The 72,089-nt window shown below is 44.5% G+C and overlaps 1 protein-coding gene across 1 annotated transcript; it reads left to right on the plus strand.

The window, feature by feature from the left end:
* The first annotated feature begins 7,039 nt into the window (after nucleotides 1-7,039).
* On the plus strand, nucleotides 7,040-54,067 carry TBX5 (T-box transcription factor 5). Its single transcript, XM_032800002.2, has 9 exons — nucleotides 7,040-7,620; nucleotides 9,895-10,070; nucleotides 11,788-11,882; nucleotides 14,616-14,735; nucleotides 15,425-15,572; nucleotides 19,581-19,733; nucleotides 27,809-27,900; nucleotides 42,022-42,248; nucleotides 52,327-54,067. Exons 1-9 carry the CDS (start codon nucleotides 7,530-7,532, stop codon nucleotides 52,905-52,907), a joined length of 1,683 nt encoding a protein of 560 aa, XP_032655893.1. The 5' UTR covers nucleotides 7,040-7,529; the 3' UTR covers nucleotides 52,908-54,067.
* The last annotated feature ends 18,022 nt before the right edge of the window (nucleotides 54,068-72,089 follow it).

Below are 72,089 nucleotides of genomic sequence, written 5' to 3' on the forward strand. Positions count from 1 at the left end.
GATGCCCATATAAGCAGCAAAACCTAACGGACACAGGGGAGACGTTGCCTCTTAAAATGGTTTTGCTCCTCTGAAAGAATATTTTTAAAGGAATTCTAGTCTCAAACATCCTCCCTGGCCAGGAAAACTCAACATGTTGTGGCTAAGGAAAGGGTGCATATTTTTTTCCAAACGAGATTTGTTTCTTTGTTTGTTTTATAATTAGAATCTGGGTTGTTTAAAAATAATTTATTAAAACTTGAAGGGGAAATCGGTCCTTCCACAGGGAAATAAGAGGCAAAAGGAAACACCTATGTGTTGAGGTCTTGAGGCCAACTGAAAATTTGGTGCACGCTTTTAGCAAAAGGAAAAAGATTTTACAAAGATCTTTATAATTGAGAGAGAGAGAGAGAGAGATCAGTTATATGTCTGAGTACATATATTCGCTCAAATATTAACTGTAGAAAGATATTTTGCCTAAATACCATTGAAATATCATCCTTTGAACACATTAATCACATATAATGTAATAGATGCATTCCACACCCAGTTTAAAATATTATGTGTCTATGTATATTGAGTTGCTTATGCTGTTTGAGAAAGAAAGAAAGAAAGAAAGAAAGAAAGAAAGTTGCTTTCCCCAGATGACAAAGTTGTTTGAATGACCTTCACGTGTTTTCTCCCTCCTCTAAGTACTTGTCTTTCAGAAATAGCTGTACCGCAAATGGTATTAAGAGCCGTCCGTGACTCGTGTTATGGAAAAGGGAGAAAGAAAAATTGCAGGTGTCACTAGTGCAGCGTTTTCCAGTGAATGATTCTAACCGGTTTCGTGTGGTTCCCTCCCCCCTCCAAGGTCATTACAGCAGAGATCGCTCTCAGGGACAGGCCCGGGGCACCGACGGCTTCAGCCCTCCTTGCCCCCTTAACTTTCTCCCTGGGGCTGGCGCGATGGCCTTATCTTACTGTATTTTCTTCTTCAGGTCGAGATAACGTCCTGATTGACACTGTGTTTGGCACTGGAAGATTAGCGTTGCTATTCTGGCGTCAATAGCATGCTTTTACCCCGCTGTAACGTTAGTAATTGATTCAGGAGGTGGTGGTGGGGGAAGGAAGGTTGTAATGGAGAGCGATGGATTCTATGCAGATAAACCCAACACAGCATCACCTTAAATGACTCAAATTATGAAGGGTCTGGTTGAAATGCAAAGAAGTTTGCGACATAGCCTAGGCTGACTCTATACCTTGTGCCTAACACGGCAGCCCCTATGGGGCAATACTCTTTCACAGGCAAGACTCCTTGAGTTATGTACAGGAGGGCAAACTTAACTCTGATGTCCCTGGCTTTAAACCAGACCTTTAATACCATGTGAACTCTGGTTTGTGCGCGCGCCTGTATTTCATTTCCGGGGGGATGGTTTCCTTAAGGCCGGGGGATGGGGAATCTACCACTGAGATGTGCCTGATGCGGTGCACTGAAGCCGGATGAGCTCTGAATCAACAAATCCTTGATATTTGTTCCAGTCTGTGTCTCTGACCCTTCCCCCTCGAGTTACTGACAAAAGACCGTAACATTGGTGAGCTCTGCGCCCCGTAATCAACAGATTGTGGCTATGAGACAGCATAATGCCTCCTTCTGGGTTCCAATTGCCCCTTCTGTCCATGTTTTATAGGGAGTCTTCTAGTAGGGTCAGGACAGAGGACAAAGGTTTTTTTACGTAACTATACCGTCAAAACCTACCATTAGGGACAGTTTAGCCGTAGATTGTTGAGGCCAGATTATTCTGGTCTCTGGACCGGTCTGGCATATCCGTCTACATTATTAGGGACTCAATGTGCCAGTTATTGACCCAATAGCCACAACACTGTATGCCCATGGGACGTTAAAAAGATGCTGCCTCGCCCCTGACGCACAGGCAGACTTAGGGACGTTCTGAAAAAGTAGCTACTGTACCTGTACGATATACACTTTCTAAACCTTGGTGTGTTTCCTATTTGCTTATTTTTCGTTTTCCTAACTCTGCTAAAGCTTCAGGTCGCACGGGGAATTAATGGGCTTCAGGAAAATGGGTTTATAAATATATATTTTGTAAGGAACAAGGGGGGCGGGAGAGAGAGAAAAAGCGCACTTGGAACCACAAAACTTTTAAAAATCATGTTGTCCACCTGTAATTTAAAAATGATCAGCGCAGACTATCAGAACCCCAGAAGTTTCACTCTGGAGCAGTCGAGTTATATGCCACAGAAAAACGTGATTTTGTAATGGGAAGACTGACACAGCTCGAACCAGTGTGGGAGTTATTTTGTCAGAGACATAATTCTGACTATCCTCAAATGAATGTATTAAGTCAAAGCCCCAGCAATTTAGGAAAAAGTGAAGTTCTTTAAATACTTAAGAAACTTTTAAAAGACATATTTCCACCAATGTATAAATGGACAGGTGTTGTAGAAAGAAGAAAGAAAGAATTTGCTCTCATGTTTCGGAGACATTGATTGTTTCAGAGAAGTCGAAAGAGAAAATGGAAAAGTAAAAAGAGCGGTAATTATTTCTTGATACACTCCCAGTGAATTCTGGTACACTCCCTTATTTCGTGAATATCACGTTGTTCCTAAAATGTTCAAACGTCACCCTAAAATGTGAAATCCTTTACCAAAAAGGGAGTGGCAGGTAGATTTTTTTTTTGATATCTCGACCCACTGCAAGACACCAGCTTTGCCATCTCTCTTTCCTTCCCCGAGTAAATATTTAGATAAACAAGTAACTGATGCGACTGACACAATATAAAGTTGCCAGACGAGCTTCATGGGTGCTGCCGCTGTTTCCAGCTAAATGGAATAGCATTGGTAATACATGCGGGACATTGTAGGCTCTGCAAGGTCCCCAAAGGCTCCCCAGTTCACAGGTTATGTTTGTAGGCCTGACCCTGTAATCTTTACTCAGGCAACATTCCCATTGAAGTCAATGGGTGTTATTGCTGGAATAGAGAAGACAAGGATCCAGCCCTGTGAATAAAGTGAGAGAGTGTCACAGTATATGGAGATGTATATGCAGCCCCCTCCCCATATAGACAGACACAGAATGTGATTACCTCTATATCTAGATATATGCGCGCGCACACACACACACTCACTCTCTTTCTCACACACACACACACTAAGTATGAGTAAACAAACGAGCAACAGAAGAAACACAATATGTGTGTGTATATAGATGCATGTGCTTAGGTGCGCGCCCGCGCGCGTATACATACGCACACATATCTGTATCTCCTGTTGCTTAGGTGTTGAGCGTATTTGACATATTTTTTTTGCAAACCCTAAAGGAAAAAATAGTCAAAAATCTCCAACCTGCTTCAGTGGAAAGGTTCCTTGTTGGAATGAAAAGGTAGCAGGTAAATTTGTTCCCTGTCAGCATTAAGAGTTCGTCTGGTTGTTTTAGTGTTGGGGAGAAGGCTTCAAAAGCAATTGTGGCTACTGGGTACCTCCTTCTCCTCTAGCTAATAGGAATTGGTAAATTTCAATATACGGGCTGGGGGTACTAGGGAAGATCAGCACCAGGGCAGTGTGTGAAGGGACAGTGTTTTCATTCGAAATAAAACAGCGTCAAGACCCGTGGAAATGAAGAGCACATTTAAGGTTAACACTGAAATTGCAAATACATCCAGGTGAGTGCCAGCCTCATGCAGCCTAGGGCAAAGTTGGACCAATTGAAGAGCAAAACGTTTCTGGTGAGATTGTTGCTAAATTGTCCGATATTGGCTCTCCGTACAAAGGGACTAAATCCACTCTGGGCAAACGAGCTGGTTTGTGTATTCTGACCTCGATCGGCGAGCACCGAGTCGGTTTTCCTGGTGATTAAAAGCGATAATTGCCCTGCGGGGCCGATCTATGGGGGTGCCCCCTCCCCCTGGAGTTGGGGTTCCATTGCTTTTTAACCAGCCTTCACTCCGTTCTGCTCTTGTTCGGAAAGCTGCAATCCGTATCCGCTGGTTCTTTAGCCCAGTGAGTACCGGGAAGCACTAGCCCCAACACGGTTCTCTGAATGAAAATCTCCGGGGCTGGGGGCAAGGGAACAAACTCAACCACCAGAAAAAGCGAGGTCACTTGCATGAAACAGGGGAAACTGTAGGGCAGAGAATCAGTGAAACAATAGCTGGGAAGCTCACTGGGTCTCTGCTGTATTCACTTACCTTGAAGTCCACAGATCCTGCAACAACTTCTTGCTTTGTATCTAGGGTTTTCCTGAGGGCAGTATGGTGTCCAATCTATTTTCTCTCCTCTTGATTTCTCTTCCCATCTCTCTGTCTCTCTCTCTGTTGGAGACACAATGTTTTAGCATCTTTTGGAAAATCTTTGTGCCCCACAGAGGGTGAGGTGAAATGCAACACAAAACTGCACCAGATTAACAGATCTGTTTTACATGCTCTGGCTATTCATTTGCAGCGACTCATTAGAGTTTCAGAGAAGTTTTTCCGGCCAGTTTCTTTGGTCAAGAAACCGCCTCGATTTACCATTTTTATTATCATGAATCATGGCAGATGGTAGTTCCCCGAAGCACACTCGAATCTGTGCCAGTAATCAGGTTATCCTCTACTATATACAGCCCAGTGCCCTGGCTTTCAGAGACGCCTCAACATTCATTTGACAAGTTTGCCTATTAATATTAATTGTACATTTTTCAAAAAGTAAGCTGCACCGTGCCAGTACCATGGGATGAAAGGAGTTGATCTTGGAGAGCCAACGGCTTTAATAGTCATTTTCCTCTTCCATTGCAAGACAGCACTCTGATTTTCCAGTCCTTCCCCTTTAAATTTATTAAGCACGTTTGTTTGGTTATATTTCCCCCCCAAGGCTGGCTGCATTTTGCATTGCTCTGAGTGGTTTCTTTGCAAAGGGGGAAACCTAGCTGATAGGGCTTTAAAGGAAAAGAAGAATACAAATTAACCTTCCATTACTGCTGCAGTCAACCATGATAGAATGGGCCAGTTGCGTATATGATGACGTCTCTGAGTCCTATAGGTGCAAGCGCTGGTGAGATAGCAGCTATCGCCTTGAACTCTCTTTATTTTATTGGAGTATGGCTGGTAATAAACAGTAATATTTAATTTGTCTGAGACCACAAATCGGCTTCTAGCTGGAAGGCTCCTTCTCTATACAGTCCTATAGCGCTTGGGCTTGAGGTCCTTTTCTTAGATTATTGTTGTTGTTTTTTTTTCCAACCTGCAGAAGGAAATAAACGCGATTTATCTGCGTCGTTTTCAACTTTTCTTCAAGGTCCTTGAAAAAGCTAGTTTGGATTTGGAGAGGTGAGTGTTTCCATTGCAATATTAGAGCCTAAAGGCAGAAGCATTGCCCGGTGTTTGATCGTTATGTCCCACGTTGTGGATTGCACCTTAGACTAGATCATCGCACTTTGCATTTCTTTCCATTCATGCTACTTTGTTGTCCACTGGGAAACAACCATTCCATGGATGCAGCTTTCTAACTTTATTTTTTTTTTTAAATCTCAAATGTCACTAGCAGAATTCCATTTCTGATCCTCACTATTTGGAGATCATGTGCAATTCTGCGATTTTATAAACAAGCTGATAGTTACAAAATAGACAAGAGACCTGACATGGTGCCTCCAAGTTGCTTACCTGGAAACTTTCATTCAGAAAGCACTTGGGGGTTGCAGAAAGGCAGAAATGTCATTCTCTTTACTTAACAGCAACAGAGATTTGAGCTAATGAATTTTACAAGATAAACAGCAGGCATGTTCATGCTAAGGCCAAAGAAGCAGCTTGATTTATTCTGACATTTACAATATTTATGGGAAAATACTTTTTTTTGCATTGCTTTGCATATAATTTCCCTTTTAAAAATAATAAGAAAATAATATGTTATAATACCGGTCTCTAATTTGTTGGTTGTAACGGTAGGTTCAGCTATGCACATTTTAAAAATTTACTACTACTTTGCTGGTTCTTTTCAAGTTGCAATTAAACTGGAGGACACGTGAAGAGGTTTAAGCAGATGCCAAACTGCGCGCGCACACACACACACACACACACATTTTGCACAACGTTGTCTTATTCCCACTTCACCTCAAACTTTCATAGGAATCCAGAATTAGCACTCCAGGGGCTTGTTGGTGGAAGTCTGGGTCGATTGTTCAGCTTCTGTGAAACCCTGAAAGAAAGAAAAGAAAGAAAGAAAGAAAGAAAGAAGGTGGGCTGAGATCTAAACCATGCCATTTATTCCAACTCTTATCAAAAATACAACCCACCAATCTGGTTCTCTTCAGGCTGTAGAATGCGACAGGACGGCTGTTTACCCTGCGTTGACCTATTCAACTTTACCCTCAAAATAATACATTAAAAAGAGAGAGCGAGAGAGAAGGAAGATGCAGATAAAAACACATCCCCGCTTCTCAACTGACGGCTTGATTATTTTAATACAGCAGAGCCTCTGAGTCTTTGTATATATTTGCATCTCGCAGTGGAAGGGCTGGAGAATTCCTGCTCGTTTTGCAAAGGTGGGGTAGGGTGGGGTGGGGGGGTCAAGAGAGGAGGGGGGGGGAATCTATTTTGTAAAAGAGCTTTGATCTTTCTGCAGATACAATACAAAATGCTAGACACCCCCTGCATTCTGTGTTAGATCCATTTGGATTTAAGGCGGTTGAGTAACGAGGTGCCTTGGTTCCTTCTTTGCCCTGGGTATCCCTTTTATCCAGTCCGGCTTGGGCCAATGAGTCTCTTTTTCATATGTCAAAGCCCCCCAAGAGAACTAGAAAATATTGTTCGTGAGTTGGTTTAAAATATGAACCTATATATTCAGGGGTGTTTGGGGGACTGCTTGCTGGGGGGATGGGAGAGGGGTCGATGTATGGTTTGTGTTAGGGAAGCCAGCGGTTTCTTTGGGGGATTCACAAGCTTTGAAATTTCTCTCTGGTTGGGGAAGATGGATGGAGGAGGGAGGGAGTGGGGAAGGAGGCAGGGAGGGGGGGTTACTGGTGAGTTTGATGGTTGTCTTTGTGCCTTGTTCTTGTTTGCCTGCCAGAAAAATAGGCTGCGGTGGGGGGGGGGGTGTCGAGAGAGAGACTCGGAGCAGGATCAGAGCTGGTTGGACAGAAGATCTCAGCACTTTGAGAGCAAAGCTGAGCCCGACCCCACGTCACCGCACTTCGCTCGGCAGCTATTTCCTATGTGCAACGCGCTCTGCTCTCCAGAGAGAGGGGACTAGCCAGGATCACAAACCTGCTGGGGGAGGCTACTCCTGCTACACAGCGACCGCCCTCCCTCAACTTTTGGTTGCCGTCTCCCCCTCCTTCTTTCCCTCCCCCAGGTCCTTAGGAGGGGGCTGGGTGGGGGAGAATCCGGACCCGCCTGATGAGGCCGAGAAGGGAGGCTTTATCTCGGTCTCAAGATCCTTTCTGGTGCGTCTGACAACCTGGAAGTGTTTGGCGAGAAAGAGGGCCAGAGACAGTGTTGCACTGGAGAGCTTGTTTTCCCTCCAGCCTGTGCTTTAAAACAAAATAAAATGCGAGTCTGAACATAAATAAATTCAAGGACATGCAAAGCAGAAGCCTGATGCCACTCATTTCCATTGCAAGGGGGGGGAAGTACAGGAAATGCGTTGATTGCATGGAATTCAACAAGCAAGGTAACGGATCTTCCATTGCCCTGTCTGTCCGTCACTGTCTGTGTGTGTGTGTTGCGGGGGGAGACAGCGAGAGGGAAGTGCTGGCAGGGGGTCCTCGTTACACAGACAATCTTTCCCAAGGAATGCCAAGGCCTGTGGGTGGCGGTTTCCTCCCAGGTAACCTCCTGGGAATGGGGGGAAGAGAAACACAAATCAATGATGGAACAAAAGGAAATGGATTTCTTTTGCTGCTAACCCACTTCGGTGCTAGCTAACAGCGCAAGATGCATTTTTCATAGCGCGATCGAGGCCTGGTTCTGTCAAGCCCCATTTCCTGTGTGGCGCTCTTAAAGGGCGCGGGGGAGGTGATCTCAAATTGGGCTGAGTCGCTGTGGTTATTTTTCCAGCACCCCTTCCCATTTCTGCTTAATTATGTTTAAAACTGCGGACGTGTGGAGCTCGGGAAATTCCCCTCCGCAGCTGCCGCGGCTGCAGCCCGGGCTCTGGGCTCTTTGTTTTAATGAACCAACTTCGCCGGTTGCGGGGGAAGAATAGACACAGGCGCGCGAGAGAAGCCGATCGAAAATGGCTCAGGCAGGATGTCTGGAGCTGGTTGGGAAGCGGAGCGAAAACAGCAGCCCAGCGAATGGAGCCTTAAACGGTCCCTGGCTCTGGCGTGGCCAAGACAACACAGTTGCCATTAGCGTTCATGGCTGTTGAGTGGAGCCGTGAGCCATCGAATCCAGCAGTTGAGGCTCAACCCTTCTGCCCGACTCACGCAATTCTCACACACCTTCGCTGCACCCAGACCTCCCCCCCACTTCGTCCTTCAGCCACTTATTACAAACCATCTGCCTTGTGTGTTATGGGAAAGGAGTATTTGAATGAGTGGCGGGAGGGGGGCTGGAAGCGAGATTATTTTATAAAATGATCTTGGGAGAGGAAAGTGGCATGTGTCCCCCTTCGCTTTTTGTTTTAATTCGTCTTTTTCGCCCCCAAGCACCAGTGCAAACACATCACGTCACGTCTCAGTATTTAAAGGAGACTATAAGTGAGGATTCATCTTTAAAGAGGGCACTTGAAATACTGGGGGAGAAGGAAAGAGCTCCCGGAGAAGCAATTAATTTATTACGCTTAAAACACGTCACTTTCTCCACTTGACCTGGCTTTTCCAAACGGATCTGGTGCATTGTTTTAAAGGTATAAAATATTTAAAATGACACCAAAGCTCTGAATCCTTAAAAGAGAGAGAGAAAAAAAACGGGCAATTTAATCGCTTTTATCCCTCATTGCTGCCTAAAGGACAATTTAAATTTTTTTTTAGACATTCACTTTTTGTTAGTATTTGATTGAAGTTTTTCTCTCTGTTTAGTTTCTCGGATTTTGCATTTTCTGCTGTAACATTGTAGGTTAGATCAATGTCGCTGCAAGTGTAACTGACAGATACATTTAATTCATGAAATTATACAATGGCTTGATTTTATGTATTTATTCGTCACTTCTACTACAATGACACTACTTGATATTATCTATTAAAGGCGACTTCACACGTTGCCTGCACCTGAATGGAGAAGTCACTTTCATGGGAGAATGTTGATTGCTTCGCGGGTTTGCATTTGCAAAGGGACTTTATTTTTCTTTGCAAATGAGGTTTTATCATTTGCTTCCCGGCTCCGTGAGGGCAAAGCCCCCTTTGGAGGAGTTCAGTTCTCCCAAGGAATCATGTTAAGCAAGATCAGCTGTAGATGGCTCCATGAATGGGGCGCTAGTGTCAGAACAAAAGTCAAGGGTGGTCAGTTGCTCACCAGTCAGGCTTGTACATTTTCTTTAAAAAGGTGAAATCTGTGATGAGCTTATTAATTCCACTCTAGAGCGTCCCCCCCCCCAAAAAAACCCGGGTTCTTATCTCGTTTGGCCTTTCCAGATGTATTTAGCCTTCAGCTTGCTAGAAGGGCAGCTAACCTATATTGTTAATCTTTTCCTCGTGTGTGTGTGTGTGGGAGGGATGTGTTGATTAATAAAAGATCTGTTTCTGTGTGTGTGAGTGAGAGAGAGAGGTTTGATAAAAAATTTAACCTCCCCTGCGGACTGGAATAATAAGTCGAGTCTTCTCTTTGCCCCCACCGGTGAAAGGGTCCAATATTTTCTCTCCGAGCAGCTGAAGAGGAGCTGCTGCCAGAGGGCGTGCCGGGGGAGAAGTCGGTCTATATCTATAGGGCTCTCTATATATTTTCTTAAATGCCATCTTTGACTTATGTCTCTCTTATCTCCCCTCTCTGCTGTGTGCGCCTGCAGTGGGAGACGCAGCGAAGGAAGCTTGTAACATGGCGGATGCTGAAGAAGGCTTTGGGCTTCCCAACACGCCGGCTGATTCCGAGTCGAAAGAGCTTCAGTCTGAAACCAAACAAGAGAGTCAGCTAGGGGCCAGCAGCAAGTCGCCTTCCTCTCCCCAGGCAGCTTTCACCCAGCAGGTAAGCGGAGGAGAAGAGACATGACGAGAAACAGGCGCTGCTTGCGTTGTCTTTTTCCCTGCTTGGGTTTCTGTCGGATTGTGGCGGAGATTGGTCTGGGTTTCTGGGTCATTCTAGGCACACAGCGTCAAGTGTTGAGACTGAGCACCCGTGTCAGACCATACCAGCTCTGACAACTGTTAGTTATGGTGATCACAAGCAACCACCCATCTATATGCAAATAGACGCACACACAAATATACAAACATACAGACACAAAGATACACATATCTACTGAAACACACTCACTCATTCACAAACACAATGCACGCACATATACACAGCATATTTCAGCGTCTCCCTCCTTTCCCTGACCCTCCACCTCTCCCCCTTAACCTGGAGGCTTTGGGGAGCACTGCAGAAGTAACGTGCGCTCCCCGTGTGGCTGCGACGGGAGCCTCATCATTTCCCGTGAGACTCTCCAGAATGCCCCCGTCGGTGAACGGGTATTACCGTGTCTGCTCCGCCTTTGAACCGACCCATTTCCCATGCAAGTAGGCCAGGACGCCGGCGGCCCACTTAACGGATTGTTTAGCTCTTTTAAACTAGAGCCCACCGCAAGGATTTGGCTCGCGTGGACTAGAACAAACCATTGTTCGTCTAAACCCAGCCCATTGGATGCGGGGCCGTTTTCGTTAAGGCTGAGATTAAGCGACTATCCCCCCCCGCCCCCCTTTAAACGAAAACAGAGCACAACACGCCTGATGGCGTAGCCAGGCCGGGGAAAGTCTTGAATACGCTGTGAGTGTAGCTACGTTGTTTCATCTCAGGTACATTTACAGCTGGGAAATTAGGGTGTGATGAACAATAGAGGGGGGGAGAGATTCTAGCCTAAATCTGTCCTTATTCGGATCTTAACTGTGTGCAGGGGGCGCAAAAATCATATAGGAAGAAGCAGATTTAAAAAAAAATCATGAAATGCCACACGCTGATGATTTCTTTCGGCGTACTATCGCGCACACACACACACTTTAATTGTGTGACGGGGGGAACCGATTTTGAGGCCCGATCCTTCTTTCCTGGTGCAGTTTTCTTTTGGGGGGGGTGTTAAGACCCGCAGTTCTGTTGTCAATAGTGTATTGTTCTCGCCCTCCCATTGCAATCTCTATAAATATACCGGACTACAGTGTCGGCTGGTGCGAAGCATGGTCTGTGGTGGAGCTAGGGCCCATTTATCCCAGCAGAGGAACTGAAGCGTGCGGGGCACCTCTCTGGCTTTGCACGTGGCATTTTAGTCTCTTTCTTTCTTCGAGTCGCCTCTGCCCAGGATCACGTTCCTTCTAGTAAACTCGCGCACTGTCTTGCCCTAACGGCGCGTTCTATTTTGATGCAGTTGGCCCCGTGCCTATCTCTAGCCCCACATCAAAAGGCTGCAAACTTCTCCTACGAAAGCGGGTGCTGTGCAGAAATCCGTCTCCTCGCTGCAATGTTTTGCAGCAGCTTCTTTGAATTTTTTTTTTTCCTGGAGATTTCCCTTCAATGAATCATTCCTTTGCGCTGGTCTGGGAGTTACAGTCTTTTAATGTCCCGTCAGTTAGGACTATATAGAAAGCAGAAGCGCTCGGTGCTGACATGCCAAAGTTCAATCCCTCTTCTGGGTCTCCTGTTTCCCCCCAGCTCTTGGAAAGCTCGCAGTTCGTCCTCTCCTGTGTTCACTCATTAGCTTATTTCTTTGCAGGGCATGGAGGGGATCAAAGTGTTTTTACACGAACGAGAATTGTGGCTAAAATTTCACGAAGTGGGGACAGAAATGATTATAACAAAGGCTGGAAGGTAAGGATAATAAAATATCGCATGCTTCTAATTTTTAAAATGAATATATAGAGATAGATATTGTATACACAGATGTATATTATGTACACACAGATGCGCAGATGTTTATGTACATATTCGTGTGTATACAGAGACTGAAAAGAAACTTTTTATGAAGATCTCTCCTATGACACAATACACACACCCCCATTTGTCCATTTTTGTGTGCGTCATATGTATGACCCGTGTCGTGTGAGAGTCAAAAGTTCATTTAAAAATCACTCAATAATTAGGAGTGACCAAGGCCTTTTCACAAAACAGAATGAAAATAAACAGGAAGAACTAAACTAAGATTCTTGCCTAGCTGAAGCCACAGAAACGCTGAAGACGTTTTTCGATCGGTATTTGCAGGATTTTGAGTCGATCAGCGAGGAAGGCTGGTTGGAATATTTTCAGAGAGAGGCCTCAAGTACAGTGTATATTAAAAAGATTTGTTTCTTCTGGCTTCTTATTTAACCAGGACAGGGTTCTCCTTAATCCACTTCACTGGAGTATTTCCAAACTCATACTGGTTGCAATCAATTGGCTAAAATCGTGCATAGTTTCATGTGATACAACCCGGTGGACGATTTAATTTTTTTAAATATAAACCGTAGTGAAATATTTGATTTCTCTGCTTCTAGACATTTATTTTGGGTTCAGCTCTAGGCAAATACACACATGCAGAGACATCTCTCAGTGATTCTATTAAAAGTGCATATGATCCTGGGCTACTGTTTATATCTCTGTCTAGAATAACATAAGTTTTCAAATCCAAGTGGAGAGAGCGAGAGCGAGAGATCACTTCCATGTTTGGCTTGGTAAATCTAATCACTTTAAAAAAACCCCCACCAACCTCTTTTAAGTGCATTTGGTGCAATTTACCATTTCCCTGGATATTAATGCGCTGGGGCACCGAAAAGCCCCTTTTGCTGAAGAAACACTGAAATAAAAGTTAAGGAGAAGAAGAACTGGTGTTCGATTGAGGCTGAATATTGCCTAGCACCACGCAAATTCCCATCAGTTAACTCCGGGGAATCGAAATGTATTATTGTCCTTTTTATATTCAGTTGAACGTTCATGCCACAGTCATAGACAGGGGGTCGTTCGATACAGGAAAAAAGTCACCAGACAGAAAAATAGCAATAGTTCAAAATGCTAGTTACACTGCAAACAATCTAGACTCAAACCTGCTTTCTGTTCTGTTATACAGCGCTCGGTGCGGTCTCCCAAACTGTGCTTTAGGGAAGCAAAGACCTAGCTGCACAAAGTTGTGCAGTGGATAACAAACAGACCCGTCTAACGGCTCGGCTTGCCTCTGAACGTATCTATTGTTGAAAATATGGTATCGTTTTAAAAGGAGAATATTCCACAGATAAAGGGGCAGGATATAAACAAAGGGCTGGAGCTCTCTAGAGCCATTAGGGAGCACGGTTTGCATAGAGGAGAGTTGACCAAATTAATTGTCCTACTGAGAAAAGGGAAAGGAGCAAAGAGCCTCTAGACTCTAATGCTGTGAAATGACCAGCGCATCGACTTGTTTCAAAATGCCAGGAATAAGTTGCCTTGCAAAGGATCAGAGTATACAGAGCAGTGAAGAGAAAAATAAAACACCTGGCATAAAATTCCAGTAGAGGCGTGGAGAAGAGTCTCACGTGGGGAGCAATGAAGAATATTTACAACATGGAGCTTCTATAGAAGAAATTGCATGTATCACCCCACAATAAACCAAATCGTTTTAGCTATTTATGTAACACTTTATTTTTATCATTGTATAAATTATATGTTTATGTCATAGTTTTTAGTTCTATATTTAGGGATAAAGCTATATTCCATTGTTCAGGTCTTTTTTCTTTTCCTGCAATATATTAAGTACCCGTTTTTGCTATTTTTGATCAGTAACTTTGCTTTGTAGAGCTTTCTTTTCTCTGTTTTCAAATCACTCAGTCTGAACTAATAAATAGGCTTGATTTCATATTGCAAAGATGTGACAGCAAATATTTCAGAAATAAGGAAGTTTAAGGTTTTCTTTAAATTCAAGAATACAGTTTCATATGCCTATCTCTGAACACTGGGAAAGCTCAAACCAAAATAATATTGCTTGTAGTCAGTTGCTTGGAGTAAAGGACAATATTTCTAAAAGTCACATTTTCAAGGGTGTTTGCATGTTTCAAAATATTTGTCAAGTGTGTTTGTGTATATTTGTGTACACATATCCTATGTATGTGTGTATATAACATTTCATACATGTGCACACAAATATATGTACAAACATGAGTTTTATTAAAAGGCCAAGATTTTAGCCAAAAAAAAATCCACCAAATAATGGCTCATACTTATATAAGGGTAATTTATTCTTTGTAGGGATATAAATATAACGATCCCTGAAAGAGATTATATAATCTTGTATTGTAAAAGAATGAAGAATTGAACTACTGGATTGATCACAGACAAAAAGAAGAGTTAAAAAGAAACAAAAAACAACCCTAGTAACTTTCATTAATTATTTTGCCTGAGATAGGAACTATAACGGCGGAGCAACACCCACAGAAAGAAAAAAGTCCCGCTTGCACCATAAAAGGAAAGTTTGTTTTGTGTGTCTGTGTTTGGAGGATGCGAAATGGTTTCTCGTTTAATATCGCTGAGTTACCCTAGTGTATAATTCCCTCACCATTGCCTGTCTCTATATTTATGTGTATTTGTTTATTTTTTTAGGCGTATGTTCCCCAGTTACAAAGTGAAGGTCACTGGACTCAATCCAAAAACCAAGTACATACTGCTTATGGATATTGTACCAGCTGATGATCACAGATACAAATTTGCAGATAATAAATGGTATGCATGCATGGGGGGAAGGGAGAGGTGCAGAGATAGGAGGGGATCTTTGGGTCTGGCTTGCACAGTTAGCAAAACCGAGTTCAAATGGGTTGAAAAATACCCTTTAGCTGTCAGCGGGTGCTATTCATAAGCTACAAAGAAAGAAATGTTAGGTGTGTATGTGTGTGTGTGTGTGTGGGGGGGGTTTGCAGACTATCCCGAAATAATTTGCCAGCCAAACTCTTTAAGGGGGGGACACGCACAACATTTTAATTAGCGAATAACTTTAATCCTGTTGGACCCTATTGGTTATCGTGGGGCCAACAACTTAATTGCGTTTGAGAGAGAAAATCGCCACGAAGGTAAATGTTAAGAATTGCCACGTTTGGTATGTAGGAAGAGGGGACAAAGGGGTTAAATGGGAAGGGAGGGGGGAGGAGGGAGAATCCAACGGAAAACGTATCAAAAAATCTCAATTCATTTCCAGAGCAGCGTGTGTTCGTGTCTCCTTCCCCTTCCAAAATACATGATGCGACCGTCCAGCGGCCCCTTCCTCTGAACTAGCCCAAAGGCGGTAGCTAGACAGACAGCCCCTTTTCCATCGTCCTCAGCCCCATCTTTCACGCACGTCCCGTGGCTGTGAGCATGGTGTGCAGGCCTGACGCGGGTCCCGAGGGCTAAGCTGGCTTTGTGTCCCTTTGGTTTAGGTCAGTGACAGGGAAGGCAGAGCCGGCCATGCCAGGCAGGCTCTACGTCCACCCAGACTCACCCGCTACCGGGGCGCACTGGATGAGGCAGTTAGTTTCTTTTCAAAAACTCAAGCTCACCAACAACCACCTTGACCCGTTCGGACATGTAAGTACCTTCTCGAGGAGGCGCCCTCCTCTTTCTGTTACCGAGTCCTCGCTCCGGAGGGAGCCCAAACCCTAGGGGCAATCAGCCTAAACCTGCTTTCCGCCCTGAACTCCGCTGGGCAAAGCCTGGTGCAAAATCATTGCAACAAACGTCTTTCAGCTCGGGGCATAGACACTTGCTGCGCGTGGTGGGGGTGGCTTGTTGTCCAGCGCAGGGTCCGGGAGCTAATATTCAGGCTGATTTTTGGTGGGGAGGAAAGGGGACTCGTTTGTTATTTTTGTGGCATCTCTGCTTGTCCCAGATGAAATGAAAAGTCAAGGGGGGACGGGGAGAAGCTGGAGCAGGATTGACGTTTAATACGAATAACGTGTTGGTATTAATTTCACTCAATGGCTTTCGATGGCTGCTGCTGGTTGACAAAGTCCTAGGACGGATGTCACCAGTTGGCTATAATTGAGCTGTTACTCCGCACGTTGCGTTTTCAGACATTCCTGTAAGACATATGGTGGGGCGAGCGGGGGGGATGCTTGGTGAAATATAAAACAGGAGCCATCTCTCTGTGCAACGTGGTAAATTGCTGGATCTGGGCTGAGGTTGTCCCAGGAACTTGGCAGCTGTAGCGGGACACTACAAAGCGCAGACTTCAGGCCTGTTTAGAGAACCAGTAGAATGTCATTCGTAGGACAAGGAAAACCTTAAGAAATCCTATATGGGCCAGTTGCAAAGCCTAAGAGGCTGTAGTGTAAGGGGATAATGCAACGGGGAAAGACAGGCAATGGAACTAATTAGCCTTTAACATAAACAGCATGGTACTTTTTGTATCCATGTATGAAGCAAAAAATTCATGTTCACATACACACCCCTTCCCCCTCCCATCCTACATCAGAGCAGCTGACTGGCGTAGATAACCTGCAGAAGTCCTCTTTTTAGGGTTCTCTCTCGCCCCAGAAATATGACACAAGAACCGCTCTCTGGCCGTGTTTTCATTGGCAAGCATGTTAGCCTCTGTCCGCACTTTGCGCTGTGTTGCCGGTATTGTTCGTGTTGAACATTTGCAAGGAGTGTCGGCCCGGGGAAGTCGAGGTCATTCCCAGGGTTGTAAGTTGGGAGATGTCTTCTCTTGTCGGGCAGGGGGAGAGTGGAGACATCCGAACTCATGTTCATTCTCAACGTTCTGGGAAATTGGGTATTTACCTGTATGGACCGGGGAGTTGCTTATGCAGGTTCGTACCTTGACAGTATTAGAAACAGGCAGGCGGGCCTTTTACTTCAGTGAGTAACTGTTCAGCTACCTGGCGTTAACCTCACGTGGCGCCTTGGCGCTTTAAAACCTACTTGCTGCCTCCGTGAATTGGGGTAAAGGTAAAAATCAGGCGTGATTGTTCAAGGAAATACGAGGTAACGTGTTTTGTGGGCTCCGATTCAAAATAGAACGAGGCTCAAAAGAAAAAAAAAGACCCCCCAGCTAGCGCTTGGTACACAAACAATTTGTGCAAGCCCTAGATGCGTAGGGCCAGGCGCGAAAAGGCGTGTGGGAATTGCAAAGCCAGGCCCAGTCATTTTTCAAAGGCTTCCTTTGAACAAAAACATTTATAGTTAGACAAGAGCGTATGAATCAAGAGCCCCGGTGCCCAGTTTCCAAGGGTGTATTTTCCAGTCTCATTTCAACACTTTGATTCTCTTAAAAACAACAAAGCTTGTGCCATGAAATCCACAGACACGTGGCCTCCACTGATGGAATGAATCCTCCATGTGGCCTGCTGGTGCACAGGGCTAGTACAATGAAGTGTGTGTGGGGGGGTGGATGCCAGATCCCAACCTAATCTAATCCCCCTTCCGCCTCTTGATCGTCCTGGGGTTTATCTATCCCTCCCCCAGCTCCCCAAAACAGGGTCCAGGCTGTCCTTGTGGTTCTTCATTCAGCACGAGTGGAGAAACGTCCCTTCCAGGAACTGAGATCCCTGCCCAAACTCCGGGTGAGGGGGAATAATTAGTGCCAAGCCGATCTTGTCCTGTGGTTGGAGGTTAAGACTCCTACCAACAACTCCCCCTTCGAAACTCTCCCGCCCCAAGGGCCGAGGCTTCAAAGAAAGTTGTAGGGAAGGAAGGGGGCGGCGGGTGGCCGAGGCGAGATGCCCCTGGAAGGAAGAGGCCAGCAGCCATTTTACGCCCCGCGGTGAGCAGGCGGCGATATGAAAAAGTCTCTTTAACCAACCCTAAGGCCGTGCTGAACACTAGGCACTTCAGAGGAGAAGCGGCACCAGCGGTCCCTCAATTAGAGTCGCTGTAATGAAATTAAAAATCATTAGATCGTTGACCGTTGATGTCCACGACTTACCGGGATGTCAAAGCAATTTGGCCAAAGCCCCAGGATGAGGGGGCATGGCAGGCAGAGATGACTTGCAGGGGCCGCGGCCGGCGGGACAGACTGTGTCTGTCTGTCGCCGAGGTTCGCAGCAGTCATTATCATTGCAGACAGCGAGCCAAGGGAGGGTAAAGGGGAGTGGGTGGGAATCTTTTCTTGCAGGATTAATCCCAGTTGAATGCCAAGCTTTGGACAGAGACAGGGTCTGGTTTTATGGTGAGCACCAGCGCTGGCGACCAGAGAAGTTTATGCAAAGGTGGGTGGCTGGGTTAGAAAAATCATTCAGGTCCCTTCGGCTAGGGTGAGCCATTAAGGAGCATGTTTAGCTCTCGGAGAAAAATCAGGGCGAAGGCTGAACCTGGAACGGGGGCCAGATTAGCATCGCTGTGTATCCAAACGAGGAGCTCTGCTTTCTTATTTTGACATTTGTTAACGGCGAGGCCAACTATTGATTTTATAGCTAGAAACAGTTGGGAAAATGGCGATCCCCCCCCGCCTCGCCCGAGATTGTTCTTGGAAAAAGTTCGTGGATCTTTCGGGACAAAAAAAAAATTCCTCCAAGTATTTTTGAAAATAGTCTTTATAAAGAGCTTTGGAAACATTTTGGCAATTCAAACCATTTCCGATAGCTCTAAACTTTTAGCTTTTAAAAAGTGGACAAGTTTTAAAAGGGGGCAAAGAAACAGACATTTCAGGGGAGAGGCAAGTGCTACCTTCAGGCTGTTGGCTTAAAAACAATGACTGACACACTCTCTCTCTCTCAGTTGTGAGGGAAGCTGTTCCCCTTGCACAGTCATTTCGACCAGTGCTAAATAGTCCCCTTCAGAGTCATCACTAATGCAGCTTCATCCTTGACGAAGGCACTTGAGGGAAATCCAGTGTAGTTTTTATCACGCCACCTGGGTCTTCATTTCAGGCTTTCCCACAATCCGAGCAATGACTAAATTTAGGAGCCCCAGGAATTCTAGCGTGTAATTTCTGATGGGTCGGATTTCCTTTCGTACTCAACCCCACCCACAATAAATGCGACTAGCCCAGCATTAACTGTAATGCTTAGGCAGTCAAAATAAAACAGGAGACTAACCCTTCCACTGAGACATAGGACCAGCGAGCCAAATGCTGCAATTGAAGGTCATTACATTGCACCCGGGAGAACTGTTGGCCCAGTGGCTTTTATTAAATGTAAATATGTATGTTAGAGCCAGGCATACACGTGTCCCTTAAGTTCTCTAAAGTTATGTTATTGCAAGATCGTGTTTAGCGAGGAACCTGATTTATGGCCAGGCTGGTTGTGGATTCCTTGTTGAGATGAATGTTATATTCCTGTTGGAACATATTCCCACTGCTCATTTCTGTTTCCCGTGTCAAGGGGCTGGCCTGCAATAGAGGAGAAGATTTGCCTTGTTCCCCCCCAAAAAGTTTAGCTATTTCTACTCTTTGGGAGATCCATAAAGATGCAACCCCCCTACATTTTAAAGGGACGTGAAGTCTATGAATGATAAAGCCATCTCACTTGGGATTTCCTCAGGCGCTCCTTTCCCAAGCGAAGCCCCCCACCCCCCAGCTCTGTCAGAGGGATCTTGGCCTGAGGAAACAGTGATGCTTGACACCCCCCCACCCTTGTGTGTCTCTTTCTTTTCAAGATCATACTGAACTCCATGCACAAATATCAGCCCAGGCTCCATATCGTGAAAGCGGACGAGAATAACGGATTCGGCTCCAAAAACACCGCCTTCTGCACCCATGTCTTTCCGGAGACGGCCTTCATCGCCGTGACTTCCTACCAAAACCACAAGGTAAGGGCGGCGGGGGGGACGAGGAGCCACTCAACGTGGAAGAGGCTTCCCCACTAACATAGGCACCATTTTCCTCCCCAACCCAATCACACAGAGACCCCTTCTGTATTTCCACAGCAGGAGCCGAGAGGGTTTGCACTATTCACGGGGGGTTATTCCTGGCGTGTCAGGGAGACGGGGTAAAGATGGGATTTAGCGCAAGCCGGGGGGAGGGCGGAAGTTAGTTGAACAGGAGGGTTTGCTCAGAGGTAAGTTTGGTTTGGTTGGTAAGGGTGCGCTCAGAGGACCAACCAAGGAAGGGGGTTCTCTCTCTCTTTCCTCCCCCCACCCCAGCAATCTGTCAGAGCCTTGTCATCTGGCGTTGAAGCAGGCAGCCCGAGCGGTATCTTTCGCAGTTCGGTTTTATACCCCAGTCTGGTTGCGTTTGATCCCTAAGAATGGGTCCTCACTGGCAAACTCTTCAAAAGCTCTCAAGGGAGTTGCGTGACTTGTCCAGCCTCCCAGAGCTCTCCGGGGTGTATCTAAGTTTCGTAAGGAAGTCGGGTTGGAAGAAGAGATCCAGAGAATCACTATAAAGGCGTGGATAAAATAACGCCTTGCCTTATTTTTCTGCGCAAGAAATCCCTGAGAGGGCTGGCTGTTCGTGTAGCGGTCTCTATACGAGTATATCGACCCCCACACACATATACAGTCACACACTGGCACAGCATGTATACAGACGTTTTTATGCTTGTGAAACCTGCATAGAACTTTTATGAGCTAGACACACTTTGTGTGTCTCCTATTGGCTCGCCCGGAGGACGCAGTATCCGAGCTTTGGGGCGTGGTATTATTTCGACTAAAAGTGTCCGCCTGACGGTTTGTAGTAAAAGCGACCCAGCCCTGGTTTTTTGCCTTTAAACTCTTTTTTTGGGGGAGCGGGGGAGAGAAGAGAGAGACTACTCTCGACAAAACCGCTTTTCCAGCGGTGGCAAATCGCACGTGTCTCCCTCTGGTGAAGTGGCCCTAGCTGTATGATAGCAAGAAAAAAGAACGGAAGGTATTAAAAAACGGGGTGATAGAAGGTGAAACAGATCAAAGATAAATGGGGGTGGGGTTGGTTAAATTTCCTGAATAGCAAGCAGGTGAGACTACTTATAGAAGACCTGATAGGTGCGTGGATCTTTTAACTGGAGCCAGATAATCCTTAATTATTAATGCAAATATAAACTTGTGGCGAGAGAGCAGGATTAGACTAGAGGCAAACAGATGATTTTCAAAGTACCGAGGTCATTTTAAGGTAAAATTGAATTTTAATCATTTTTTTAAAAAAAAAATCCTCCATAAACTGTTTATAAGTCAGGGCGAGGGGTTTTAATTACACTGCTGGACGTGTAGAATGGTTTCGTTGTGTTTAAAAAGGTTAAATCATGTGGTTAATTTCAAACCAAGAACGTGTCACTTTAATACTCCAGATAAATTATGGATGTTTTCCTGGGGATGTGGCTATGAAACGCCTGGACCACTTTAAACAGGTTTCACTTTCTCAGTCTCATCGGTATCTCCATCAACCCACTAGATACCAAAACAGAGATACGGTTGTGACGCAACAGCATCTCACGGGCACTAGTGAGAAGAAAATAGCTCCAAGCCGTTTAAAACAGGAGATGTTGGCACTGACAGAACACTGCTAGCAGACTGAAGCTACATTGAGTCTTAGCCAATTTATGGTTTAAATTATAACCCCACTATGGATGCTATAAAATCTGGTTTAACTTCTGGTTGACGGGTTCATCTATGTTTTTATAGATCTCTCTATATAAAATACAATTTATGGTAATAAAAAGGACAGAAAAAACCCTTTAAAATTGATTTCTTATAGGAAATCAAACTCCGCATTTGAGGTCCTAGAATTTACCTGCTCTTTGTAGGGGCAAGGAGCGTCTTGTGAGCAGACACCAACACAATCCTCATATGCGGGTAAACTTCCATAGAGAGGGAGGCATCTGTGTTTGGTTGATAAGACACGATCTGTGTATTTGCCAGTCTGGAAACACATACAAATGGGTGGATCCCCTTTCTGCAGCCCCACGAATTCATCCAAGCGTTCAGGAACAACTAAATAGCTCTCAGCCCAGGATAAAGACCCAATTGAGAAATTATATAACTCTAATGATCTACACGAAATGGCATCTCCCTCCAGGGAAGGGAGTCAAGTTTGCCCAGTTGCAATAAGAGCCAGTTTTCCCGAACCCCCGCACTAGCTGATATTTTAGTGTTTTCTGTGTGACCGAGGAGTGAAATAGCTTCACAGGATTCATATTACTCTAGTGAGGAAAAGAAAAACTCTGAAAACGTGGGTCTATTTCATTCACAGCGGGGACTGATTTCCCTTACGGATGAGACGCGAATTGTGCAAAAGATATTTTCATGGCACAATGGTGAATAGTTTTATTCTCAACCTAGGTATTTGTTCACAGGCCCACCCGTCTGTCTAGTTTACGCATATGTACGTGTGTACTGGTGTGACGTGTGTGTGTGTGTCACACACACCGATGTTGCAAATGAATTCCAGTATTAGTTGCAAACGGCTTGTGTTGAGCCTTGATTCTTTTCGCTGTGCAGCGAGATGCATATCGGAGTCAGCGTGCTTATATAGGCTATCGAAAGACCCAACTGATTTATTTCCCTTGCATCGCTGCATTCCCCCTGTTGGATGCGGTGTTTATTTCCCCTGATATTTTAGGCAGCCAGAAAAGATATTTAAACAAACTCGATCTCCCCCTCCCCAGCCCCATCAAGGGAGGGTGAAGCCATGAAGAAAGTTTGTCAGGTTTTCAGTGCAGCTGTCAGCAGCTCAGAGAAGACCCCCCCCGCAACTCCTACCCTCACCCCACAAACATTTACCGTTAAACTAGGTCACATGCCATTTCATTTCCTTGCCGTTTGCACAATGGACGCATGCAATCAGGTTGATACCCAAATATTAAACTTCCCCTGCAGTTAAGGACTCTTTTTCTGCAGCTTAAATCATTGCGTTACTCGCTGGTATTTATTAGGTACTAGCTTTCTGGTTAGGACCAGGAAATGAACCCTAATAGACAGAAATAATTAAAGTTCTGCTCTCGTGAGGGTTCTTTCCAAAGCAAGAATTCACAATTATTCTCATTAATTTTTACAACCTACTGCCCCCCCCCCAGCTGGACCTGGGCTTTAGATTGCTCCCCCCTCCTCAGGAAATCCTGTTTTAATGCTTATTTTTTGGTAGGTTATTTAACGTGCTTTATAGCACAGATCCTTTAGAGTACAGCACTAGGAAAGAACAGCCCTAGCTAAAAAGACGCACATCCCCAGATGTGCTACAGTGCACAGAGATGTGCAGAGGACTATGCACAAGCAAACATTGTAACAGCACATATTCACACGTCATTACAGATCTGTGTCAAACGTGTCATAAGGGTTGATACATTTTCACTTGTACGTATACACACGTATTACTCAAAAACCTCTATTAAAAGAGCACTGCAATCTTAATGAAGTCAAGCACTCAGCAGCTAGGAAACCCAGTATGACGGTTGCCTGGGCAATATTAATTTGGCCTCCATGTGTATGCATTGTACAGTCTCCAATTGCATGATCACATGCTATTTTTTCACCAGGCCTCTGCCTCTTTCAGCACACGATGTCTGGGGCTCAATTTTGATCAGCTATTCAATATTTTATTTCATACCAATTGTTTGGTATATGGCCTCAGGCCTTATTTTAATGCGCATTGCTCACACCTAGCGCTGAAGACAGAGTTACTGCTTTTCCTCAGTGAGTCTATGACACTCACCACTGTAGTATCTTCACAACACCCATGTGAGGTGAAGGATTTGTATTATCCATTTTTCAGATCAGGACTGGAGGCAGGCAGGCAGGCAGAGAGGCTCACTGACTTTGGACACCCGATTTGAAATGCCCGGGACCTGGTTTTTCAGAGTGCTTAGCATTAGAGCATTTTATATGTTCAAAGCTCAGCAATTCTGCACATCAACCCCAGAGAGTCAAGTCAGGCACCCAGAAAGTGAGGAACACACACTTAGTGATCACTTGTAAGTGACATGCCCAGCACCGCATAGGAACTCTGTGGCAGAGGCAGGGATAAAATCCAGCTCCCCAGGGCAGCGTTCAACCACCTTAACTGGGAGATCATCCTTACGCTTCTTGCAAACTCTTGCCTCCTTTACTACCTACCTTTCAACTTCTGCTACAAATGAGACAGGGGTCCTACAGATGTCAGCCTCCTTTCTTTCACAACCCTGATTCATCCCCAGAGCGCCACACATCCTGTGTACTCTGAACAAGGCAAGGAAAAGAGCATGTGACCGTACAGTTCATCAGCAAGCTTGAAGCCTTTAGCTCCACCTCACAGACCTCTGCCACTTGAGCTAATGGAGTAACTGATAGCAGTAGTAGGTTATCATCCTCTATAGGGACCAACGCTAGAAGAGGATGACCCATTTTACCAGCAGGTTTCACAGATATTTTCCAACAGCAGAGGAATGGTGAGCCTTAAATCTTTGGTTCCATTTTGGGCTTTGCCACATCCCCTCCAACATGTCCCAGTCCTGTCTCTTCCCCACTTCTGGTTCCTTATCCTGGGCTTCTCACCCACCTACTCCCAGGTCTCCTCTCCTCAGGTTACTCATCCCAGTCTCCTTGCTCTGCCAGTCCCAGTTCCCACCTCCCACTACAATAACTTGTCCCCAGATTCCTTGCCCAGTCTATCCCAGTTCTTCTGTCCTGGCTCCTCATCCTGTGTCTCTCCCCCATCCCCCAGTTCTTGTTTCCCACCTGGTTCTTCATCCAATCACTGTGTTCCTTCCAGTCTGTCCCCAGATCCTTGTCTAGTCATCCCCATTCCTGGCTGTTTGTCCCAATCTCCTTGCCCAGCTAGTATCAGTTGCTTTTCCACACCCCAAGTTCTTGTCAGGTCTTTCTCCCCTCCCTCTGCAACCCCCACCACCTAACTAGTTCCTAGTCCCAGGCTCCTTGTCCAACCAATCCAAGTCCTCATCTCATTTCTCTCACTAGCTCCCAGCCCCAGTCTTCTTGTCCAGCCAGTCTCAGTCTTTCACTCCCTTCCATTCTAGGGTCACCAGATTCCTTATCCCAATACAGTTCTCTCCCTCCCGCAGGTCTAGGATTTGTTCTTTCTGCATTCAAATCAGCTTCCTCTTCATGCTGCCTGGGCACCAGCAGGGGTGTCACTGAGAGCACAGGAAAGACAGGCATCCCTGTCTGCAGTTCCAGTACCCAGCCCCACCCTGACCTGGAGCAGTTGTGAACAGCCATTACAGGGAGAGTCCAGTTCAGCCCCTGTAATTCTGGACTGGAAAATACTCAGGGCAAGTCTACATTGCAAAATTAAGTCGATCTAAGTTACTCCAACGTACAGCCACCGCAATAATTAAATTGCTCTTGCATGTCCACATTAGACTTCGTGTTGGAGATGCACGTCCTCTCCAGGAGCTCTTGCACCGATTTAGCTCTCAGTGTGGGGTACTGGGGGACAGCTTCTGAAAGCCAGCAACAGTCAATGTAATCAACGCAATGGCTTGCGCTGACACTGTTGACTTAACTACATCGACTGAAGCGCTGTGCTTCTCACAGAGGTGGAGTTAAGTCAAGTCAGGGGAGTGGGCAAGTTACATTGGTGGGAGCTACATTTTAGTATAGATACTTAGAGTTAGCCTGGATGAAGTATTGTCAATGAAGACAGACTTCAGATTTGAGCTGTTAAATTGAAAAGTCTCTAATGAATGTGTGCAAATGGCATTTTTTCCCCAAAGGATTATAACTGGACCAAGTTGGGGCAGATTTTCAGAGGGACAGAAGAAGGCATCTTCCTGTCAAAGGATGCCCCCTTGCAAAATTTTGAGATCCTGCTCCAAAATACAGGGAGGCTAGCATTTCAGAGAAAAGAAAGATCACCAGATTTTTTTTGTTGGATGGACAAAAAAAAATTATCCCCAGCTTTGTTTTAAAAAATGTCTGCATTCTGTTGCCTCAAACAAAAAAATAATTAAAAAAAAAAATCAGCCAGAGGAAGACAGTGGCATGGAAAATGTCAGTTCTAATGGTTAAAGTTAAAAGCAACTGAAAATAGAGTTTTATAATGGGAAGTGCTGGGCAACCTTAATAGGCGGCACTACCAGCACATAACACAATGATCTAAAACTGTAGATGTATAAATCTAAATGTTTCCATATACTGCCATTCTCTCTCAAATGTCAGATACATTAAATGTTATAATTATGGACAGGTTTAAAAGTGACCCTTTATATGCAAGCTCCTTCCATATACTCTGTTCAGAAGCACTTTGTACCCAGTTTATCATAATAGAGAAGCGGTAAAGCAAAGATGAATCTATAGGTCAGGTGAGAACTTTGACAACAGTTTCCTTCAGTTAACCCCTGGCCCCACCCACAGTAGTACAATATTTAAAGCCCTCTATTTTTATGGCATCCATATTGTATAATACTGCCCTTGGCATTCTGTTTGACTTTATAGGAGTTACCGTTACTTAAAAAAAAATGTAATTGACTCACTTAGAAAGTGAAAAAAAAAACAACCTCTCAAGGTCAGTGGCAATTAGACAGTGTCATTAAGCCAAAATGGGTTCAGAAGAAGTTAATTTACATCTGTTCACTTGCTGTCAATGCTATTCTGAGGTGACAAGTCAGACTGAAATGAGCCAAATATTCTGATCATGCTCTTAAGAAAAAAAAGCGGCTTCCGGTAAAGTACGCTTATAATAAATTAAAGAGTTAGGACCTGATTCAAAGCCCACTGGTTAATGCAAAAGCTCCTCTCGACCTCAGTGGGCATTAGATCAGGCCCCTAACAAGGGCTGTAGGTCACTTTTTAAGACTTCTCTCAGGGCCCAAATCTATGAACACACATTAATCACTGCTAATGTGAACAGTCCCACTGAAGGCTGTGGGATGACTGACTCACATACTTAAGCATTTGCACTGCAGGGCTCTAATACTTTCATGGAAATTTCAAGAGAGAATTCGTGTGTGTTTTGGTACCAGTATCATAAATCCCAGCTTACAAGAGAACTTTGCTCACCTCAAGCAACTATTCCTATTATGTTTAGCAAGTAAGAACTATTCACGTGGGCATGGTGTTGCCGAATACAAGTAAACAATGGGAGTTTAGCCACTGACTTCAATAATGCCTGGATTTCATCCATGGATTCTTGCAAAGGTTGTGACCTTGCAAAGACTTACACACATGCTTAACTTTGTACACGTGACAAGTCCCACGGAACTCAAGTGGAATGACTGTTCCTATGTGTAACGTTAAACAAGTACAGAATAAGGACCCCTTGCAGTTATCCAGCTTCAGCAGGAGTCTCTATATTGGAGGCAGCATGGTCTAGAGTTAAGAACAGAATGCTGAGAACTAGGAGACTCAATCTGTTTTCAGATCAGCTGCTGTCAGGCTGTGCTGCCTTGAGTAAAAAAAGTGCCAGTTTCCTCAGTTATAAAATGGGGATATTACCCATCTTTGTAACATGCAGTGGGGAACTCTTAGTGCACTCCAGCAAGGTGTGCACAACATGTGGGTTTGCTTTGGAATTCACAGCCCACACCATGTAAACAAGCCCTGAGATGAAAGGCACTGTGGGTATCTGTTGATTGATATGGGGGGGGGGGGGGGGGGGAATTCCTGTTCACTTCAGTTATGTCTTCTCAGATAAAATACAAATAACTATAATAGGTGTTTAGAAAAATGGGTCCATAATCTTGGTGCTAGGTGCTACCACAATATAAAATTACCTTAAACTCAATACAAAGCAATTGTCATTGGAAGAAAGGGCTAATTCTGGTAAACCCTAATTCTGGTAAACCCTTTCTCCTGTAAGTGTCTTTACTCAATTTTATCAAAAGGGTTGCATAATGAAGCCCAAGAAAGAGAGGTTGTTGACTGAGAACTTGTCAGCTCAGAGATTTCAAATTCTAGGAAGCTTGATTTGTAATGCCTAATTCTTTGGAGTAGGAATGAAATGCTCACGATAAACCACTTCTGGTTCCTTCCTTCAGATAACTCAGTTAAAGATTGAAAACAATCCCTTTGCTAAAGGATTTCGAGGTAGTGATGATATGGAGCTACACAGAATGTCAAGAATGCAAAGGTAAAATATTTATATATATATGGTATGAAAATTTATTGCCATTGCAGCAATTATTTTAGTTCATGTCAAATTTAGTCCTCAAATCCTGCAAACATTTACATATATGCTTAACTTGATGAAAAAAAAAAACTGTCAAGACTGAAAATAGAAATGGATAAGAGCTGACTTGATCATGGTATCTAAGTATCTACATGGGGAGAAGATTTATAATATCCGAGTTCTTTAATCTAGCAGACAAAGCAGAATAAGATCTAATGGCTGGAAGCTGAAGCCAGACAAATTCAGACTAGAAATAAGGTGTAAATTTTACCATGAAGATAGATAACAATTGGAGCAACTTAAATAGGGACATGATGGATTCTGATGGTGATTGGATGTCTGTCTAAAAGACCTGCTTTAGCTCAACCACAAGCAGTTGGACTTGATGCAGGAATCACTGGATGAGGCTCTCTGACCTGTGTTCTGCAGGAGGTCAGACTAGATTATCAGAATGGTCTCTTTTAGCCTTAAGGTCTAAGAATCTATTAACTTGATTCATTCCATTGCACTCAGAGCTCCCATGTGTAAAATTAGTCATGTGTGCAAGCATTGGTAGGATCAGAGCCTTAATGGATATGTAAATCATACTGCTAGACAACAATGTCTCTGTTGCTGCAAACACTTATGCATGTGACTAATCTTATGCAACTGGACAAATTTACTCACATGTTCAAGTGTTTGTAGGCTCACATCCAAGAGAGCCAAAAATAAAAAAGCTGCCTTATTCTCCTCTGAATCCACCTTTACGATAATCAGCCTGTGTCCTGTGATCCCTTATCATATAACCTTTCTAACAGCTACACGCATCCTGGCAGGTGGTGTAAATATTTTTAGTACACTGAAAAAATGAAATAGCTTTTCCTTCCCTACTTATACCTCCTTTTAAACTTGGACAATCATGTCCTGACAAGCTTTTGCTGTTCAGTTACCCTATAGCTTTGGTGAATGGAAAGTCTTGAATCTTTACATTAATTACTATTTTTCCATGGGGTGAAATGCTAAAGGCCATTAGAAAAACTTCATGCTATATGAAAATCATGGCACATGGCCATGCTGAGCTGATGCTAAAGTCAGTGAATAGTTTTATGCAATCCTGTGGTTGTTGATCTAGGGAACAGAAACTCTTGGAAATACACACACAGTGGAAACTGGAGTAGTTGAAAGGGTTAAGATACACAGTGCCAACTCTGTAGAATATTTTCTGATGCTTAGTTTGCTTCCTAAACAATTTACCATATGGCAGGACAGGAAAAAAAAACCAAAAAACCACAAACATGCAGCATCCTGACATTTTCACAAAGCAGTTCTTTTGGAGAAGGGTGGAGTAAGGTGGTTATTTTGAAATAAATAACCATTCAGGATGGCTATGTGTGAGAGAGAAAAATGAATTTTAAAATGATGGGCCAGATGTGTAGCTCCATCAATGTCAATGGAGCTACATCCATTTATGCCAGCTGAAAACATCCCAGCACTAAAAATATCAGGCTACTTGTTATAAAAAAGGAGCTGAAAAGATGTAAAGATAGACCACTAGAAATCAGTGACCTGTCATCTCACTGGGTAATATAGCCATGGATAGAATTAATTTTTCATGTTCAAGGAACTGCAATGCTATCTTCTTCTAGTTAGAGCTCAGTTCTGTTGTGTTTTAAATACGGGTCTGTGGTTATTGCAGAAGGACATTTAATGTAAGACAGCAGAGCAAGTAGAACCAAAACAATTTGCAAAGCCAAGATGAGGCCCAGGACAGGAGGGGAGCATCTACTGATTATGGATTCCTGGTTCTCACACCTGTCCCCACATCAGATCAGCCTGTGGTTTAACGGATCATACCCCAACTGAGGATCCACCTCAGCACTTTCCTGCCCCAGACTTGTCCCCTGGTACCCAGGTTGGAGAGGAGAGAGTGCACAGACACTAAACTAAACCAGCTCTGGCTGCTCCCCAGCAGCTTTGAACTACCAGTGGCAGAAAGGAGACCAAAAGGCAGGAGAGAATTTGGCCCATTGGGTCTGACTCATGAAGTTGGTCTGAGTTTTGACATTAAGTTCAGTAGGAGCAGGACAGGCCCATTACCACCTAAAAACCCACCACTACCACTGTGAGCACATGCTCTTTCTTGTGGGCAACCTTAGAAAAGAGCAAGTATAGAACAGTCATGTGTCTCGAATTACCCCATCAGGTCAGGGGAGAGACATGCTGGCAGTTCCACACAGAGAAGCCCCGATATAAGGAGTGGCACAAGGCAGCACAGCATCCAGTGTGCAGATGAGGCGGCACAACCCCGGCTTCCCCACAGGACTTGCCGTCTCCAACCTAGGTAGTGGCTGGGCCCTGGCAGCTCAGCATACCGGGGCTGGGGCTTCCCCTTCCCACTGTGGCCAGGGGGAAGGCCCTCTCGCCCCATCTAAGTGGCACAGCTCTGAGAGTGCAACTGCCTTGAAAAAAAAGGATGCCTGAATGCTGCCCCTGGAAATGGCACCAGCAAAGCAAGCACATGCTTGGGGCAGCACTAGAGCATGGGACTACGCACTAGGATCTCTGCAGAAAGCCCCTCCTTCCGACTCTGGACTCCCCAAACAGCTCCCCCACCCACACCATGGTACCAGCTAAGCCTACCTTGATTTACCACTACTGTCTGCTCCACAGCTGCCTGTATTTTGCTGAACCGCCCCCATCTACAGCAGCATCATGCTACTCTGAACGGCATTGATATCCAAAAGTTATTTTGGTGCAAATTCACCACTTGGGGAAAGGAATCTGCCTGTACCATGGGACTTCTCCCCCCAGCTCCACCCCCACCTGCCTGGACATGCATGCTTTTGTAACCAGCCTTTCAGACACATGAATGTTTTAGCAGAGGGGACCTGTCAGCTGTGTAGAACATGTATGCATATGTATGAGTTTGAGAGACCATCCCCCTAGCTGCCTTCCTCTCTGCATGGCACCTCCATGGGGTTGGTCTCCTCCACATACACAGCAGAAGTGAGCATATAAGCCTGTCCAGGTAAAAGACTTCAGTCAACTGGGTGATCAAGCCAACACCTTTCAACATCAGGTAATTCCTATGCAAAGAATAGACTAGGTCTGCAGTGAGATCCAACTTCTAGTTAATGCAGGCCTCCAGTACAGGTTTATCTTCCCCTCCATTAGCAACAGGACTATTCATGGTCATGTCAGTTGCATATATACTTCAGGAGTACAGACCTTGTGAGCTTTAGTTTGAGAGATCAAATCTGTTACTTTCATAGTAAGAAAGTGTGTGTGTGTCCTTGTTTGCCTGTTGTGTTCATGCTGAAATTCAAAACTAATTCAGATGAAAATTTGAATCATTTTAATGCTTGGAAATTTGAGGCAAATTATTTCTCACATTCATACCTCAGACAGTGGAGAACTGTTGGGGCATATTTCACCCTAGATCTTTGTCTACGACTCCCTAATAGTGCCAGTGAGAATTAAGACTGGAGATCAAATGCAGAATGTTCTGCATAGATCCACAGCAGATTAAATTAAAGCAGGGATCCACACTGCGCATTCCAGAGTAGAATTTTGCCCTTAAACTTCTCCATGAGCCCATGGAGGTGTGTTAATAAATCATATCTATGGAGTGATTTTTGGGAGGGAGCATTGCCTAGAGAGTTCAGATTTTTATACCTGCAGCTAATAGAATAGAGGGTGGGAAGAGAGTTTGAGTGTTCAGGTCTGAAGCACAGTAAAAAGCCACAATTTCTTTTAAGGCCTCTCTCATTTTGAATCTTTTGCTGAGCACCTGCAGCTCCTGTTGACTTCAAGTGGAGTTACAGGTGCTCAGCACTTCTGAAAATCAAGTCCTAATTACCATTCAAACTAATTCAGTTGTATTTAGTTTCACATTTGGGAAGTTCTTGTTTGGGAAAAATTATATGAAAGCAAAATTTAAATGGCTATCACTGACCTTTATAACATGTGACAAAGTTCTAGAATGGGGCATACAACACAAAACAGTAGAAGAGGCATTATATTGGGGTCTCTCTCTAATGGAGATAAAGGGCCACATTTTGTTTTCAGTAGTATATCTGCAAAGCAACTGCATTGGCCTCAAAGGCGCTGCTCTGGATATAGGTTGGTGACCAAAAGCAGAATCTGGTCCAACATCTTCTATCATGGCAGTGTCTAGATTTTAATCTTTCGAGAACAGTTTACAGAACTAAATGGGGAGATGCCCCCTGATTTGTGCAGTATGATGATCAATATGGATCAAGAGTTAGTGCCGGGATTCCATAGCTGAGACATGCATGTCAGTGTGTGTTGGTGCTGGTGGAATTTTGGGGTGAATCTGAGGACTCAACAAGGAGTGTCTGCTCAGGATGACATGCTAACACCAAATCTGTTTGCATCAGGCATGATGGACCTAGCAACGGGGGTTTGTTCCATTGCAAGCTATCATCTTACCATTGCAACTCTATATATGCTTTTTCATTTTCCATGCTCTGGCTCAATGAAATCTCAGCAGCTCCATGCGGCATCTTAGACACTTCCCAAGAGAAAACCCCCACACTAGGGGTTACCATTATCACCCCTGCTGGGGAGATGTTGCTCAGTCCCTGCTCTGCCAAGCTGACTCCAGTAGAAGGTTACCTGGGTAAGGACTGAGTACAAACCCAGGGTCTGATGCATATAGTTCACTGAAGTCAATGGGATTTAGATCAGGTCCAGAGTAAGACTAAGGAATTGGCCCATGGGTACCACTCCAACATGCTCTGCAGATACCAGAACAACAGTTGCCAAATCTCCATTAGGGAAGCATAATATTGCTGATGCTTCCTTCACTGCTCTGGTGCTCAGTTACAGAGCAGTCATCCAGCAAGACACTATCTCCAGAAGGTCACCACGGTTAAATGCTAATTAATATCGACATCAACATTTCCAGGGTACCTTCCTAATCCCCTGCCCCTCCCCAGTCTCCCATTCAGCAACAGCTAAGACTAGATATTTAGCCTGAGAACATTAGCTCTAAAGAGTTTACATTAGGCGTAAGTGTAACCATTTGAGTAGAGTGTATGCCCCAGCTTTTTGCTTGCTTGTTAATCCCTCACTTTAGTATAGGTTTAGATCTTCGTATTCTCAGTTCTGGTTCATAAGAATGGCCATACTGCATCAGAGCAATGGTTCATCTAGGCCAGTGTCCTGGCTGACTCTGGCCAATGCCAGGTGCTTTAGAGGGAATGAACAGAGCAGGCAATCAAGTGATCCATCCTCTGTCACCCACTCCCAGCTTCTGGTGAACTGAGGCTGGGCTCCCCCACTGCACTGCAACTCCCCTTCTCTGCCCCCATCAGGCTGCACTTCTGGTATCAGGTGTGGTGTGTGGAAGTGTTAGGTGTTAAGATGCTACCTGCATCTGTCCAAACTGGTCTCATTAAATCACCTCTCAAGTTGGGAGGAAGGGGGAGGATGGGATATTGGATAGCGATGTGGAGTGCACAGCTGTGGAGATGGAATAGTGTAGTCCTAGCGAGTGTCCCGACTTTCAGCTTGTTCCATTACATAACCCTCCCAACTCAGTTGCTTTCCATGGCGCTGGCCTGCTGGCTCAGGGAGCGAGGATTTTGCAGGAGATCAGGGAGTCATTTGGCGAGGGAAGGCAGTGTGTCATAGCATTTCCTCTGACTTCTCTCAGAATGTAGCTTAACTAACTTCAGGATCCCAGGACACTCTCCCAAGTATGCTTCTAAGACACCTGTACCACTAAAAACAGGTAACATTAAAATCATGCAAATTTACACTTGACAGGCTTTTTTGTTGGGGATGGTATGTTAATGAATTTCTCTTCCTCTTTCTGCATCAATTGTCTCTAACCTCCATTCTTCTCCTGACCCCTGTTCCGAGCAGGAAACAAAAAGCTGGCCTAAAATCAAGCACCTTTGTGCCAAATATGCACATCTGCACTTAAGTCCATCCCCAGTTTTGAGTCTGCAGCCATAGAGGAGGCATCATACTGATAAGCTGGTAAACATAAGCCCTCTCTGCTTAAGCTAGATGACCAGGTAAAAGTTAAAGATCCCATGACCCTCTTCAAAAAGAGTTGGGGATAACCTCAGTATCCTGGCCAGCCTTTCAGTAAAACCATTCCTGATTGCTCAAGGCTGCATGGAAGTGATAAGTCAGTGGATATAAACTGTTGGGTTTGCAGTTAGCGATTGCACTCATCTTATTTACCTTAGGAACGTAGGACTTGTCAGACCGGATCAAACCCAAGGTTCATCTAGCTCAGTATTCGGTCTCTGACATTGGCCAGCACATGATGCTTTGGAGGAAAGTGTAAAACTCACGACAGAAATGGAATAATCTGCCATCACATCAGGTCTCATCCTGATTTCAATTAGAGATCGGTTTAAGCCCTACAGCATGAGGTTTGAATCTCCCTTCCAAATTTTCGTTTAAACAAATTAGGATAATTCTGGATGGTTTTGATATCATTGCCTGCCTTGGGCACCTTTTGTAGAAGACTCACCATACAAAACCAAGTTTTACTTAATGACATGCCAGCTGCTTTGCTTCATGTAAGTGGGGTGTGGACCTCTCTGCAGTCAGCAAAGTGGCATGACCCTCACATGGTGATGTTCCATGATGATTCAATTTCAGTTTGCAAAATCCAGTGAAGCTGTTTGACTTTCAGAGCTGCAAACTCTGCTGGAGGGCTGAAAATCCAATTGTGCTCCTTGTGCCTCTTAAACGCTCAACAGCAAAACAACTGCTGGGCTTCCTCCCTGCAATGCAAATGACCTTAAAGCTACTGTAAAGCTGTAAATGAGGATTCTTCCAGCATTGGGGAATCTTGGACTTAGCATAGTGGTTGTATCTGGTTTGACCGGGGAAAGGGAACTGGAGAGGGGACAAGAGCTTGATGCGGTCTTATGTTCCACTGACTGGAAATTTTAGGGACCATTCCAGTTGGTATAAGCTAGAGCAGCCCTATGACTGCTCTAACTTGCACCAGAAAATAGTTTGGCTCTCCAGATGGCTTAGGATAAATGGAAGCATAAACAGTTTTTGCCTCTTCCCTGCTCCACTGAGACATGGTTGATGTTTGTGGCTTCCAAACTAGACTTCAAATATGGCAGCATCCAACTTGTGTGGGTGTGTATCCATGCAGTCTTCAGTGGAGGTGTATACGCTGGGCAGAGAGTCAACAGAAGGATTATATACCATTTTAAATCTCACTTAACCCCTATTTTGCAGATTTGGGTGATGCATACACCTTAGACTGATCTTCTGTACAGCCATGAATTTAATCCATGGATGTGTGCGCATGCACACCCTGAAATCACTTTGCCTGTGCACATTGGAGCTGCCATGCATAGTGCCAGCCAGGTGTGTGCAACACACATGCAGGAAGACCCGGCTCTTTGCAAGCACAACCTAGCTGACAATTCTCGGATGATGCAGGAGGCACATTGGGATGCAGCCTAGTCTCCCATAGCTGCATTGACTCTGCAGTGAGGGCATAAACTGTTTGCCAGTAAAGCAAGCAGATACAGTTCAGAGACGTACAGGGAGTAGGATATAGAGCAAAGAGGTATGATTTTTACAGAACCACTTTTCTGACTCTTGAAGAAGGCAATTATAGTCTCTTTTGCCCTCCCTGTCTAGTTTGCTCAGTTCTCCATTTATCCCTTCTTTTAAATGCCTTTGTTAAAATTCTAATCCTTCCAAGGCTAATTATCTACATTGCTGATGATCAATTTTACCAAACACACAGACAAAAAACAAACAATTTGGACTGATAATTGAAATTCACAGATAGGCAAAGAAAGAAACATGTTGCCTGAGAACTCAGTCTCATCTTAATGTGTTTAAAACATGTTGTACTGAATGCTGCCTGGAGCACGTATTTATAGCTCTGCTGAAAACAGCCACCTCCAGCATTCACAGAACTGGAGCTGCAGATAATTAGGAGGCATTCATAAAGCTTTACATTTTGGAATCTGTGTTTACAGTCATTAAACCATCATCATCAGACCCCCTCTCACTCCATAATTTCCTGCAATGTTTGCATAGGTAAAACACTTAATCAATATAATCTCTCAAATGATAAAAAAAATAAATCAAATTCTGCCAAGCTTATTGACAATAAATAAAGCCAATATGGGCTTAAGTATCAGAGGGGTAGCCGTGTTAGTCTGGATCTGTAAAAGCAGCAAAGAATCCTGTGGCACCTTATAGACTAACAGATGTTTTGGAGCATGAGCTTTCGTGGGTGAATACTCCAAAAGCTCATGCTCCAAAACGTCTGTTAGTCTGTAAGGTGCCACAGGATTCTTTGCTGCTTTTACAATATGGGCTTATGAACTTTGCCAGCACTTTGAACTTAAAAAGGATGGTGTCGAAGAGCAGACTTACCACTGGCTGATGCGCCTGCTGTGGTTAGGGATGGTGGAGTGTCTCTTGCAGCTCTAGAGGGCTCAGCTGACAGGTTGCTCCGGTCTTCTTTACTCATGGCTCAGCCCTCCAGCCTAGTCACATTTTAGTTTCACCCTTTCTGGGGTAACAATGTCCACACATAATCCAGTGTCCTTACAAAAGGTCTTCAGCTCTGAGCCTGACATCACTGTCTCCAGGGCTGACTAGGAGAGCCCAGGCCCTCTCCTGACACTGGTTTCCAGTCCAGGACCCTACCAGCCACCAACATCTGGGCAGTCAGACTCTGTGCTACTGCTTCCTTGAACTTCTTTCTACCAAAGCCTGTCAACTGGCATTTCCCACAGCTTCTTCAAGTTAGGCCTTCTGTCAGGGTCAGGGCTCTCAGGGCTGCCTGCTGGAATCCCCCAACCAAAGTTCAAATTTAACCCAACTTCTGTCCTCCTCAGGCTTGACTTCTCACCCCTCTCACATTTCCCTTGCTCAGCTGAATGCCTCCCAGGAAGTCCAGTCCTGCACTTTTATCAGGGACACTCAGCACCAGAGCTTGCTCCAGGCCAGAGGATGCTCCATGTGTCTATTTAGGAGAGGATCTCAGGGCTAACTTGCCTCCTGGGCTTACTCCTTGACACCTCCCCATGTTTCCACTTTCTAGTCCTAAAGCATAACTAGAAAGTTCTTTCCTGCAGCTCCTTTCTCAGCCAGGCTTCCCTTCTTTATAGTTACCACCCAGCTTCTTCTCCAGCTGGGCTTTATCTTTAATTAAGCCGAGCCTTCCCTCCAGGTGCAGCCAGGTAGCATAATTGGCCCCTCAGCCCCACATTCACCCTTTCATTGCCTGTACATTCTTTGCTGAACAGGCAATGAAACTGGAGTTGAATCTGTTGTTCAAAACATATTGCTCAGGGCTGCCAGGTAAAATTCCTAGTGATGTTGATGGGCACTGTGTCTGAGCGAGGACCTCAGGATTGGTTCCTCTGAGCATGCAATAGATTTTACTAGAAATGAGCAAATAATTTGTTACAGATCATTTACTCCCCCCATATGTCCCCCAAATGTCTGCCCTTTTCTATTCATGAGCAGAACAGCTGGTTATTTTCTCTGATTCTCTGTAAGACCTGTGGGTTGTTGCTGAGCAGTTTGTGGTGAAGATTTGCTGTTTAAAACATGAGCTGATTTGACAGGGCACAAAGGACACACGGCAAGTTCTCTACTCTGCACCCACTGTACTTAGCCACCACATAGGGAGCTGCTTGGTAGTACCGCTAGCTAGGCTGTACAGAGACATTCCAGATCCCCACCTCCAGTGGCTGCTTTCGGTGCTGCTGTCAGGAAGGCAGAAGTCACTGCAGGAATCCCTCATCCTTTGACCCCCTGCTACAGCTGGTCAGGGGTATGGAGAAGGACCTCTTCCCCCTGCCTCCCTCTTTTCTCTCTCCTTCCCCCACTCTCTCCCTGTCAAGGGGGCAGATTTTTAAACAGCTGTGTAGGGTTTTAGCCATGCATCTCCCACTGACTTTAAGATAGACAGTGAGGCCTTGTGGTTAGGGGAGTAGACTCAGGGTTCGTCGCCACTGAAAAGTTACATCAGCACAGCTACGTTTCTCCAGGGTGTGGAAAAGCCACACCCCTGAGCCATGCATTCAAGCTGGACTAACCACTGGTGTAGACAACACTAGACTGATGGAATAGTTCTTCCATTGATCTAGCTACCACCTCTCGGGGAGTCGGATTCCCCACCCCGAGGGGAGAACCCCCTCCCATCAGTATAGGCAATGTCTACCCTGAAGTTCTGCAGTGCAACAGCTGTGCTACTGTATCAGCTTAACTATAGACAGAGCCTGAGATGCAGCAGAACCAGGCTTAGTTCCTGCATCTGCCAGAAGCTTCCTGAGTGATCATGAGCAAGTCATTTAATCTCTCTGGGCCTCAGCTCCCCACCAGTAAAATGGTAATAAAACAAAATAATACTGTCTTCTGGCTATCTCTTGCTTGTTCAGACTGTAAGCTCTTTGGGGCAGGGACTGCCTCTCCCGATGCATATGTACAATGACTAGAAAATGGGACCCTGACCTCAACTGGGGCCCCTCGGTTCTACTGCAAAACAGTAATAAAATACAGTAACTGAACATTTACCATTAGTTGTTTTGAATGCTCTGAATAGCTTCCCTCCTTGTAAATTCTTTCCTAAACCAGACTTTTTATATACAATGTTTAATGTGAAAAAAACCATACTACATTAACATCGTAATATAGAAGCAGAGCCCTGGCATTCTGGCTGTATGACAACAGTATCCCCTTATTGCTCAGAAGGCCGAATATTCTTGCCAGTAGCATGTAGCCTTTCACGTTTCCCTGTCCCCCTTCATGCAGTTATTCTGAAAAGCAAAAGTCCTACCCCCTGCAATCTTTCTGTGCCAGCAATAAGTAAAACCTTGCGTTCCATTAAACCTTTGGCCTACGATTACAATTGGCTATTTTTGGAGCAGTCACTTTTCGGCACTGAAAAATGTCTAATGCATTTTTAAAGACCAAGGGGGCAATCTCAGATGATAAATGTTCACAGTACATATCAAGTGTGCGCTGCAAACATTAATAAATGTTTCAAGATGACTGCTGCTTTAAATGGTGCCAGAGAAATCTCTTTGTGAGAACTTAGACACCGCAGGGAAAACCAAAATATAAATTTGTAGCTGTCTGTCTGGATAGATAGGTAGATAGATAGGCAAGTTGGAAGAAGGACATTTTATAGTCAAAAAATAGGTTTTCTTCCCATGGAAAATTTTAAGTTTTTGGCAAAAAATCAAAATAACGTATATTTGAGCCGAAAACCGAAAGGGTTCTGGTCTGACAAATGCCACTGAGGTGTCCCATGGGAGTTGTACTTTGAGTTCTTTTGACAGGCCAGCTTCTCTGGTCAGACTACAGCTCCCCTGGGTCTCCTCTCTACATAAAGGGAGCTGATGCCTCATGGAAATGGCATGGCCATAGTGCATCTTCAGGAGATAAAGTCTTAGTGGGGAGCCCAACCCATAGAGGAGAATATGAGCATGAGACACCCAAATTACAACTCCATCAGGCACTGTGGTGGCAATTCTGAATAACAACATCTTGATTTTCAGACATTTGGTTTTTCTTAATGAAACAAAACAAAAATCAACACTTTCAGCTGAAAGCAGACACTTTTGGCAACCCCCCAATTTTCCATCGAAAAGAGCTGTGATGCAACATTTTTGACCAGCCCTAATTTTCCATCACTTCCTCTTGACGGTTGTGGTCTATACTGTCTCTCTTTGTATATGTAACTTCTGTGTGAGTTGCACATGTGAATAGAGAGGGGATGATCCATTCCTACACAGACTTACTTTCTCATAATGTGCTGGGGACAAACACAATGGAAAGTCACCCCTGAGTTCCCCAAAGCAACCACAGAGTGGGAAATGAAGCAATGTTGTGTTGTCTCCCCCACTCCAAGCCTAGGGGACCCCTCCCTCCATGTGACCATGCACAATGGAGGCTCTCAGGGTATGCTGGGGCAGAGGGAAAAGGGACTGGGGATCAGGCACTATATGCAGCATACTCTCCTCTGGATTCAAGGGGGAGTTAAAGTGTAAACTCCTCTTTAGCCTGGCTCCTCTGAGAGGGGCAGACCACTGATGTAGCATTGGGACCCACACTGCCAGTGGGTCGAGCACACTCCTCACTCGTAATCTGTATAATCACCAGATGGCCTCCCATTGTGAGGGGTCTCTCGCACGACAGAGGCACACTCAGGTGCTGGGTGCTTAGACTCCGGAGGATCCATCTTGTCATGTAACTGATAAACAGAGTTCTGTATTCCACTTTATACTGCTGGTCTCACTCTGGTTCCTGGAGTACAGAGGCTGCAGCATACACAGGAGGAAAACACTCTTGGCTGCTGACTGTGCTAGAAAGGATGATGTAACCCAGAGTTATAACCCTGAGCTCCATGATGTTTGAGGGCCCTGGCCCCCTGCCCTCTCCAGAAGGCAAAAGTCTTTCCCTGACAAGAGCATGGGGCAGAACCTGCACAAGTTGAAGGTGCATCTCTGAGCCCCTAGCAATACACAACGGCCATTGGCTTCCCTGGGAGGGAAAGGTGCTGCAAAACCAAGCCAGTGCATTCATACCACTCCCTTTCCCTCCTTCTCATCCTGTACAGCCCAGGCATGTGAGAGGGGCCTCTGGCCTTCAAGCCCTTCCCAGCAGCAAAGCTGGGCTCCTACTGGCCCTTCCCATGGGCTAACTCAGGGGAAAGGACCCCACCTTTGCAATGCTCTCTGCTTGGCAGATGACCAGAACCCAAAATTTGGCCAGCTCCAGGGCACGACGTAAGACACATTTGTTTGGCTTTGAGCTCTCAGTTGACTTTTTCTCCCCATGACAGCATGGCTGCTAATGTTTCTGGCAGCAGCAGAGGCAGCGGTTTGGAGGAACGCTGCCTGCTGCAGGGAGTTTTCTATAATTGGCTTTGTTAAGTTTTGTAAATAAGTTCCTAGTTGCCACAGTGATGGGTTCTCTCCAAGGGGCCTTATTCTGCATAGGGCTCCATCCTGCAACCAGGAGTCCCTTTCCTCATATAAGATGTCCCATTAATGCCCAAGTTTCACAGATGTGTTTGCAGAATCAGGCCCAGACTCCAGCTCACAGACCTTAGTCACACAAGTAATCTCCATTTTCACATCAAAGGTGGATATAGCAGAAGATTGGGAGACTGAAGACTTGTGTTCTATTCTGGGCTCTGCTACTTACCTGTGGGCTGAACTTGAATAATTTGCTTCACCTCTCCGAGCCTCAGTTTCCCCTTCCACACTGTGTCTGCTCTGTCTATTTAAATTGTAAACTCTTTGACTGCCTGTCATGATGTGTCAATTAAAGCCTCCTATGCCCTCCCAGACAGACCATGGGGTCCTGATCTTGGCTGAGGTCTCTGGATGTGGCTGCTATACAAGTAACACGGTGGCTGCAGTTGACCTCAGTGGACCTGCTCAGTTTCCCAGAGGGTGATAATCATGCCAACCCACATTTCTAAAGTGCTTTGCGAACAATGGATGAAAATGACTATACGGCCTGGTCCACCATGAGGTTTTTAGCTAGCTACAATGATGCTTCAAACCAGGTTACCGGTAAGGGAGCAAGTCCCAGTTTACACTGGGGCAACACGTTTACACTGGGGGTTTGCGTCGGTTCAGCTATGCTGTTGTGCCCCCAAGATGAGACAGGCCTCTGTGCTCAGCTAGATTATTTATAATTGATTTTTTATTTATGGTAGCACCACTGTTGGCTGTGTGCTTTCTAGACAGTCTGCTCTGAGATCACAATCTGAGGACAGACAAACTGACGGAGGCTGGTGGGAAGGAACAGAAACAGCAGTAGGCAAGTGATATATAATTTACATCCAAGTCAGCTTGATTCCCTGTAAGCAGCATGGCAGAAGTAGGTCTGGTTATTATTATATGTACATAATAGCAGTCAGAGTGGGAGAGGTACATGTTTAAAGAGACCCAGAGGGAAGAAAAATAAGCGGGGCTATGGTCCCCTGTAGCGTGTTATCCCGATAAAGCACGGGGAAGGTGTAGATTCTTGGGGAGATGGTTCTGCTGGAAGTTGGAGCAAAGGGATGATACTAACGTGCTGCATTTTTTCACTTGTGTTTTTCAGTAAAGAGTACCCGGTGGTTCCTAGGAGCACGGTGAGACAAAAAGTGGCCTCTAATCACAGCCCTTTCAGTGGTGAGACCAGGGTTCTCTCGGCCTCCTCCAACCTAGCGTCCCAGTATCAGTGCGAGAATGGGGTGTCTAGCACCTCCCAGGACCTGCTACCGCCTGCCAACCCGTACCCGATCTCCCAGGAGCACAGCCAGATCTACCACTGCACCAAGAGAAAAGGTCAGGCCCCAGCAACTTCCCCTCATCTTGATCATTGGTTCCCCAGGCAAAAATGGATGTCAAACCCATTTGGCATTCCTCACAAGTACCTCATTTCCCCAGCCATGGGTTAGAGTTAAATCCTTTGGATGGACAAAGGTTTGTTATTGTCAGTGTCGTCTGCGTTACCCGCACTGGGCCAGATCCTCAGATGTTGTAAATCACTGCAGCGGCACTGACGCCAGCACTGGCTGACGAGCTGCCTTTCCACTGTTAGGATCAATAGTACTGATTCAATTTGGTTCCGAAAGAGCAGCTTAGCTGAAATACAGAGGCGGCAACCCAGCTAAAGTCGAATTCACATCCAGAAAGCTAGCCAGGGGCTGAGATAAAGATGACTTATCTGTCTCTATAGCCTCTGAGAAGGTCTAAGGGTAAATCTAAACATGCACATACCTAGATATTCTGGGTTTCAGGTGGTGTTTGCTGAATACTTTCTTATATTTGGGTGCAATACACCCCAATGCAGACAGCCTGCATGGGGCCTATGCTCCCTTTAAGTCTTTGGCCCAGTGAATAGGGAACTGAACTGGGAATCAGGAGACCTGAATTCTTTGCCACTGATTGTTATGTGACCGTAGCCCAGTCCTGCCAAAGCTTTACCGGGAACCCCATACTCAGATGGAGGAGCAATTACAGACATGAGTAATCCTGCGAGCATCAGTGGGACTGCTTTTGTGAATAGCTGCTCACCAGCAGGAGAAAGGCATATGCAGTCAGTGGGGAAAAACTTGCAAGACTGAGCCATAGAGGCATGCCAGAGGTGGAAAAATAGTGACTTCCCTAGCACTGATTCCTCAGGCACAAGGCAGCTATTGGTCACTTTTAGTAGCATTATGGTAACACCTAACAGGTCCAGCTGAGATCACCCATCCTTTTAGCTGCTGCACATACATGCAGTAAGACATGGGGAATGCCTGGAGGATGTTATAATCTAAGCAGAGCCAAAGTCACAAGCAGCAAGTCAATGGGAGACTCAGGAACAGAACCCAAGCCCCCTAGATCATGAGTCAACACCCTGTCCAGGAGACCACCCCCCTTTAGAGCCAGACTCTGCCCTTCAGCTCACTTAAGGTATGTCTATACTACCCGATGGATTGTCAGGCAGCGATCAATCCAGCAGGGGTCAGTTAATCGCTTCTAGATGCAATAAATCGACCCCCGAGCGCTCTCCTGTTGACTCCTGTACTCCAGCGCCGCGAGAGGCATAAGCGGAGTTGACAGGGAAGCAGCAGCAGTTGATTCACCACGGTGAAGACACCACGGTAAGTCGATCTAAGTACATCGACTTTAGCTACGTTATTCACTTAGCTGAAGTTGCGTAACTTAGATCAACACCCTCCTGCCCCCTTAGTGTCGACCAGGCCTTAGTTGTGAGAAAGCTGCCACCCTTTCCCTCCCTTAGTTTGAGCTCTGCCTCCGGTGCATCTGAGCTCCGCTCCATTGCACAACTAGCTTAACCTTTGCCGTACCCTCTTCCCTCATGCTCTTTTTTTAAAACAAGAAAGCCTGAACAACAACAAACACTCATGGCAATCTTTGACTGCTGTGTGTCCCGGCCACACAAAGCAATTCATCATCAGCCTCCACATTGTAAAGTGATAAGGAATCAACAGAGGTTTCCTTCCAGTTTTGGGATTCCCGCTAAGTGGTGGCTCCATGGGTGGTTTCCCTCAATCCCCCAATTATCTCACTTCCTCTTATTGTCACAGAAGAGAAGATATCTCCTCAGCAATAAGTTCACCAGCCCCTTTCGGCAGGCATGGCCCTGTGAAAGTGCAGGGGACTGGCCAAGGGAGCCCTCGTCTGGGCCGCTGCTGTCTCCTTGCTATCTCTCCAGTGGCTTGAGTGGCACAAGCAGTTAAGGGCCTTTTATCAAAGCCGCTAAATGCTTTAATCAAAGAGTGGCAGTGTCCTGTCAGATACCACCGACTTCTTCCGTGAGCCCAGAACTGTACCTCTCAGGAGCCTGAATCTCTGCCTTCCTTTCTGTGCTCTTCCCCCTCCAGCATCTAATAAATCGAAAACAGCCACCAGGGCTTAAAGAAAAGAAACAAGAAGTTAATGGGAAACAGAGAGAGCTAACATAGCTGCCAAGTGGCTCTTTGCAAAGTGAGATTAATTAAAAAGAAAAGTAACGAAGGATGAGCAAACCAGTTGGGATAAATCAGAACCTGACCTGAGCTTTCACCTGACTCTCAGGCTGCATTTGTCATGGGTCACTTTCCTCTAACAGTGAAACAAGGAACTTTATTAGAATAAGGAAAACAGTATCTCCCTAACATGTTCTCTCTCTTCGCTTCACTGTTCTTTCCCGGATCCAGCTCCTACCAGGCTTCCTGCTACAGTTTTAAGAACACAGTGCACATCATTTCACATCTTCCCCTCTCCGCTCACTTTATTTTCTTTATAAATAACTTTTACTGAGCTTTAATACTTTACAAAAATATAAACTCCCCAGATTCATGATTAACCCAGCTGTGCTCAGCTTCTGATCAATTGATTTACTTGGATCATCAAATCTGCAGAGGCATTAACGGCTGTACCCTACTCTCAACAGGAATACCTCCTTTCAGCAAGGCTGTGCGGTGGGTACAATGGTTATTGGGATCACAGGGTGATCCAGCTGCGTTCAGAACTAGCTGAAGATGCTGCCTGTATCTTTCTGTGCTAAACCCTTTGATCAGCCTCTACCATGAAGACTGTCAGAGTGTAGCTGCAACAGCTAGCCATGTCCAGTTTTTTTTCTTATCCATTTTTATCAGGACTGGGTCTCTTGATTTAGGCTTGGGTAAGTTTTGATCTGTATGCCAAAGGCTAAATGGGAAATCCTGAGGCATCTCACATCTCCCAGCAGCCTCTCAACCACTTGGTAGGACAAAGATTTGCCTCTGTGGTTAGTAGCATTGTTCTGATCTATTGAGCAAAGATGGACTTACCTTGGTGATTGATGTGTTTTCACCTGTAGATGAACAGCTGGGCTAATGTGGGATCCTATTGCTGTAGAATTCTCTTAAAAATCTATGCTCCTCAGAGACCACCCTGCGTCCTTCTGCTCGTGGGTGTTGACAGCTGGAAGTATTAGGAAGAAATATTTTATCTCAAAAGTTTGGACTTCAGGGCTGGGCCCCATTAAGAGAGACAATTTCTTCCAAAATGCCAAAATGAGAAGAGAAAAAAAAAAGCCTTTTAATATTCCTATGGCCCATTGACTTGAGTGTCTATTCAAACATAGAATTTCTACAAATTTAGAAAAATAACCAATGGTTCCCAGACATGTAGGTGCCCTTTTGTCACACAGGTCAGGTGCTATTTGTTTCTAAACCCTTCTGGATAATTATGTGGGTACAAGGGATCCTTTGTCTTGTGCTTTTTCTGGTTGTCCCAGGATTCTACCTTGTTGTTCAGCACCTGCCGTACTCTGGGCCTCCACACCAGCATTTGGACCAGCTCCTCGTATGTTGTGAAGTCCCTTAGGTACCCTTTCTAATACAGCACCTGGAAAGACTGAAGGACTAGAGTACATGTGCCATAGATAATCAGACCTTCAGCTTTGATGAGTTCTCTTCTTATTCCAAAGGAATCACATGCTGGGTGAGGATGCTCTGACAAGTAACTGGTCTGACTGGTCATCCATATAAAATTGGATACAGTTTATAGTTGTTTATCAGTGCTAGTAGTTCTAAATGTCAGTGGTGAGCCTGGCAGACCACTCGAAAGGGCACCCACGTGAGCTTCTATATCATACCAAGCTTCTGGAAAATCTGGGTGATCTGTGGTGCTCTTAAATATAGTGCCAGCCACAATCAGGGGCTTTGTTGGGACAGTATTCCGAATAGATCTAAATCTTAAAAAATGTGGGCGCCGTCTTAGAAGGTATGTCTAGGTTTTTACTGTTTTTAATAGCATGAGTGGCTTGCAGTCTGTTATCAGCTTCCTATAGATAAGACCCTGCAAATATCTTGTGGCCCTCTTTGCATGCACATACACTCGACAAACATTCCCTCTAGTTGGGCATACTTGGTCTCAGCATCTGAAAGTCATCTGGAATAATATGCTACAGGCTTCCAGTCATCTTGGTGTAACTGAGACCATTGTTGTTTGTGTCTTCCAAAAGTGCCGTAGACTTGAAATGCTCATAAAATGGCAGTACTAGAGATGAGATCAACAGAGTCTTTAGTTACTTCAGTGCATTCCTGTGCTTTATCCACACAGAATCTGTTTAAAGTAGTTCATAAAGAGAATGGTTTTTAGATGACGGGTTAGCTACTTTTAGCTCCAAATTGTACCAGCGAAGTTGGAGACGATGCCATCCATGGTGGAAAGAATATGACTTTCTCTCCTTACTGCTTCACCGAGCCTCAGTAGGTCTTCACAGATATGGAAATGCCCATTTTTCTTGTAACAGGCACTATTAAGGCACACGCCTCTGTCAGTTCAGTACTGCACTGTTATGCCATTCTTTTTCATCCTATCCATTTCTTCTTTCACTTTGGGAAGCAGCAGGATTGTTGTTTTCTCTGTATGCTGGACAGATAAACTACAGCCCTGTTTTTCAATTGAATCCGCACAGCTTCTCCTTTAAGGCCTTTATTTATTTTATTTTATTTTATTTTGGCCATACACCATCCCAACTTCTGAGAGTTTTAGGATGCCCAATTCAGTGGCTGTTGTTCAGTCTAAGGTGTTACTTATGGTTATCCTATTGACACCAAAGGTATCAAATGCATCCTCCCTGCCTTTGTAGCAAACAAGAGCTTTGACCTGACCCTACAAATTTACCTGTCTCCATAGGATATTGAACCTCCTCCGTCCTGGGATGCTCCCACTTTGGGATCCCTCCTTCAAAGTCTCCATGCAAATTGCAGCCGTCTCTGCCTCGGAACCTATTTTAAGTTTAACAGCAACATTGCAGATCTTGACATTGTTGGACCAGTGGAACAACACTGATTTCTAGGAGCTGAGAAATTGGCTCAAAGTCCATTTGTGAGTCCTTTCTTTGACCATGTCCCAGGATACAGGCATCATTCACCCTTGCTTAGGCGATTTTTAAAATGGTCCTTTCTTTGCTACTTCCCGTTGGTCTTATAACTTTTAGCTTGTTATTCAAACCCAGGGAGGGTAAACTAAATTGAGTAGCATAATAATAACAAAAGCATTCAATCCTTCAGCATAAACTCAAATTGAGCCCACCTGCTTTTTTTTTTGAGCCTGATTAATGTGATCAAACTTCTTCTATAAACAAAAACAGGGCCCAATTCTTTGTTGCCTTGAGTCTAGTGGACCGGATCCTCAGTGACTTGAAAGGAAGAAACCCTGAGGATCTGACCCACAAGGTACAAAACCTCCCATATAGTTTACATTTTTGTACCTGATTCTGGATGGGACCAGTGGTAGAAACGCGCAAATTCCATTTAAAAAGCTCTTCTTGTGGTATTTACGACCCAGCTGGAAGTCGTAAATACCGAAAATCTTGGGTCCAATTATGCTCAAATCCTTTCAATAAAAGGAGCACCAAATTCCTTGTGAGGAAGCCAGTTCTCACGAAGTTTCCAGCTAATTTAGCAGTCTCCGTTTTGCTTGGATACACTCTGGAGAAGCTTTGCCCAAACTTTGACTGCTTCTCCACACTCAGCAGAACCCTCAGACCTTTGAGGTTTGCCCATCATAATAGACTGATCTTGTGAGATGATTAGAGGGCTCAGCTCCCAGTGATGGTAGCCAGAGGTCAGGGTGCTTGTCACCTTGCAGGACTGGGCTCTGGAAGAATGAATACATTAGAAAGCTATCAGGTTATTAACATCAAGGAAAAATCACACAAGACCAATTCCTCAGCTAATGTAAATTGGCCCACTTCCACTGAAGACAATGGTCAAGATTATCTGCTATGTTCACTTTAGGCTGGGAAGTGGGGGAGCTATCTGGATGAGGATTATGGCCCTTGGATTCTGTGTCCTGTCCCCCAAACAGTTTAGAGGTGTCTTGGGGTTGCTCTAAACTGTGCCAGATAGCAATGGCTTCTTAGGATCCATTTTCCAGCTGTAGGGAGAGAGACACAAGAATCTGATCTGTCAGCGCTGTGCCTGCTCAGGACTCCTTGCCAGGTGAACTCCCAGCTGGGGAGCTCTGGGAAGAGTGGAAAGGGAGCAGAGCAGATCAGAGAATCTGGTCCCGTGGAACTTTACACCAGCTAAGGAACTGGCTTCCTCAGTGCACAATGGCAACTATTTTCAAGACAAACTGGCATTTTATTCCTACTGAAGAACTTGTTCAGAGGATGAGCGAGGTGGGGGTTGGGAAGATGGACCAAATGGCAGACTGTGAGCAGTTAGGATAAACTATAGAATTCTTTTTGGGGGGCTGGTGTCAGACATTTGGGGAAACTGAAGTGTGGAAGTAGAGAGCCTGTTTCTCAACTGATGTCAAGCAGCATAGCTCCAGAGCATTCATAGGCACTATGCCAGCTTACATCAGCTGAGGATCTGACCTATAACATCCTGATTTTACAAAATGAAAGTCAGGTTTAATTTTTCTCTGCACCTGACAGTAAATCTGGAAAAGGGTCTATAACTTGGAGAGGTTTGTCTGGTTCTGCTGTGGAAGGGAGAAGAATGTCCTGACTAAATGGAAAAATCAACAACCTGGGGTTGTAACTCAAGCAAATTCTTAGTACAATGAAAAAAAGCAAAGTTCAACTATTTTTTTAAAAGGAAAATAAACAGTAAAACCCAGGGCTGGTGTTTCCCAGTGCCAGCAGAACATGGCTGGGGCTGTGTTACAGCTTAATGCTGAAAAATTTATTAGCAGAACAATGCTTCATTTTACAAGATGTTTTTCAGCCCTAGTGTTCTTATTATTCAGTAGCGGCTCTTGGGACCAGAATTTTGAAATATTCAGGAGGGTTAGACAGGATGTTACTCTAAATCCATCTCTTGATATAGGCCCAGATTCAGCAAAGCACAAAAGCATGTGCTTAGCTTTAAGCTTGTGCTTAAATCTCATTGACTTCAAAAGGACTTAAATTTATGTGCTTTGCTGGATTAGGGCTATCATGTCCATGATTCCCTGACACCATGTAAGCTTCATTCTAGTACTAATTTAGTATTAATCTAGTACTTGTGAGGTAACTCCCTTCTCTTCATGTGTCAGTATATTTATGCCTGTGTCTGTAATTTTCACTCCATGCATCTGAAGAAGTAGGTTTTTTACCCACGAAAGCTTATGCCCAAATAAATCTGTTAGTTTTTAAGCTGCCACCAGACTCCTCGTTGTTTTTCGAGTACTGCTGAGATCCATCAGATCAATGATAATAATACATGTTTATACCCAAGTAATAATTGTTTAACTGCTTTTAAAATGTCACCAAATTTCACCCCAAAATTGTGCTGTTCTCCTCTTCTACTCTCAGATTTAAGTGCAGCTGAAAGGGTATAATATCCACTGATCGTCAGTGTAAACTATCTAGAGCTGTATCTATAGCTAGAGATTCAGATTTATGGTGTTTGCTTAAAATGTGAATTTTAATGTTGTAAGATGGGATTGCAATCCTCCAGAAATGAATTGGGCTCCAGGTATATGAATTTGGATATACAGGCAATTGTTAAGTATCCCAATTTTTAAAGCAGTGAGCTATGGGCAGGCCTGTAAAAGTGTTTCACTGGTTGCACCAACAAGATCATACATTTGCATGTTTTCCACATGTCCTTATTTTTCAGTGTGGGCTGGGTACTCTGGCAAGAGAACATCGGCCACAATGTAGCATGGCCAAGGATTCCCATGAAGCACTGCGGTGACTCAGCAAGAGGGGAGCCCATGGTGCATCATGGGAAATGTAGACTGACAGCACATGCAAATACTAGGTTTTGCAGGCACCCAGGGTGCCTGGGGATTTTTGCAGGCACATTATGTGAAGACTTGTATTTTCAGGAGACCACACACTTGCAGAGATGATAGTTGCACATGCATTTTGAAGGTAATATGTGTGCACACATATTTTGGCGGGTACTCGCATCTTTGCATGTTCGCTCTTCACTACAACTGGTCTGACAATGTTCATTCCTGCCCCTTCTCTTCCCTTCCCCCCCACCCCTATCCTCATGACAATTTTGAATTTCTGGCAAAAAAAAATCCAACCCCCAAATTTTTTGGCCAAAAACTGAACATTTTTATTTGAAAAAATTTTGCTGTGGTTCCTCATGGGAGTTGCAGTTTGAGAGCCTCATGCCCTGATTCTCCTCTATGGAATTGGATATCAGGCCAGATTACAACTCCCATGATGCACCATGGTCTCCCCCTCCTGCTGGGCCACTGCAGTGGATCAAGGGAGTCTCTGGCCACTCTACATCATGGGAAATGTAGTCTTGCTGTGTAACCCAGGCCATGGAGGAAAATAGGGTCCTGAGGAACCCAAAATACAACTCCTGTGAGCACTGTGGGGACAATTCCAAATAGAATTTTTTCAATTTTGAGCAAAACCTGCAAACTTTTCTAATCTGATGTGCTTCATTTTTCAATGAGAATTCAATTTTTGTGTGTGAAAAGCAGACACTTTTCACAAACGAACCTTTGACAGAAAACGGGGGTTTCAATAAAGTATTTAGATAGAAAGTTTTTGACCAGCCCTCATGTTTGCATCCTTCTCTGAAAACTCAGTGTCAGAAGTCCACTTTTCTGGATATTTTCTAGACTTTATTTAAAGCATGATGAGTTCTCCATCACTAAAGTCTTTAATTTAAGAATGGATGTCTTTCCAAAAGAGATGCTAAAGCTCAGCTATAGTTCAACTAGACATTATAGGCTTGATGCAGCAATTACTAAGTGAAGTTCTATAACCTGCATTATGCAGGAAGTCAGGCTAGGACATAATCTAGAGCATCACAGTGGTTTCATCTGGCATTAAAACTACAGGTGAAATCCTCTCTCATAGAAAGCAATGGGATTTTTGCCCCTGGTTTCAGTGGAGTAAGGATTTCAATCTATGACTAAATACGTCTTTATCTGAGTATTCCTTCTGAGATTTGCATCTCAGCTGTTTCTCTTATTCCTCTTGGTGCTATGAACTCAACCACTGATGCTGCAGAAACCAAAGACAGCCCTGGAGAAAGCTGTTTGGTATGATTTAGTGGTGAAAGCTGCTTTTGCTTTTGTCACACTGGCTTTAGGGGTGTAAACCCTGAAATTAGATGTTTCGAATCAGGCAACGGTAATATAATCCAAGGTGGGTTTATAGTAAGCTCCATATTTATAGCTGAAGTATATCATTATGTATTTCTTGGATTACAATAGCACCCAGAAGCCCCAGCGATGATCAGAAGTCCATTGTGCTAGGCACTGTACATACACATAGCAAGAGACAGTCTCTGGATCAAAGGGCTTGCAGTCTCAACAGAGAAGACAGAGAAAAGGTGGGAAGGGAAACAGATGTTTGTTGATTTACCAAGGGTCACACAAGGGGAAAGTAGCAGAGCCAAGTGATATAAGCCAGGTCTTCCAGTCCTAGGCTAATGAACTATCCATTGCACCATACTGTTTCTCATTACATACCTACACATAAACTTGGACCTTAACAATGAACATTTTCCATTTCCTACGCTTCTTTCTAAAGGATTTCCCTGAGACTAAGGTTGAGGTGAAATGTTGGCACTTCATATGGAAAACCTAGCATAGCAAAGAATTTTGTTACCTGTTGCTAAGTTCTGTCCTGGCTGTTCTCTGGTTATCTTATAGCCTGTTTTCCTTTCTAGAATACAAAATAGGGATCTGGCATGTCTGGAGACCTGGGGCCAAATGCTATTTTTGGTTTTACCAATGTAAATCTGGGTCAGCTCCATGGAATGGCTCCAGCTTTACAGCAGTGCATCTGAGAGCAGAATTTGACCCAGTTGTGTGTTACTTGCGGTGCCTCAGTTTCTCCTCTGAAAAAACGGGGATAATGATGATACTGACCCATTCTTGTAAAGCACTTTAAGATGCTAGGATGGTAGGCTCAACACAGGGCAACATGTTCTTATTTATAACTATGCATTTTATTTCTCAGCAGATGAGGAATGTTCCACCACTGAGCATCCGTACAAGAAACCCTACATGGAAACCTCACCAGCAGACGAGGATCCCTTCTACAGGTCCAGTTACTCCCAGCAGCAAGGACTGAATACCTCGTACAGGACTGAATCTGCCCAGCGCCAAGCTTGTATGTATGCCAGCTCTGCTCCCCCCACGGACCCCGTGCCCAGCCTGGAAGACATTAGCTGTAATACGTGGCCTACCGTGCCGTCTTACAGCAGTTGTACAGTGACTGCCATGCAGCCTATGGACAGATTACCCTACCAGCATTTCTCTGCCCATTTCACCTCTGGTCCTCTTATGCCCCGTCTCACTGGTGTGGCCAATCACACATCACCACAAATAGGGGACACACACAGCATGTTCCAGCACCAAACATCTGTCTCTCACCAGCCCATCATCCGGCAGTGTGGACCTCAAACAGGCATCCAGTCTCCTCCCAGCATACAGCCAGCAGAATTCCTTTATTCCCATGGGGTGCCCAGAACCCTTTCACCTCACCAGTACCACTCTGTTCATGGGGTGGGCATGGTGCCAGAGTGGAGCGAGAACAGCTAACAAGGCAATAAGGGAAATGCAAGAAATCTAGCCATGAAAAATTGAAAACAAACAAGAATATTCTGCAAGACTCCTTTAACTGAATGTTCACAGTTAGCACTCGAGAGATGGACACTGATCCGATCAGCTGTTTGAAACCACAGATTAAATAGTAACTCATTGTGACTTTTTTCTATTATTTTGCTCCAAAAGAAAATCGACAAAACAGCACACTCCCCCCGCTATTCCCTTCTCCAGACACACACGCACAGAATTTGTGTTATTGCTGCACAAAACTTGTGCCCTTATTCCTTCTGGTTTTCAAGTGAACACACAACTCCTGCTGCCTTTTAACACAGTCAGAGTGCTTGGACGAAAGCAACTAGGATGTTACTTTTTTTTTATGTTGACATTGTTATATAATAAATAATAATAATATATATATTCTTGCAATTATCTCAAAAAAGACACTGTCCCTTTTTAACGAGGCCTAAAAAGGGTGGATTTCAGTGTGTGTTATTTTTTTTAAAACAAAAACAAATGACACCCCCACAAATCAGAAAAATAGGTATCTACCTCTGCCATATGTTGTTTCATGATTGCAATTACTCACTGCATTGTGCTATGTTTAAATATAAACGCGACATGCCTGAAATTTGTCTCCAGGAGAAGCAGTCTAGTAAAAATAATTTCCTTGCCAAGCTGGGCTCTGTATTTCTCTCTTTCTTCTTCCCTTCACATCTCTCTTTCTGCCTCTTTAACCGACTGTCTCTTTTTTAACCCCTATGTCCCGGGATAGCTTAAAAACTTGAAAGCCAGGTTGGTCTTCAGAAGAACTCTGAACAGCAACAAGAAACCAAGGCCTTGAGCCAACCAGGGAGTTGCAGACAGCAAAAGAAATGAAAAAAAACCTGCATTCTTAAAGAATGGTGAAAATGTAAATGTATAAACTCATCTCTTTCTTTTCAGTCTTTATTTTTCTTCAAAGATCAAAGAAAGAAAAGCAAAAAGCACACTATTTCACATATGTTAAATGAGACACTGACCAAAACATGTTTTAAAAGTGCAGCAAATGGGTGGCAGGGAAGCAGAAAATGTGTATAAATAAAAACTTTTATTGCGGGGTTCTTCAGATGTAATATTTTACTGGTACTATTTATTTATAAACAGGAGTGCTAATAAGTAATAACAGGTAATAAAACCAGCAACACAGCTGGTTGAGAGTTTTTTATTTGATTGATACTCGAATTCAAGTATGGTTTCTTTTCTTCCCCACCCCTGCACACTGTGCTCTCTCTCTCTATATATATAAAAAGTGACCCTAACTAAGAGAACAGGGTATACATGATTATGAAGGGGAATGAGGATGTGGGTGAATGTGTGTGTGTGTGTGTGTGTGTATGTGGGACTGTCTATAGAAATGTGACCACATCTATGTTGCAAAGGAAAAAAAAAATCCCTGCCTAACTAGTTGTACCATATTCTTATGTGCCAATTTATGTCTAATAAATACCAGGTGCTATGAATATAAGGTGCCCAGACACCCATTTTCTGTTCTTTCTAGCAAATAACCACAAGCTAAATTATTATTATGTATTTGTATTTTGCTATCATCTAGAGGCTCTGGAAGAGATTGAGACACAATTTTGTTGCACATACATATAGTAAAAGACACTTCCTGCCCCAAAGAGCCTACAGTCTAAACAGGCACAGAGTGGTGCAAAGGAAATATTCATCCCCATTTTGCTGCATGGGAAACTGAGGCATAGAGAGGTTAAGTAACTTGTACTGGGTCACAGAAGGAGTCTGAGGTTTAGCCAGGAATTTAACCCAGAGCTTTCAAGTTCCATTTCTATGTCTGACGCACAAAGTCGTGCTTCCTTCCAAAATATAAAAGGGGTTTTAATAATAAGTGAAGTTTGGTTTAATATTCTTTTATTTTGCTTATCCTTCTTCATCTTCTTCCCTCTTCCCATTCAATATCCAACCTATAATCTACCCTTAGCCTCACGCTGGTGGAGGTTTAGTGGTGGGTAGCCGGCCAGAGGCTAGATTCCACCAGCTTTACTATGCAGATAGTCTACTGAAGTCAGCAGGAGGAGTCCTGAAATCAGGTAGTGCTCAGCATGAGTAAAGTTGGCAGAATTTGGCCCAGTGAGGCTTATTAGGCTGCAGCATGGTCTCACTGAAGGAATGGCAGAAGCACCATCTCTTAAATGAGATGTAAATTAGCACTAGAAAATATATTGGAAGGAGCAAACTGGAAATGCCTCCCTCAGTGGAGATGGACTGAAATGACCTAAAAGTTCTTCTCCATCTCTAACCTATATGGATCTCATTCTGATCCTATTAACAGCCGTGGAAAAGTTCCCTTTAACTTCAATGGAAGAAGGCCCACTGAGCCTCTGACTCCTTGGAAAAGAGCCTGAACTGGATTGCTGTATTCACCTGGAATGGACTCCCAGCGATGCTCATTCCTAGGCCTCAGTTCTGTAGCTGTGCCTCTCTGAGTCCTTTTTACTCACAAAACTTGACCCATGCACAGAGGGACAAAACAAGACCTATTGATCACTTGAACCTTCTTCTGAGGGCTTGATGAGAACTAAAGTTATACACAAAGGCCTTTGCTGGTCATCTTCGTAGCAGTGAATCTACCCATGGGAATTACTCAATTGTTACACTACTTTATAAAACCTGTGCTAGATCTCCAGAATACTCAGCACCTAGATAGTCCAAGATAAATTACTAATTAAATTGCATCTTAAAGAACATTAGGGAAAATAAACCCACATTGGTCAATTATTTCTCATGCTTCAGAAGAGAAGTCTTAAGCTTTTGATTTGGCTAATTTTATCCTTGTTTTCCTTAATGGAAAAAACTGAAATCCCTTCCTAGATTCTGGGAAGTTGAGACAGAGTTGGCGACAGTGCCTTATGTATTATTTATTTGAATTATGGTAACTCCCAGAGGCCACAATCAAAATCAGGGCCTGCTTGTGCTAGGTACTGTAGAAACACACAGAGAGAGAGACGGCCTCTGCCCCAAGGAGCTTGCAATCTCAATGGCCAAGACAGCCAGTGGTGGGACAGGAAAGAAGAGGTGGCTTGACTTGCTCAAGGGTGCAGAGCTTGCTTCAGAGCCAGGAAGATCTCTCAGGTCTGCTGGCCCTTGGCCTACTGCCCCTCCTTAAGGAAAAGCGCTAGATTCCCAAAGAGGACAGAGCATTTTAACGTGTAACTTCCTAAGCACCCTGCTGCCCTGTGGTATTCAGATCCCAGAGTTATGGCCCTGGGCACTTTGCCTAAGAAAGGGATTCCCAGGAGCCACAAGCTGAGCACTGAGCTACCTACGCTAGCCAGGAGCAAAATGCAGAGGAAAGGGGCAAGTGCCCAGATCCTCAAAGATACATAAGCACCCAACGTCCATTGATCTAGGGCTCAGGTGCCTGACTGACAGGTCAAAAGAAAGTGCTCACCTTCACCAGAATCTCCTTCTTGGAATTAGGCGCCTAAGCCAGCTCAGTCTTTTCTTGCAAAAACACCACAGAGACCCCTCCTCATTACAATCAAGAACCCAGTGGTTAGAATACCCAGCGGGGAGGCAGGAGACCTGTTCGCAAATCCCTCTCCTACCTGATTTGGATCAGGGTCTTGAACCCCCCATCTCCCATATTGCACGGAAGTGCCCGAACCTCCAGGAGACGTGTGTGTGTGTGTGTGTGTGGCGGTGGCGGCGGCATACGGGTGGGGAGGGAGTGCTCTGGGAATATATAGAGGATCGGGCCTTGCAGGGAATGCCTTGCTTGAGAATCCCTCAGGGTTTAGGGCATAAGCTCAGGTGCCAAGCAGCATGGTAGCTGTGGGATGGCTCAGGACTTAGGCAGCTTGGTGCATGGCTCCCAGCAGAAAGTTAAGCATCTATGGGGATTTAGGCCCCTTCAGGGTTTTGCAGCAGCTGCATGGTGGTTTTGTGAATGCCAGTGGCACCGAAATGTTGAACTAAGATAGCTAAAGAGGCAATTCAGTGACTAAGTTCCTTTGTAAATCTGGTCGCAGGCCATAGTTTTCATACTTAATGCCCTCCTGGCTGAGACTAAGGCCATGTCTGCACTAGCACTTACGTCAGCAAAACTTTTGTTGTTCATGGGTGTGCAAAACCCACTCCCTTGTAGCGACGTAACTTTTGCTGGCATAAGCACTTACGTGCATAGCACTATGTCGGCACGAGACGCTCACCTGCCGACATAGCTATCGCCGCTAGTTGAGCTGGTTTTATGATGTCAATGGGAGCGTTCTCTCCCATTGGCATCATGCGGCTACATAAGCACTCTTACAGCGGTGCTGCTGTTAGCTTGTAAGTGCAGACATGGCCTAACACTGCTAAGTGGATCTTTAAATATATGGACAGTTTCTCTTATGGTGCCATTTTTATTACTGATTCCCTGAAATCTCCCTTGATTTATATTCTTGAAGGGCTTAAACTATAGCAGGGATGTTTTATAATAAATGTTAGGAAAATCTGCAGAGGAACAATTTAGGCCGTTGAAAAAAGCAGCCAAAGGAGGATGTGGGAATCATCGTCTCTAAGGCTAGATTAGATATTCTGCGACTAGGGATTCTTAGGCATAATGAAACTCATCCTGCTTTGGGGCAGGGGACAGACTAGGTGCCCCAGCAGATGGCCATTCTAGCCCAAATGGTTCTATGATATGCTAAATGGGGGTTAAAGTCTCTGAGAAAAGATCAGACAGGCCAACGCTGGCTTTATATAGAGTGACGTGGAGATGGGGGGAATGAATGGCATAAATAAAACTAGACAAAAGCGGAAGTGAAGTAGTGACCTAGACAGTTCAGAGGGCTCACCCCTGAGCTTTACAAACCTGAACCGTCTTCTAAGCTGGCTCAGGCCACAGTGGAATGAATTTGATGGTCTAAAGCCCATCCCCAGCACACACCATATTGGCTTTTGGAAAATGATTAAAGCTGGAACTTGCAAAGGGTCCTAAGAGCATTAGATTCTCAGCTCCCACTGAAATACCCTGGGAGCTGGGTTTCACTCTTTTGAAAAAATAAACAGTAAATGGTAATCTAATCCATAGTTTCCAATGACCCATCGGTTTCAGATAGCAAAGGTGAGAATAGAGCCAAACCTGGCCCATCCTGTTGAAGGAGGGTATCACTCCAATTTACAGATGAAGACCCTAAGGCACAGAGAAATTCAATGGCTCAATCACGGTCACAGTATGTCAGCATCACAACCAAACATAAAACCCAGGACTCCGGACTCCAAGCCCTACACCTTCACCACAAGACTGTCCCCTTTGCTGGCATTTTTGGAGTGAGCAATCTGCACAAGTGAGCAGCTGGGAAATGAACCTGGTACATTACCACTGGTTATAAACCAGCGCTTTCTATGTTAATCTTGATCAATACATGCATTCTGCTCTACACTGTAACTGGAAAAATGTGTCTTTAAACATTGCCCAAGCTGTGGTCATGAGCCTTCTGTTTTTTCAGCTGCCTTCCTGGGCTAAAATATTCCCTGTGTACCACACAATTTATGCCTGAAGGGACTGTGGAGGCACAGAGGGGGCAAACACAGGGCTCTTTGTTTGCTTACACCAGCCTCCTTTCAAACATCAAATGCCAATAGCTACAGCTCCGTAGTTGTGGTGCAGGTCTCCTTTCCCTGGGCAACCTGCTGGAGGTGGCAGCTCTAAGAACACGAGTGACTTTCTTTATTTCACTCCTGCAGTGAACACAAAAGCAAGACATCTTGCACTTGTCCTTGATGGAATGCAAAACGCTGGAGTTCGCTCTCACAGCGTTGCTGACTCTCACTATTTCATCGCAAGTCTCAGGATATTTTGCATTTTACTTAAAGACCCAGCTCCCGGAAGCCTGTGATAAGGTGAGAATCTCAGCTGCTCTTTTTCTCTAAAGAAAGTACATTTCTAACCTTCATGACTGTGGAATAAAGCCTGAAAATGCAACCTGAGTGCTGAAAAGCCAGAAGTCAAATAAAGAGCACCTGATAAATTATTTTAAAAAAAATCTTGTGATTTTTAAACCAATCTCATGTTTTGCTGGGAGGTGAGAGGGTGAAGGGTGGCTGACTCCTGAGTTTTAAATGTTTGGGTTTGGCAATACTGATTCTATATACAGACAATCCTGGGTCACACAGTTTGTTTCTGGACTTTCCCAAAGTTCAGGGATGCTGGGATCTGCTATTGACCTATGGACCAGTCATAAAATTGAAATCTGATCTTGGGCCCAAATTTGAACTTCCCTAAACTCTAGGATTGTTTGGATTTGTGTTGCAATCTGACCCTTTAGAAAGATGGGTTCAGAGCTAGATCTGAACATCCCTAAATTTTGAGGGGGGACTTGGACACTGTGTTGTGGTTTGAGCCGACTTCAGAGTTTGGCTCCATATCAGCAAGGTACTTAACAACATGGATAGGGCCCACCAAATTCACGGCCATGAAAAATGCGTCATGGGCCATGAAATCTGGTCTCCCCCCATGAAATCTGATCTTTTATGTGCTTTTACCCTATATTATACAGATTTCAAGGGGGGAGACCAGCATTTCTCAAACTGGGGCTCCTTACCCAAAAGGGAGTTGCAGGGGGGCTGTAGGGTGACCAGACGTCCTGATAAAATTGAGGCTGTCCTGATATTTAGTTGTTTGTCCCAGTCAGGATGCCATTTGTCCTGATATTTTGACTCGGGGCTGGAGGAGCACATTGGTGAGGGCCCACCTGGGGTCCCAGCAGTGGGGCTCCCAGGAAACGGTGGGCAGCAGGACCCTGCGGCCCCTAGGCACAGGGGCGGCCAGTGTGTGTGTGTGTGTGTGTGTCTGTGTGCTGCACCTACCCATGCACTAGCTCCATCGTGGCCAATGGGAACTGCGGGCATGGACAGGGCACAGACCCCCTCTGGCTGCCCCTGCCCCTGACCCTGGGGTGCTGCATGCTACTCATACCCCCAAGTAAGTCCTGCCCCCACAGCTTCCAGCCAATGGCAGCTGGAGCCAGTGCTTGTGGTAGGCACAGCATGTGGAATGGAGATCCAACTGGCCGCCGCTGACCTTAGAAGCCAGAAGAACATGCCAGGTGTTTTCCAGTGGGTAGGAACCATCCCCCAGGTAAGTGGCTGGGCTGCAGCTGGAGCCCTGTGCCTGTGGCTTGTGGCAGGACTGCAGGAGGGAGCCAGGGTTGTGTGCCATGCGCCTCCAACCCATGAAGAGGCTTCAGTCAGAGCCAGGGCTGTGCGCCTCCGACCTGTGGCTTCCTCAGGCTTCGTATCCCCCTTCCCCCATGGCTCCAGTGGGGTGGACTGAGCCTGTGGCTGCCCCCCAAATGTGTCCCAATATTTTGTTCTTGTCATCTGGTCACCCTAGGGGGCTGCAAGGTTATTTTAGGGGGGTCGCAGCATTGCCATCCTTACTTCTGCACTGCCTTCAGAGCTGGGCAGTCAGAAAGCGATGGCTGTTGGCTGGGCACCCAGCTGTGAAGGCAGCACCCTGCCAGCAGCAGTGCAGAAGTAAGGGTGTCAATACCACAACCCCTCCTAAAATAATCTTGCAGAACCCCCCCAACTCCTTTTTGGGTCAGGACACCTACAATTACAACACCATGAAATTTCAGATTTAAAAAGCTGAAATCATGAAATTTACGATTTTTAAAATGGTATGACTGTGAAATTGACCAAAATGGACCATGGAATTTGGTAGGGCCCTAAACATGGTTAACTTTAAATTAAATGAGACTACTCCAGTGCATAAGCAGCTTTCAAAAATGGAGCCTTTATCATTGCAGATCATAACATCATAAGAGTTAGCATCTACCATACATAGCTTTCATTTTCCAAGGTGCTTATTAATTGGGGGTTTCGGTTTGTGTAGTGCCCTACTTCAGACACCTGAAGGCTGATTTCCGTAGGCGCTAAACACCTGATCCTCTCAATAATTTCAATTGGAATCAAAGACTTAAAGCATTAGCTACACCATTGCTTGTGGAAGATATGGAGATTCTGATTCTTATTTTACAAATGGGGAAACTGATGGAGAGAAGTGGAGTGACTTATCCAGAGCCAGAGTTGCTAAATAGAAGAACCAGGATTGGAACTCAGGACCACCACACGCCTAGGCCTAGTCACACAGCTTCTCATGCACAGCATTTACCTAGAGTTGAGTAAAACCCACTGTTTTTGGTTCACTGAGGCTACTCTGAATGAGTCCTTCAGTTCTGAGCCCCATCTTTTCACACCCGCTGAAAACTGCTTCAAGTTTCAGTCTCAAGTAACCCCAAATAACTCAGTCCAAAATGCCTGAGTTCCTTTTGGCTTTGAAAGGAGATTGTGAATGAATCTGGCTGGAAACTAAACCGAAGGTCCCTCGAAAAGCTCATGAATGCCAGCAACCTCCTGAAAAATGGATCATGCATTGAATTTGCAAAGAAATTAGAAACCAGGTGAGTGCCATGTGTCTTGGGATTTCATTTTGAATATATCACTAAATTCTGCTCTCTGTGATGATAGCTAGACAGCAAAAACTCTTTGTTACAGCTTTGGTACGGAGGTAAATTTATTCCAGAAATATGTATTCCTTAATCTAGCAACAAAAACTCCTTTTCTTTTCACAGAAAACACTGATATAAAGTGGCACTCACCATATACACTGAAGTGACAGTTTTCGTTTAAACTAGCCCCGCTCCAGTTATACACAGATTAGTTGTGTCAGGGTTTCATTTGGCCCAGAACTCTCAGCCCAGGTGCCAAAGGGACTGGTTGGGTTTCTTGATTTTTAGAACTCATGTGAGACAAATATATATTGTAAATGCTTTTATTTGCTGCTGTATGGTGCATTGCCTTATCCGTAGTGAATGAGGCAGGCGAGCAGACTGTGCATGTTGGGGGGATTATAGCATGCGTTCAGTGTTAGTACAAGGCACAAAGCTAAGGCAGACTGACTTTTTGACCATCTCAGTCATGCAATAATCCCCTTGAAATGCATTGTCCCCTGAGGTCTGGGAATTTATGTATAAAAAATGGGGAATGGCCAGGCGCTGTGCATTTCCTGGCAGTTAGACACATGGGGATAAATCCTGAATTCTTAAGCCGTCTAATCTTCCATGGATTTTCATAGGGAATTTTGCCTGAGTGAGGACTTCAAGATTTGGTTTATGGATATTACAGCTATGGAGGTATCTGAGTTATAAAAGTAGTAGTGTAGGATTGCCTACCATAAGCATTCAAAAATCATGAGTCACCTCCACCACCCAGCCCAAATTTATGAGATAGACTTAAAAATTATAATATTAAAAAAAAAGATTTGATTGTTTGTCTGTGTGTGGGGGGGATAGTGTTTCTCATTTATTTATTTGTTTTGCTTTCTGTTTCTTTAACATTTAGAGGCCACTTGCTTCATGTTTTCAAGCTTTTTTCTGCAACCTCGAGGGCTAAATACTTGCTTTGTTAAAAATGAAAGCTGAGATTTTCATGTAATCACTTGCCTCCAGGAGCTGGGGATTTACAGAAAATGTCAAATATTGCCAGACTTGCAACAAAATTTAAGAGTTGGCAACCGTCTTTTATTCTGCAGGAAGTATGGGTGGGACTTTCATAAGTACACAGCGCTGACTTATCTCTGCTCCCACTCAATCAATTGCCCGGGAGTTCAGGGAGAGCAGCGTTAGGCCAATGCTGTGTGCTTCTTCTAACTCCATCCTGTACGTGCGCATATCCTGAACCATATCACAATCAATGATGTTAAAACTGTTTTAAGGCCATACCTGGCCTGCAGCCCAACTGAAGTAAGAAGAGTTACAGGGAGTGTAGGTCAGCACAGAATTGGGTTCTGTGGGTCCGACATGATCCCACACAAGCCGGAAATTCAGGAGCAGATCCTCAAAGGCATTTCGATACCTAGTTCCATTGGAATCGATGAGAGTTAGGCTTCTAAATACCTTTGAGGTGCTGGGTCTCAGTTAGTATTTTATTCTAACTCCTGTCCTTAATGTTTGCAATACTCTCAGGATGTCATTCCCATTAGAGATCAACCCCAAAAGCTGTAGGGAACTTACTAGGGTTTCCTGTCACTATGATAATTGTGGCTCATGTCAATATGAAGTGACAGATTAAATAATTTTAGGGACCTTAGTACTATGGAAATTGGGGGATCCCCAAATTCACTCAGCTTTGGTGCAGTCAGCCCCCTCCCCCATCACAATGTAGGGGTAGCTAGGCTAAACCCTGCGACCCCATGTGCAAGGTCACACCACCACTGACCCAAGTCTGTTGGACAGGGCCCCCCCAGTATGGGGACCTTTTCCAAGGGCACTAAATGTACATTGGTTAATCCAGGCCTGTCAATACGTTTCCTCCCACACTAAGACATCAGGTCAGTATGAGTTGGATCAGAATATTTGCACCAGTCTAGAGATTAAAGCATGATCTTTCTATTGCTCACCACACTTATAAACATGCTCCCACCCCTGAAGCATTAGCCCATTTTTGTAGACAGGGGCGGCTCTAGACATTTCGCCGCCCCAAGCAGAGTTGCATGCTGCAGGGGGTGCTCTGCCAGCCGCCGGGAGGGTGGCAGGCGGCTCCGGTGGACCTCCTGCAGGCGTGCCTGTGGAGGGTCCGCTGGTCCCACGGCTTTGGTGGACCTCCTGCAGGAGGTCCACCAGATCAGCCTGCTGCCCTCCTGGTGATCGGCAGAGCGCCCCCCGTGCATGTCGCCCCAAGCACGCGCTTGGCGTGCTGGAGCCTGGAGCCACCCCTGCTGTACAGCTACTATTGTAGAAATGGTACCATGAGTTGCTCCATGACGATCGAGATGTTGTACCTTTGCAAAACATGGTAGATAGATGGATAGATAGAGATGCACACCACATTACCTATATTTGTCCATATACACACCCATTTCTACTCTCTATAAAATACATATTAATATAAGCTCTGCATGAGTGAGAATCAGGTACATGACACTGAGAAGGAAAGTGGCTTTTATGAATGGAGTTTCTCACTCAGGGGTGTCGAATGTGTTAAAAGCCAGGGGAAGTTTGGCCTCAGCTTAAGACCTAACAAATGACTTTTAATCTGCCTGAAGGCAAAATAATGTCTGAATTCTGAATGGAACGGGGCAGCCTCTAAACTAGAGCGGAGCAGGAGGTGAGGACCTGCACTAGCATATAGTAAAACCCTTAACACAATCTGACCGAGGCCACTGCCTTTATTCTCATTCACAACTCCTGTCATTTTTGCCTTCTTATTCCTGCATATGGCTGACACATAATAGTTATTATAACTACTCAGGTCTCCTCTGCTCTTCTGTTTCCCCTTACACTCTCTGGAAAGACTTACCCATTTGTAAGATCATGCCTTTAGACTATAAGATCTTTGGGGAAGGAATTGTCTCTTGCTATGTGTTTGTACAGCACCTAGCGCCTCACCTCAGGTGGCATTACCAGGCACTGCTTCAAAAGCAACAACAGGAATCATCAGCATCATGGGCTAGGTTTGCTTGGTCCTGCCTCAATGCAGAGGCCTGGATTGATGAATTCTTTAGGTCCCTTCCTGCCCTATGGTTCTACGATCATTATCATTTCATGATGTCCCAAATATTCAGCGAGGTCTCAGCCTGGCTCCCTTTTCACTGGTGTGTCACCCTCCAAAATTATGTCTGCATTTTAATTAAAGCTATGCAAAAAACTGATTTATCAGGTTGCTGACAGTCCCAAAAAAGAGGAAAGCTATCGGTGCCAATATTGATCAATATCAATATCCTTATCTTTTAGGTCAACCTGAAATGATTTTTTTAATTTTTAAATTTAAATTTTTAACAAACAAAAAAGTAAAAAAAAAAAAAGTGTTTTGGGTCAAACAAAATGTTTCACTTCAATTTTGAGTGTTTTTATTTAAAAAAAATACAGTTGAAGGAAATTTTTTAAAGGAAAGGTCATTTCTAATAGAAAAATCAAAGCATGTCATTTCAAAAATATCAAAGTGAACATTTAGTGGTTTTTTTTTTAAAAAAAAACAACAATTAAGTGAAACTGACATTAGGTCAGGAAACATTTCTTTGTCACTGAAACTGCATTTTTTGCTGCAAAAAGTTTCATCTGAAAAATTTCTCCCAGCTCCAAATTTAGCCCCCTCAGTGACTGGCAAGTGCAATTATTAGTAATTGGATCCCTCTGACAAAGAAGACCCTCCAATTAGCAATCACATACTGCCCCAGTGCTGACTACAGCAATTTCTTACAAGGGAACTTAATAGTTGGATGATATTGGATGTATTTTTAATTGTCTTTCAAGGAGATGTAGCAAGGAGGAGAAACAACACCACTTGATTCAGTGTCATCAGATATTGATGACCTCCCTACAATATATATGATTTTTTAAAGAAGATTTGCTGCAATTTGGTTATTTACAGCCCTGCTAATGGAGGATATGAAAAGCAGGGCATAGTCTGTAATTGAACTGGGAAGCGAGTAAAATACTGTAAGTAATACACTCACTCCCACACAGTTATGACCGGTTCGGAGGCCCTCCCTCTTCTGAATAATTAGTTAATTATAATGATTGTGGTAGCACTTAGGAGCTCCAGTCATGGGCCAGGGACCCATTGTGCAAGGTGCTGTACGAATATGTCTTCCTCCGACCCCATTGCTATACCTTGACCTGAAGCTGCTAGGCCAGCAGGTGGAATGACCTTGAGTGAAATTCTGGCCCCACTCAACTCAACGGGAGTTTTGCCACTGATTTCAATGAGGCCAGGATTTCACCCTTTCTCTTGGTTTGCACTAGTTCCCAGATCCACTGCTCTTGTTTTCCATGTCTTTTGTAACATGATAGACCAGAGGTGGCCAAACTGAGCCTGAGAAGGAGCCAGAATTTAGCAATGTATATTGCCAAAGAGCCACAGTAATACATCAGCAGCCCCTCGTCAGCTGTCTCCCCCCCCACCCCCAGTGTCTCCTACCCATCAGCAGCACCTAACTCTCATAGACTCATAGACTCGTAGGTCAGAAGGGACCAATATGATCATCTAGTCTGACCTCCTGCACAAAGCAGGCCACAGAACCCTACCCATCCACTTTTATAACAACCCCTAACCCATGACTGAGTTATTGAAGTCCTCAAAATTGTGGTTTGAAGACCTCAAGCTGCAGAGAATCCACCAGCAAGTGACCCATGCCCCACGCTGCAGAGGAAGGCGAAAAACCTCCAGGGCCCCTGCCAATCCGCCTTGGAGGAAAATTCCTTCCCGACCCCAAATATGGCGATCAGCTAAACCCTGAGCATGTGGGCAAGACTCACCAGCCAGCACCCAAGAAAGAATTCTCTGCAGTAACTCAGTTCCCATCCCATCCAACATCCCCTCACAGACCATTGAGCAGACTTATCTGCCGATAATCCAAAATCAATTGCCCAAATTAAACTATCCCATCATAACATCCCCTCCATATACTTATCAAGCTTAGTCTTAAAGCCAGATAAGTCTTTTGCCCCCACTACTTCCCTCGGAAGGCTGTTCCAGAACTTCACTCCCCTAATGGTTAGAAACCTTCGTCTAATTTCAAGTCTAAACTTCCTAATATCCAGTTTGTACCCATTTGTCCTTGTGCCTACATTAGTACTAAGCTTAAATAATTCCTCTCCATCCCTGCGCCTCCCGCCCACCGTGATCAGCTGTTTCGTGGTGTGCAGGAGGGTTGGGGAGGGAGAAGCGAGGGCGTGGCAGGCTCAGGGGAGGGGGCAGGAAGTGGAGTGGGGGCAGGGCCTGTGGCAGAGCCAGGGGTTGAGCAGTGAGCATCCCCCAGCACATTGGAAAGTTGGCACCTGTAACTCCAGCCCCAGAGTCGGTGCCTATGCAAGGAGACTCATATTAACCTCCGAAGAGCTGCATGTGGCCACCCCGTGATAGACTCATGCAGCGTATAAGACTCAGGAGACAGCACTAATGATGGGAGATGCAATTAGCCCAGCTAGGAGAACAGCAGCAATGAGAGAAAAATCAGGGGAGAAATGGAGTCAAAATCAGAACTTTTCTTCTAGCTCACGAGGCGATTGAACAGGTGAGCACTGAACAAGTAATAAGCCAAGGTCCTTAACTCCTCAAAAAAGTGTCACGTTTTTAGTTCCCACAGACTATCCTGGCTCTGTGTATAGTGTATGTGTTGGGACGGAGGGCTGAAGGGGAAGGGTGGGGAATTGTTCAAATAATCAGATCCTATTCTTTATCAAAATTAACATATTTGTATAAGTAATCAATCATTCTTATTCATTATTTACATAGCAGGCCATTTAAGCCATGCGCAAAATCAGGATCTCTGCCCCAGGGAGCTAATAATCAAAGGGCCTGATCCTGCAGACTCGCAGGGAATATCTTGCCAGTCATGCTCTAGCTCTGGTTGAGCCAGCACACTTAAAACGAGCAGTGTGGCCACGGCAGCCTGGTTGGCAGCTCAGACCAGCCCGCTGCGTATGTAGCCAGGAGATCAGGCGGACTTGTACCCCAGCGGCTAGCCCAAACCATTCCCCAAGCTACTGCAGCTATGTTTGTTCTGCTAGCTCGAGCTAGTCTGCCTTCCCATCTCCGGGTTTGCAGGATCAGGTCCTAATGACACACATGTCCTAGGAGGCTGAGTCTCATCAGAGGAGGCATATGTATGTATGTAGGCCGGGGGACAGTGTTCTCTGGATCCAATGCCATGTCAAGCGTGCCCTCAGGGGGCAGGAAAAGGAATCATTTAGCAGTAATTAAATGCAACTTGAAAATGAATTCTTACAAATACTGCAGGAACGGGGAAAGGAATGCAACAGCATTAGTTAACAACAACAACAACCTGTGCAGAATTACCCTGTGAAACTCACTGCCACATGTTATCACTGAGATCAATTGTTTAGTAGGATACAAAGCCAGGATTAAAACAAAAAGAAAAAACCAAGTGCTTGGGAAGGGATATAGGCCCTCATATTTTGGGGCATAAAGTCAGAGGAATCTTCTCCTGTGGGCAAGTTATTCCATAAATACCTACTGCAATGCTCTGTGCATCTTCCCTTGAAGCATCTAAGACCCCATTGGAGACAGTAAACTGGACAAGATAGATCACAGATTTGACGCATGAATGCAATCCCTATGTGCCTAATTATTAACAGAATTAATAATGAATATGAACTCATTATTACCTGTAAATTCAGGAGATTTTGCTGTGTTTCTTGAGCACCCTCCACAGCATGAATGAAAATTGTTTGTAGAGTTTGCAGCCCTTTCCTCACTCCATCCTCTCGATTAAAACAGAATCGAAAAATCTTCATTGCTACCTGCCTCCATTTCTTGAAATGAAGGAGATGAGGGGAAATGGAGGAAAGCCCCTTACATTGCTGTAATTTCTAAAACATAAAAGCTTTTCTTTGAGAGTAAATCTATTTTTTTTCCTTGTGGCATTAAAGCTAAAGAAATTCCTCAGAAAATAATTTGTCAAAACCCCGACTGATCAAAGACACATATAAAAGGACCCTTTTTTTAAAGGGGAAAAAAAACCCTTTCCAGCTTAGAATGAATTGGCAATTCATTTACTGACTGTCAGATAAAGTAGTTCACTCCCTATCACGTCTTTAGCTGGAGCTGTGGCCAGAAGGAAGCAATTCCCAGCCCACTGTGCGTACATGTTTGGGGTATGTTAGTGATTAGGGTATTCCTGCCTGGGGGATGCAGAAAAATATGATTCAGATTCGCAAAAGTGCCATAAATCTCCCTCCTTTTATTCAAAATGTGTGTTTTATAGCCATTTCCTGGCCAATTGCTGCCTCAAATAAATATGTAACATATCTGTGTGTTTAGCTTTTAGGTCCAGAATTGGGCTCTGTCTCATGAGCTGAAGCGCATTCATGTTTGCTAAGGCAAGGAGAGCGTTAGAACAAGGTTCTCTGTTGTTCTTTTTGCTCTCACAAAAAATCAATATTTGGGGAGCTTGTGCTAATTGCCTCAGCTTTAGCAGAATCGCACCTGCTAATAATCTCTCTTCTTCTCGCCAGATGAAACTGACCAATGTGCAGGAAACTAGCACAAAGCCTAGGTCCGATTTAAGCCCTATTTTGAGGGTTGATGGAGAACGTAGGTAATCACAGAATCATAGACTAGAAATGGAGGGCTAGAAAGGACTCAGAGAGGTCGTCTAGTCTGTCCGCATGCTCTGAGGCTGGATTGAGAATACCTAGACTATCCCTAATGTTAATGTACAGCTCTTGGCTCAGCTGTTGGTATTCCTGTACCAAGACACTCTCACTGCTACCAGTTGTAGCTGGATTTTCCAATCATGTGCAGAGAGAGACCAGACACTGTCTTCACATGAATATACTGTTAAGAACAAAGATGTAGAAATGCCGACAGAGTGGTGACAATTAGAATCAGAGCTGGTCAGAAAACCGAGGTGGTGGGGAAAGGGGAGTAGTTTGGAGAAAACTTTTGTATTTTTTCATTTTTGTTTCTCATTGAAAATTTTCTGTTCATCAAATATTTTCAACTAGATCTGGTAAAAATTCAGATGCTAATGGAAACCAATTAGCAAGGAGTCATAGCAAGTCTGGAGATGTGGACAAAACATTTCATGAGATACAGCACAAAGACAAAGGGGATATTTCACTTCTTTTACATTTCTACCCTTCAGCATAGCACACGAGACATACAAGTTGAGTTGGTTGAAAATTTCAAAATGTTGATGATATTGTTTTCAAAATTTTTGAATTGCAGTAAAAAAAAAAGCCAAAAAAACCCAAACAAACTTGAAACTGTTGTGAAAATTTTCACAAAAAAATTGAAACCATTTTTCAACCGGCTCTGCATACAAATTGATCCCAAGGATGAGTCCCATTGGGATGGAAGAATAGAGTGTGAACAGCTTGTTCGGAGATGACAATATCACATAGACCTTCTAGTGCAGAGAGTGAGTCTTCCAAGTCCTAAAAAAGACAATCCCCCTAAGAACAGCAATAGGACAAAATCTCCAGAACAAAAGTTTGAGACCCTATAATACCAATACTTTATCGTTAGCCCTTCTTCTGAACCTTTAATATTGTAGTTCTTGTTTGCTTCCCTTTTCTTGAAGCAAGGAACTACAAGTATTTTGGGCCTGACCCAAACTCTTGAAGTCAATGGGAAAATTCCCATTGATTTGAATGGGCTTCAGATGAGAGGTAAAGATTATGTGAGGAAAGACTGATGGAAGCACAATATTTATCTAATTGAGAACTTAATCCGAAGGCAACTGAAGTTGATGGGAATCTTGCCAGTGACGTTAATGGCCTTTGGATCATGGCTTTATACAAAACTGTTTCTCTGGCCACCACAATATTTTAAGCACGGATGCTATTTAAAAATATCACATGCATGATTGCAAGAAACTGTCCCCAAAAGTTTGTTAGACTTTTGTCCAGGATTCGAGCTCCCCTCACCCATACGACACAGCAGCTAGAATTCAGAATAAAACAAGAAAGACACAGCAAGGCTTTAGCTGGTGGAAGATGGCAATTATAGAGTGATCAGACACATAGCAATACAGAGATGTTCACTGGCAGCAAAATAAGTCATCCAGACATACGTTCTAAAGGCTTATTTCACCCTAGGGCATGTAGGGGGAGAAGGTCCTCCATATCAGAGACTGTTTTCATCCTTCTCCAATTTGTCTCTGCTGCCTCTTGCTTCCTCTCACAGACCTCCTCATTCAGTTTGCTGCCCTAGATCCACTCACTTACTCACTATGAGGGCCACTCCCTTGACTTTGCCTTTACCAACAAAATGTGCATCTAGATAGCCAAGCAACCCTGTGATCTTCATTGTAATTAGAGCTGGTAGGGGAAATTTCATCCAAATTTTTTTTTTTTGGTTGGAATTTGCCAGTGTGTTGACACTGAAAAGAACTGCAGGGTGCGCTGCCCCAGTGTCAGGGCTGCCAAGAGAGCTGGGCAGAGAATAGGATTCTGTTTCACTGAGAATTCTGAAATTTGAGGAGTTAGTTTTGAATTGGAATAAGACCAAATTTAGAAATCTCAAAATTCTCCGGCAAAATGAAATTTCCAGCCAGGAACTGCCCAGCTCCAGTTGTGATCTTTGTTCTCCTCTCCCTTTCTTCCTTTGCTGACTTGAGTACTACAGGTAGTCCCATTCTATCCACAGCAGTGTTTCCAGGACTGGCCCAACAGAATGTAAAAAGGGCAAGGAGCATGACTTTTCTGCACTCTGTCCAGGGTCCAGCATGCGGGGCCTGATTTTCAGAGGTGCTGGGCTCCCAGTGGCTATAGATAAGAGTTGGTGAGAAACTAGAATTTCCATCCCATGAGAAACTTGAATCCTTAAAAAGAAATGGTGTGTCAGGTGGGGCTAGGCCCATCTCACCTTATCCTGTGACACGATAATATAAAATATAATATAATATAATTAATTAATTAAAATGATAAAAGTTAAAATAAAACATTATCTTCTTGAAACAAAACATTTCAACAAAATGTGAGAGGCAAAATGTAGTTGAAATTGACATGCTCCCACAAAATGTTCCAATTTTCACAAAACTGTATTTTTGCTGGAAAACTGTTCAGTCGAAGGACTCTGCAACAAATGGATCTGTGGGTGCTCAGCTCTTCTGAAAACCAGGTCCTATATAAATTATCATAGTAATTTTCGAGATTCCTTTTTCTGTCAGAGATATCCGGGATTCTACACAACTCTCTGCAGAACCTACCAACACAAACCTTTACTTCAGCCAGAGGGGTCACTAACAATGTGCTAACTGTGTAGTTGGCCAAGATTAGAAACGCTAAATAGGGTTTCATTAAAATACACTTACTTATGAAAAAAAAATCAACCTAAAACCCATAAGACATTTTAACAACCATTGGAAACTCCGGGCAGTCCCATTTCCACCTAAATTAAAAGGTCAATCATTCTCTAAAGAGGCTTTGGTTTGCTTTTATTGATGTTTCAAAATACAGTGAAGCTTTTCTCTTAATAACTAATCCCCTCTACTCACAGCTTGCACCTCCCCTGAGCTTTAGTATGCCTGCACTGTAATATCTTTGAGGCTGGGACCATCTCTTTTTTCTGTGTTTCTACAGCAGCTAGGAGACGGGGCCCTGATCCATGATTTGGGGTCCCTAGGTGCTACTACAATTAAATAAAAACCAACAACATGTGAAA

This window comes from Chelonoidis abingdonii, chromosome 22 (assembly GCF_003597395.2).
Source record: "Chelonoidis abingdonii isolate Lonesome George chromosome 22, CheloAbing_2.0, whole genome shotgun sequence".
In the NCBI taxonomy this organism is placed as follows: Eukaryota; Metazoa; Chordata; order Testudines; family Testudinidae; genus Chelonoidis; species Chelonoidis abingdonii.

What these genes read in the sequence shown, in the direction of transcription:
- TBX5 (XM_032800002.2), top strand. Translation starts at nt 7,530, where the DNA reads ATGCAAAGCAGAAGCCTGATGCCACTCATTTCCATTGCAAGGGGGGGG. An exon ending in ATTATAACAAAGGCTGGAAG is followed by an intron (nt 11,883 to 14,615) that starts GTAAGGATAATA and finishes TTATTTTTTTAG; the next exon opens with GCGTATGTTCCCCAGTTACA. An exon ending in CCACTGCACCAAGAGAAAAG is followed by an intron (nt 42,249 to 52,326) that starts GTCAGGCCCCAG and finishes ATTTCTCAGCAG; the next exon opens with ATGAGGAATGTTCCACCACT.